A 72089-nucleotide genomic window follows, 5' to 3' on the forward strand; every position below is an offset into this window, starting at 1 on the left:
CTGGTGGCTTCACTTACAGGACCGCACTGGTATCAGCCATTCTGACACGTTAGTAAAGGTGAGGGGCCGGATGTTATACAGTGGGGGGGTGATGGGCCGGATGTCATACACTGGGGGATGAAGGGCCGGATGTTATACACCGGGAGGCGAGGGGCCGGATCTTATACACCGGGAGGCGAGGGGCCGGATGTTATACACCGGCGGGCGAGGGGCTGGATGTCATATACTAGGGGTGAGGGGCTGGATGTTATACACTGGGGAGTGAGGGGACTGAAGGAAAAAACAAAATGAAATCATGGCCACTTGTGTCCCAATACTTTGCGCCATGTGATGTCTGTGTGGATCCTGCTTTCACCAGTGTGCGGTGGTAGAATACAATATAAAAGGACGGTGACGGTAAAGATGAGGAGTTTGGTACTTTACACATATAGTCGTCACCGATTCTATAGAGATGACGTCATGTGTACTAGTCATGTGACCGCTCTGTGCCATTGATTGGCTGCAGTGCTTATGTGACTGATGGACGTGCCATCATCTCTCAGGACTGTGTTACACCATCTGGAGGACCCCTTTAAGCTGGGAGACTGAATGCCATTCACTGTAGAGCTGTGTGAAGTCCTGCTGGTCATCATGGCTGCCACATGGCTGCTCTCTCATCCATACAAATAAATAATGGTCTGTTGGCCACTGACTAATAATAAAAAAAATATTCCTGAAGCAGGAGGAGGAGGAGGAGCTCCTGACATTACGGCACATACACGGTGCATCGGTGGAATTATCTTACTACTACAACTCCCAGCATGCATCAGCAACCACCATGACATCAAAATCTTTAGTAAAGCGCAAACAGCAGCACAGTCGACGCATGCCCTGTCCTTCGCCGGGCAATGCGCATGCGATTCAGAGCGCGGCCGAAAAGGCTTGTCCCAGAACCGCGCGTGCGCAGTAGCGATAGCAAATTCGGGGAGTGACGTTGGGCGAAGGGTGCGCAGGCGCAGTGGCGGTAGGCCGTAGTTGCGCACTTGTAATGAGGAGTGTGGGCGCAGGGTTATCCCAGTCCTGGTAGCCGCCGGCCGCCTGTGGAGCTGCGCGTCGCCTGCCCTGTATGGAGAGTGGAGAATGGCTCCTTTCCCGGACGAGGTGGATGTGTTTACCGGTCCGCACTGGCGGATGAAGCAGCTGGTGGGACGGTACTGCGATAAGGTAAATGTGGTGTGAACCGGGCAGAGATGGTGCGGCCCGAGCTGCGACTTCTACCCCCAACAGGACGGCACATAATGTGCACGGAGCCTGTGCAGTGTATATGCAGGATATAATGCTCCATGTACAGTATGTAGTGTAATATATATTATACTTTCATATACTGGATATAATCCATCTTGTACTTTGTATAGAGGTCAGTGTGCCATGTATAATGCCCCGTATATACAGTGCAGTGTTATACAGGCTCTCATGCTCTAGATCTTATATTCAGTATAATGGACAGTGTATACAATGTAACATGTATTATGTGCAGGTTATTATGCTCCATGTCTGCTATACACAATGAAGCATTATATACAGTGTAATACTGTATATATTCCCAAATACAGATTATACTGTACATATGTGTTATATGTACGTTTATACTATGTCATATACAGGTTATAATGCGTCATGTCTTCTATATACAATGTGATGTATTCTGTTTCCTATTTACTGGTTATGATGCATCATGTGTATCATATACCGTGCTGTTATATAATATAATATCCAGTATGTTAAGTGTAATATGTATTATCATCAGATACAGGGATAATGCATCAAGTGCAGGGGAGGACATATTGCTGCATCCATAGGGGCCCAACAGGTCAGGGGCCACATCCACCTCCAAAGCAAGTGGATTTGTGCATGATGAATTATTGGACTGCACAGGGGCCCATATACTGTCCTTGCACAGGGGCCCATATACTGTCCTTGCACAGGGGCCCATATACTGTCCTTGCACAGGGGCCTCTAATGTCTGTGTCCGCTCCTAGTGTAGTGTTATTATATATACTGGACATTATATGGGATGTGTGTTACCATATACAGAATATAATGTGTTATGTACATTCTTTACAATGCAGTGCTACTTAATCTATAATGTCTGGTTTATAAAACTTGTTATATTATGTTACCAGGTAACATTATGTACGAGGTGCAGTACAGTAGTTATATATGACAGTGATGTGTATTAATGTATACAGGGCATAATACGTCATGTACACTGTATACAATATTACATGTATTGCTGTGTAGAGATTATAGTGTTCTGTACATTATATTGTAGTCTATAATATATACATTGAATTGCCTTAGAGGTTATGTACATTATATACAGTGTTGCTATCTAACATATAATCTCTAGTATATACAATGTAATATTACCTGTGCAGGTTATATTTTATACAATGTATACAGTATTTATGTAGTGTAATGTACGTACAGTATATGATATACTGCCATGCTCAGCTTATAATACATTCTGTCCATTATATTTAGTGTAGCACAATATTAGGGCTCATTCAGATGTTCGATGCTCTCGCGAGAGTGCCGCCCATTGTTTTTATGGATAGGACTTGTACCTGTCCTAGCCTATGGGGCCATTCACACGTCCATGATTTTTCCGAGGGTTGTATCAAAATTGGCATTGCAAGTCATATTATAGCGCCATACAGCCAGCGGCATCAGTCACAACCAGCGCAGCTACCCCGCAGTCCTCACCATCCTGATGAAGGTCCAGATTCAGGGCCAAAGGGTTAGGCTATGTGCCCACGTAGCGTTTTACAAGCGTTTATGCTGCGGAATTTCCGCAGCATTAGGCTATGTGCCCACGTTGCGGACCTGAAGCATATTTTTTACGCTTCTCCCTGGCGGGAAAATCGCATGCGGATATTACATGCGGTTTTCCCGCCAGGTAGAAGCGTTTGTGAGGCGTCTTTGCATGCATTTCCGCATGCGGGTTATCAAGCACTTCTCCAAGCATCACTTGGAAAAGTGCTTGACAACTTGTTCAGAATGGTAAAAAATAAAAAAATAAACTTTATACTCGCCTTCTGATGCATTCTCTGCCCCGTCCGGAGGCTTGAGCGGCTCACGCTGCTGTGTGCAGGACCTGCGGTGACGTCATTGAGTCATGTGGTGGGTCACATGACTCAATGACGTGGCAGGTCCTTCAGACAACAGCGCGACGGAGGGAAAACATCAGAAGATAAGTATAAACTTTATTTTATTCTTTTTTTTTACAGGTTCTTTGGTACCCAGGTCTGGATGAGAGTCTCCTCTCCTCCAGACTTGGGTACCATCCGCACATTGATTCCGCGGCGCTTCCGCAAAATTAATGAACATGCTGCGGATTTTTGACTGCAGCATATACGCTGCGGAAAAATCCGCAGCATGGGCATTGACATTGCGGAATGCCATTGGGGACCATGGGGTGCGGATCTACATGCGTTTTTCAAGCGTTTACGCTGCGGAAATTCCGCAGCATATACGCTTGAAAAACGCTACGTGGGCACACAGCCTAAACGCTTGGGAAACGCTTGGTAATCCGCCCCCCATGGTCCCCAATGACAAGCCGCACTTTCAATGCCCATGTTGCGGATTTTTCCGCAGCGTTTATGCTGCGCTCAAAAATCCGCAGCACGTCCATTAATTTTGCGGACACGCAGCGTAATTGCCGCCATTGACTTGCATTGGACCGCGTGACATCCGCATCACTGCATCTGCACATGCGGATATCACACAGTTCAATGTGCGGATGGTACCCAAGTCTGGAGGAGAGAAGACTCTCATCCAGACCTGGGTACCATAGAAAACTGTAAAAAAAAAGAATTTAAAATAAAAAATAAAGTTTATACTCACCTACCGATGTCTTCCCGGTGTTTTGTCTGCTCCGTCCGGTGTCTTGCAATGTTCGCGTTGATGTGAAGGACCTGCCATGACGTCACGGAGTCATGTGACCCATCACATGGCTCAATGACGTCACCGCAGGTCCTTCACACTACCGCAAGCAGTGCAAGACACCGGCCGGAGCAGACAAAACACCGGGAAGACTTCGGTAGGTGAGTATAATTTTTATTTTTTTATTTTTTACCATTCTTATTCTTTCTTTTTTTTTAACTAACTTGGTCACACTACTATAAATCCATGCCGGTTGCATGGATTTATATAGTGTGAACAAGTTGTCAAGCACTTTTCCAAGTAATGCTAAAATCGCTTGGAAAGCGCTTGATAACCCGCATGCGGAAATGCATGTGAAGAATGCTTGACAAACGCTTCTACCTGGCGGGAAAACCGCATGTAAAATCTGCATGCATTTTTCCTGCCAGGGAGAAGCGTAAAAAATATGCTTCATTTCCGCAACGTGGGCACATAGCCTTAAACATTCTGGATTCCTTTTCTAGATATATTGAATTGTACAAAAATATTTTCTTTGCTTCACTTCATCCCCTTGAGTGTCGAGGTTTTTATATACCTATTACAGATTGTGACTAGTGTTGAGCATTCCAATACTGAAATATCGTGTATCGACCGATATTCGCGGTATCGGAGTTCCGATACTGAGTTCCGATACTTTTAGAATATCGAATACCGGAATCGGAAGTTCCCATAATGCCTGCGCTCTGCAGTGTCTCTGAAGGATGACAAGCTGGATGGCAGCGCTCGGCTTACTGTACCTGTCATTTAGTTTTAAAGGATTTATTTAAAAAAATATTAGTGTTTTCATACACCGTCTCTTTAAAAAAGCCGGCCGGCAATTCAGCATCTGTACCCGACAATTTAGAATAGAAAGAATAGAGTATCACACATAGATTAGATAGATAGAAACATGTCAGTCACATATATATGAAGTACAGTGACAGTGTTGATTACTGTACTTGTCATTTAGTGTTAAAATAAAGGATTTATTAAAAAAAAAAAATTGGCGTGGGGTTCCCCTTAATTTTAGTCTCTAGCGGAGGTTAAGCAGACGGCTGGGGAAGATGTTTGAAGCCTGGGAAGGGGGTAATACCCACGGAGCTTCCCAGGCTACTAATATCAGCCCCCAGCTGAATACCTAGCCTTTACTAGCTATTAAAATGGGGGAACCCCCCCAAAAAAATAACGTGGGGTCCCCCCTAATTTAATAGCTATCAAAGGCTAGGCAGACAGCTGGGGGCTGATATTAATAGCCCAGGAAGGGTGCCATGAATATTGGCCCCCTCCCAGGCTAGAAACACCAGCCGTCAGCCGACCCAGAAATGGCGCATCCATAGGATGCGCCAATTCTGGCACTTAGCCTCGCTCTTCCCACTGCCCTGTAGCGGTGGCAGTGGGGTAATAGGGCTGGGGTTGATGTCAGCTTATAATGCCAGCTGACATCAAGCCCAGGTTAGTAATTGAGAGGCGTCTATAAGACACCCCCATTACTAACCCCATAGTCAAAGTTAAAAAAAAAAAAAAGCACAAACACCCAGAATAAAGTCCTTTAATTGAAATAAACACACAATTCTTTATTGTTCTAAATTAAACTCTACTTACCATCACGCCCATTCCAGCTGAAGCCAATGTCTTCTGCAATAAAAGTAAAATAATAAAGCAACATCATCCTTACCTTTCCATGGTTCCAACGACGGCTCCAGCTCTGCTATATTCACATGACAGGCTGGATCGCTGCAGAACGCTGCCATCCAGCTTGCCATGCCGCAGACACTGACAAGCGCAGGCATGATTGCGCTCCTCCGTGTCTGGCTGTGACGGCATAAAGATGAGCCGAGGTCATGTCCAATGAACTCAGCTCACCTCATGCACGTCACTGACAGCGTGGGAAAATTCTCCTGCGCTCAGTGCTTCAGCAGGAGAATTCTCCCACGCTGGGATGGCATTGAGATGACAGGTTTATTTTCATTCCGATATTTGTGTCCCATTGACTTGCATTGGTTTCCAGTATCGGAATCGGCCATATCTGATATTTTTTGGGTATCGGTCCGATCCAATCCGATCCGATATTTCCCGATATCGGAAGGTATCGCTCAACACTAATTGTGACCCTACTCGAGCACCAAATCATCGATACATAGTGATGTATATCGTATCCTACTTCCGATCAGAATAATTGGTCAGTTTTCATTGTACATGGAAAAAACGGATGTCTGAATGAGCCTTAAGAGTGATCGTTATATTCCATAAATATATATTTCATGTGCGATATAACAATGTAGAATATATAAGAAATAGGACGTATTATATCCCCAGCTACAAGTCATATGTCAGAATGCAGTGGAATATGAATACATGTATGTCTGTCTATATGTATGTATAGTAGTTGTGTGTATTATAGAGAGTATATAGGCACTTCATGTATATGCACATGGTCATATGCGGATTATAATGAGGGCAATCTGGGCTACCGCCCGGGGTGCCCATGGCCAGATTGACCTCATTATAATATGTGCCGCACATACCGGCAGTCAGAGGCATGCCCCCGGACCTCTCCCCCAGCAGCGGCGCGCGGCCACTACTACTTCTTTGGCCGGGCCAGCACTGCACCTGTTAACTTCCCTGTGCGTGGCCGTGTCTGCTAGTGTAACGTCACGCAGTGCGCGCTGTACTGCTGCACCAGCGAGGAGCTGGAGGACTGGAGCCGAGCCGGGGGATGGTGAGTGAGTGTGTGTGTGCAGGCAGATATCATTGTGTGATGTCTGTTTATATGTATTTTTGTGTTTCAAATGTGTTTATGCGTGTATGTATATGTTTGTGTGTGTGCGTGACTGTGTGCGGCCTCCCGCTGTGTATAGATGGCGCCGTGCGGCCTCCCGCTGTGTATAGATGGCGCCGTGCGGCCTCCCGCTGTGTATAGATGGCGCCGTGCGGCCTCCCGCTGTGTATAGATGGCGCCGTGCGGCCTCCCGCTGTGTATAGATGGCGCCGTGCGGCCTCCCGCTGTGTATAGATGGCTATGTGTGCTCAATATTGAGTCATACAATTAATGTAAGGCTATGTGCCCACAATGCAGAAGTGCTCCGGATTTTTTCCTGAGCGTTTCTGCATCTCCCTGGCAGAAAACACGCATGCGAATTGTACATGCGTTTTTCCTGCCAGGGACACATGCATTTCTGCTTGTGGGTTGTCAAGCGCTTTCCAAGCGATTTTAGCATCACTTGGAAAGTGCTTGACAACTTGGTCACACTATATAAATCCATGCAGCCAGCATGGATTTACATAGTGTGACTGTAAAAGAATGGTAAAAAATAAATATATACTTGCCTTCTGATGGCCTGCCGACGTCAGCTTTCGCGTGACCCGTCACATGACTAAATGATGTCACCACAGGTCCTTTAGTCTACCGCGAGCTGCCGGCAAGCCAGGACGCATCGGATAAAGACACCGGGGGCCATCAGAAGGTAAGTATATAATATTTTTTTATTTTATTCTTTTTTTTTTTTTACAGGTTCTATAGTACCCAGGTCCGGAGTAGAGTCTCCTCTTCTCCAGACCCGGGTACCATCTGCACATTGAAACGCATGGATTCTGCATGTACAGATGCAGTGATGCGGATTCCATGCGTTCCAATGCAAGTCAATGGCGGTGAAAACGCAGCGCTTCCTCATAATAATTGGTAATGCTGCAGATTTTTCCCCTTCTCCCATGACAGCACCACCTGAGAGAGGGTATCCGCCCACCAAGGACAGGAACCTACTGAATAAAAAGGCGGTACCTCTCCTCCGCATCAGTTTTTGGTTCCTGTCCCTGATGGGAGCCTCACCAGGTGGTACCTCACGTACCTGGATTATGGACGGTGCGGCCTGGAGGCCTTGGAAGCAGCAGATGGTCCCTGTTCCCAGCCCGTCTGGCTGCTGCCCGGGTCTGCGTGTGGGGAGGAGGTGCTGTTTTCCTTTGGATGCCTCCCCGCGTGCGCCGGGGCCTGCGGCCGGGTCTGCGCCTCGCAAAGATGAACTGAGCGCGCCGGCCGGCAGGTCTTCCGGGCTGCGCACGTGGGGGTCGCGTCGCACCCTGTGACGGAGCGCGCCGGAAGTCCGGGCTGCGCACGCGCGGGGTGCTGACGCGCCCTATCACGGAGTGCGCCGGAAACCGGGTCTGCGCATGCGCGGGTGGGAAGCTGTCATCCCGCTGCAAGCGCGCCGGGTGCCGCTGGGCTGCGCACGCGCAGAGGCAGGTGGATCTGCGGGTAGCGCGCCAGCTGGCTAAAATTTAAAAAAAAAAAAAAAAAAAGAGAGAAGAGCACGCTGCCGGAAGGGGAGGAGCATAAAGGAGGTGGAGCCCTACTGCTTTTAAGGATGGGGAGCAATCAGGATGGCGGTGTCTGCATCCCCGCCATGATGAATGAGGAACCGCAGTCACCTGGGCAGCAGCTGTCACCGCCACAGGAAGTACAGCAGCAGCCACAGCCATCAAAGCAGCGCAAGCAGCTTAAACAAATGGAACGGGAATCTTCCCATCGACAAAGTCACAGCAGTGAGGGGCGTACGAGTTCCGGCAAGACTGGTCAGAAAAGACTTCGTCAGTCCCCCTCCGCCAGATGGGAGCCCTCATGTGAACGGCAACCACCGCCTCCGGTACCCTAGTCTGAACGGCAGTGTGGTGAGTGATCTTCGTGAAAGTGTCACCCTGAATAATGTGCTCTTCTCTCTCTCTCTCTCTTTTCCTCCTTCTTCTCCTTTTATTTCTTGGGGCAGGAGGCGAAGAAGTGTAGTGCTAAAAATAAAAACAGGGAGTGTGCTTTATGCAAAATCGGTCTTCCCACCTCCTATGCCAAAAACCTATGCTCAGACTGTATTCAGAAAACCATTGCAGAGGAGTCCCCCAGGTTTTCTTTAGAATTAAAGGATCTAATCCAGACAGAGGTCAGAGAGTCTTTAAGAGGCTTAACCTCACTCAAAAAGAAGAAGCAAAAACTAGTTTCTTCAGAATCAGAGGAATCAGTGGAGTCCCGTTTTACGAGAGAACTGCCTTCCTCCTCTAATCACTCCTCATCGTCATCGGAGTCTTCGGATGATAATGGGGGGGGGGGCAGACCTTGTTTTTCGGTTGATAATACTGAGAGACTAGTTAAAGCCGTCAGAGGGACTATGGGTATTACCGATACCAAAGTGCCCAGAACAGTCCAGGATGTTATGTTCGGGGGCTTAGACCAAAGGAGGAGACGCTCATTCCCGGTCAATGACAGGATTAAATCTCTGATAGAAAGGGAATGGAAGAAACCGGAGAGGAAGGGTCAGCTGCCGTCATCCTCCAAGCGGAGGTACCCCTTTGAGGATGAGGATGCGGCTAAATGGGACAAAACCCCTAAGATTGACGTGGCCATTTCAAAATCTTCAAAAAAATCCACTCTGCCCTTTGAGGATTTAGGAGCCTTAAAAGACCCGCTGGGTAAAAAAGCGGAGTCCTTCCTTAAGCAAACCTGGGAGTCGTCAGCAGGGGCCCTTAAACCGGCAGTAGCAGCGACCTGCACTGCTAGATCTATGATGATCTGGCTTCAACAATTGGAAGACCAGATCAGGGGGAATGTGTCCAGGGAGAAAATTCTATCAGACCTTCCTCTTGTGCAGGGAGCGGCTGCATTCCTGGCAGATGCATCGGCAGATTCAGTTAGGCTGTGTGCCCACGTAGCATTTTTCAAGCGTATATGCTGCGGAATTTCCGCAGCGTAAACGCTTGAAAAACGCATGTATATCCGCACCCCATGGTCCCCAATGGGATTCCGCAAGTTCTATGCACATGCTGCGGATTTTTCCGCAGCGTTTATGCCGCGTTCAAAAATCCGCAGCATGTCATTTAATTTTGCGTTTCCGCAAGCGGAATTGCCTTTGTCCAATGCATAAAAAACGCAAGGCAATTCCACATGTGGAAAACGCGTGATAAACGCGCGAAAAATGCGCGATAAACGCGTGCGGATTTTTCCGCAGCGTTTATGCCGCGTTCAAAAATCCGCAGCATGTCATTTAATTTTGCGTTTCCGCAAGCGGAATTGCCTTTGTCCAATGCATAAAAAACGCAAGGCAATTCCACATGTGGAAAACGCGTGATAAACGCGCGAAAAATGCGCGATAAACGCGTGCGGAATTCCGCATGCGTTTTTCCGGGAGAAGACTTGCATTTATGCAGCAGAAATTTTCTGCTTCATAAATGCAACGTGGGCACATAGCCTAAGGCGCTAAGGCTATGTGCCCACGTTGCATTTATGAAGCAGAAAATTTCTGCTGCATAAATGCAAGTCTTCTCCCGGAAAAACGCATGCGGAATTCCGCACGCGTTTATCGCGCATTTTTCGCGCGTTTATCACGCGTTTTCCACATGCGGAATCCCATTGGGGACCATGGGGTGCGGATATACATGCGTTTTTCAAGCGTTTACGCTGCGGAAATTCCGCAGCATATACGCTTGAAAAATGCTACGTGGGCACACAGCCTAAGGCTGGCTGCCCGGTCTGCAAACCTCTCTAATGCAGCCTGTAGGGCGCTATGGCTCAAGAGCTGGCCAGGAGATGTGCAGTCAAAGTCTAAACTGTGCTCAATCCCTTGTGAGGGGGACTTCTTGTTCGGCAAAGGTCTAGATGACATCCTAGATAAAGCCGCAGACAAAAAACATGGATTTCCCACGGTGTCTGGTTCCCGATTTAACAGTTCCTTTCGGAAGAGAAAATACAGCCGCAGTAAAGCTCCCAGAGACCAAGGTAGCTGGAAAGACCGAAAGCCGTATAGCAGAGGCTTCATGTTTGGGGGTCCCTCCTCCGAGAATAAGAAAGCCCCTAAGTGACAGTTCCCCCCAGGTGGGAGGAAGATTGTCCCACTTCCTGCCTGCCTGGAAGAAAATTTCATCCAATTCTTGGATCTTAGGGATAATCAGGAGGGGGCTCACACTAGAGTTCAAGAGCAGGCCCAAGAACACTGTCAAAATATCAGCCCCCAGAGGTTTAGCGGAACAGATAGCCTTACAGCAGGAAGTTCTCTCTCTGCTCAGGAAAGGAGTTCTGGTGGAAACACCTGCACCCGAGCAAGGAAGAGGATTCTATTCGACCCTCTTCCTAATAAAGAAGCCGGACGGCTCCTTCAGGACCATTGCGAACTTAAAGAGACTGAACGACCATTTAATCTACAGGCCTTTCAAGATGGAAACAATAAAATCAGCCATAAAGATGTTATTTCCGGACTGTTTTATGTGCGTCCTCGATCTGAAGGACTCCTACTACCACGTCCCGATTTTGCCAGATCATCAACAGTTTCTAAGAGTAGCTGTACAATTCGGCAGGCACGTAAGGCATTTTCAGTTCGCAGCTCTTCCCTTTGGCATTTCCATGGCGCCGAGAGTCTTCACAAAAATCATTCTGGAGGTCACAGCGCACTTGAGGGAAAGAGATATTTTAGTCATCCCTTATCTGGACGACTTCTTAGTAGTGGGCAGATCAAGTCAACTCTGTGCTCTAGCCCTGGCGGACGTCATGGCCAGTCTAAGACGCCTAGGTTGGCTGTTAAATCTGGAGAAGTCAAGGCTGGAACCAAAGAGGGTTCAGTCTTTCCTGGGTCTCATTCTGGACTCGGAAAACCAAACCTGTCTTCTGCCAGAGGAAAAGAAACTGAAGATCAGATCCCTAACATCTCAGATTGTCAGCAATCCGACCATCACCCTGAGGAGTGCAATGTCTCTGTTGGGTACAATGACGTCTTGCATTCCGGCGGTTCAGTGGGCCCAGCACCATTCCAGATGTCTTCAACAGGAGATTCTGGCAGCGGACAGGCGGCTCAAAGGTCGCCTGAATGGGAAAATATCTCTTCCAGATGTTGTGATCAACTCCCTGGACTGGTGGACATCTCCGGTCAACCTATCTTTGGGGGTTCCTTGGACCTTCCAGGTGTCGGATACAATTACAACAGACGCAAGTGCGGAAGGTTGGGGAGCTCACCTAAGGGATCGTTCTGTACAAGGCCTCTGGTCGGACAGCGAGACAAGCCTCTCTTCCAACATGAAAGAGCTGTTGGCAGCCAGAAACGCGCTAAAAGAATTCAGTTCTGTTCTTCAGGGTCCTCACGTCAGGATAATGTCAGACAACAGATCAACAGTCGCCTACATCAATCATCAGGGGGGTACCAGGTCTCTCCCTCTGATGTTAATAGCGGATCAGATCTTCAGGTTTGCCGAGAGTCGGCTGGTTACGCTCTCGGCACTGCATATAAAAGGGGAAGAGAACATAAAGGCCGATTTCTTGAGTCGTCACATCTTGAAACAAGGAGAGTGGGAGTTGAATCCAGCCGTTTTTCAGCAGATTGTGGATCGGTGGGGACAGCCCCAGATAGATCTGTTTGCAAACAGACACAATCGGAAGACCGAAACCTTTTGCTCCTTGAATCCAAAAGAGGGGGCGTTTGCGGTGGACGCGCTGCAGATTCAGTGGGATTTCACTCTAGCTTATGCCTTTCCCCCTTTAGTACTGATCCCTACTATCCTGAGGAAGATCCGAGAGGAACGGGCGAGGGTTATATTGATCGCCCCGTTCTGGCCCAAGAGACCATGGTTCACTTGGATGAAGAGAATGTCCCAAGCAGATCCATGGGTTCTTCCGGACATCCCGGATCTCCTCAGGCAGGGCCCAGTCTGTCATCCCCAAAGAGCGGGCCTGCATTTGACGGCTTGGATTTTGAGAGGTCGCTATTGACGCAAAGGGGGTTTTCTCCAGATCTTGTTACTACCCTTCTAGCAAGTAGAAAGCCGATAACAACTAGAATCTATGGTAGAACCTGGGCTAAGTTCTTGTCTACCTCGGGTCAGTCTGCCAAAGGGAGGGTTCCTATTGAGGCCATACTAGAATTCCTCCAGAAGGGGTTAAACATGGGACTAGCCACCAGTACTCTTAAGGTACAGGTATCGGCTCTGGGGGCACTGTATAATTGTGACTTGGCAGCAAATAGATGGATCATTAGATTTATTAAAGCCTGTCATAGATCCAGACCTATTCCTGTTCCAAGAATGCCTCCTTGGGACCTTAATTTAGTTCTGGAAGCATTAACCAAACCTCCCTTCGAGCCCTTAGAGAAGGTTTCAGAAAAAATCTTAACTTTAAAGACTGCGCTATTGGTGGCCCTGACATCAGCTCGTAGAGTCAGTGACTTGCACGCACTATCCGTTAACCATCGATTCACTCAAGTATGTATGGATAGAGTAATCTTAAGACCAGACCCGGCCTATCTTCCAAAGTTAGCCTCCAAGTTCCATAGGACGCAAGTAATCACTCTCCCTTCCTTCTATCCTAATCCTAGGGATTCTGAGGAATATAAGCTTCACACCTTAGATGTTAGGAGGGTGTTAGTCCAGTATTTGGAAGTGACAAAAGCCTGGAGAAAGAGTGACTCTTTATTTATATCCTTTCAGGGGGCTAGGAAAGGACTTAAGGTTACAAGGGGGACCATAGCTAGATGGGTCAGGGATACTATTACCTTAGCCTACTCTTCTAGCAATCTGCCGGTTCCTGAGAACCTGAAGGCCCATTCCACCAGAGCGGTAGCTGCTTCCTGGGCTGAGAAGGCGGATGTGCCCATCGACATTATATGTAAGGCGGCAACTTGGTCATCCCCTGCTACATTTTACAAAAATTACAGTCTTGACCTTTCCTCTTCTACTGATCTGTCCTTTGGTAGAAGGGTGTTGCAAGCGGTGATCCCTCCCTCTGGTATTTAATCTCTATAAATCTCTCAGGTGGTGCTGTCATGGGAGAAGGGGAAAAGATCCTAGTTACTTACCGGTAACGGGATTTTACAGAGCCCATGACAGCACCCTATTAATTCCCTCCCCTTTATCACTGTGGTGTGCACTTTTTTTAAGGTGTTTAGTACATATGTTGAGGTGGTGGTTATGTATTAACCTGTCTTCGGAGGCCCTCTCATGCTCTGAAACAAAAAACTGATGCGGAGGAGAGGTACCGCCTTTTTATTCAGTAGGTTCCTGTCCTTGGTGGGCGGATACCCTCTCTCAGGTGGTGCTGTCATGGGCTCTGTAAAATCCCGTTACCGGTAAGTAACTAGGATCTTTTCCGCTGGGAACATTGGGGAACATAGACCTTCTACCAAGCGTTGTTTAAGCATTTCTGCAGTGCAATTGCCGCTGCGGAAACGCTTAAAAAACGCATAGTAGGCACACAGCCTAAAAAAAATATTATAATTAATATTGTGCCAAATTAATTTAATGTGAACTATCACATGATCTATCACAGGGGATCAGGTGTGTGTGTGTGTGTGTGTGTGTGTGTGTCGCCTTCTAAACTTCCCGGGGCCCTTGCTACTCTTAATCCACCCCTGCACATGGTACACTGTGTATACATCATACTTCTCATCCCATAGTCATTACTTTATGCCATTCCTCTGCCCGGTAACATTACGTGGATCCACGCTGTAGAGCGACTGGGTGGAATTACTGCTAGATTTTACCAGTTATCACTTACTGTCACTCTGGGCTATAAAGTGGCCGCAGTTTTTGGTAATCATTTGCACATGTCCTTTTTTTCCAAAATGTGATAAATGTTTCACTTAACCTGGGCTATTGTTAATTGCTTCGAGGGGTTGTCCAGTGAAAACAAGTTATCACCTCTCTACTGCTGACTTGCAGATCAGTGGGTGTCCGATCACTGGGACCTGCACTGATTGACAGATCGGAGAATTTCTTTCCATGTTCAAAATGGCGTGGCTGGTCAGACGTTCCACTGTCGCTCCATTCTCCTGGAAAAACCCGAATGTAGCTCTCGGCAGCCCCTTAGTGAGTGAATGGAGTGGTGATCCGCAATGCTGCTCCATTCTAACAAGAATAAGCGTGCCTCATTTTGCCGATCCATGTGGGTGCGAACAGAAAGACATGTTATCACCAATTCTCCAAACAACCCCTTTAATTGTGTGTTCTTACCAATGCTCAGTAACTGGCAATGGGTCATGAAGGGAAACGCTTTCTAGTGAGCGGACATAGGGAAAGAAATGTTACATTGACTTCTGCCATCATGTCTCGTGTGCTGTAGTCGTGATGTCACCGCTGCAGACTGTCATCAGAGAACATCATGGAGGCAGCACTGAACCGGGGGGAGGGGAGTACAGCCAAGTTTATTTTCATCACCTTCTACCCTATGAAAAAAAAAAAAAAAGATCCTAGACAACCCCTTTAATTATATGGTAAGATTACCTGTTAAGATCACTCCTGTCTAACCAGATTTGCAGTCTGTGCTCCTTGGTGGGATCTCATTGATTCACAAAGTGCAGCCACATCATACGTATTACGTCACATGTATTCTGCAGATTTTCACTGCAGTTTTCAGTCTTTGCAATGTAAATCGTCCTGCACATCTGTCTGATCTTGCCAAAAAAATGTTGTCACACGTGCTCTAAGGCAGTGATGGCGAGCCGGGCAGACAAAACGTATTAAACACTGCCAAGCTCTACCCCTGGCACGAGTGAAGGCCCAATTGGGTCATGTGCACACAGGACATTTCAGCTGTGCATCTACCATCATGAATAAGGTGGTGTAAAGTCGCATATTTCTACCTTTACATTGCTTACATGGTAACGTACTGTGATACAGAGCGGAGGTCTTGCCCTCATATATAGATAGATTTACATGAGACTTAACCCCTTAATGGTTGCGCACTAGAACACTCCAGAAGTGTGAAGACGCCGGGGAGTCACTGTGGCGCGCAGACGCAGGGATTTCTGGGCTTCCTAATCAGATAGGCAGGATTTTGTTAGCGTCCCCCAGACGCCAAGCATGAAAAAACAGATTTTATAAAAACGCACTTCTCTGCAAGTAGACCGCTAATATGGGCCATACAGGTATGAATAGATTTACTTTTCTAGAACCTGTGTGCCCATGTTAGTGGTCTCATATCTCCCAGGGGGTGACAGATTCCCTTTAAACATATCCCAGTGATTTTGAGATTTGTTTTTTCGTGACACATAATTTGTTAATGGAAAATTTAGTGCGATATGTTTTGGGTTTACTTGTAAAAATATTAGTAATTTGACAAGTTTCAAAAAAATTAGCTATGCAAATTGTCTATTCAGAGAAAAAGAGGACTTGAACTCTATAGCGCCACCTATTGGAAGCAGCAATCCTACAAGTCACAATCAACCCATTAACGAGTCGTGCAATATGACTTGGGATAAAAGCCAAATCAGAATCTCAATTTGCAGACACGATGTTTCAGGCTGTTGGCCCTCGTCAGTGCAAAGTATCCGAACTGGTTTAGCTAAATTAGCAATTTTCAAACCTTGATAACCTTAAATGGATAATGTTCACACATTGCATTTTTGCTCTATAGAACCAACATCAAAAAAGCAGGTTTCGATGAGTTTTTGCTGCATTTTTTTCAAGGTACATTTGTCTCATGCATGCTAATAAAGTTTAGTGCATAAAAAAAATAACCTGATTCAACTTCCTCCGTTTTTGGCACCATAAAAAAAGCTGCAAAAACGCGATGTGTGAACATAACCTGAAGGTTTTTCTCACACTAGCATATAAAAAAAATTGGGCCCATTCTCATCCAGGAGAGTAGGCTGACTTTTTTTCTCACTTGTCATCCATATACAATCCATTTTTTTGTTACTCAGTAGCTCTTAATCTTTTACAGGACCATTTACAGTTACATTACACTTCTGTAGCATAGGAATCTGTAAAGATTGGATGCCACTCTGATGTACGGCATGCAATTTTTTTGAATAACTGCACTGCCTCATTGAATAACATTGGTGCAAGTGTAATACCATTTTTTATCGCAATGCACTCGTTCGATTTATACATTATTGTGAATGAGCCCTAATCCAGACAGACCTCACACAAGTTAAAAAATAACATTTCCCTCATCTCTGCTTTACATCAGCGCCCTCTGTCCAATGTTCTTTTATTTTGTTAGGATGTTTTAAGGTTTAAAATTGTAGTAGCAGTCATTTTTTTTCAAGGGAATTTACAAATCTTAATTTTCGGGGGGGCCTATTCAGTTTTGAAGTGATTTTGAGGGTCCTATATATTGGAAAACCCCCCCAAAAGTGATTCCATTTTATAAACTGCGCCCCTCAACATATTCAGAACTGCTGTCAGGTGGTTTATTAACCCTTCAGGTGCTTTTCAGTAATTAATGCAAAGTGACATGGACAGAAAAGAAAAATGTTATATTTTACCACCTAAATGTTGCTAACTTCTGAACTGGTCAATATAGCCGGCAGACTCAAAGGCTTTTATTTGGCCATGGGAAACATCAGGACCACACAATCATGATCTCAGTGTGCTGATGGGGTTAAAGAGAAAGCCCCCATGCTCTAACAGTCTAGATGCCGTGGTCACCATTGACAGCAGCATCTAAGGGGTTAAACGGCCGTGGTCGGTGCCAACATTGATCGTGGTTGATACAGTAGGGTGTCTGCAAATTGTCGCAAATGATAAATTTGGGGCAAAAACATGTGGCATTAGCTAACCAAGCCCTCATAGATTAGCCAAAAAAAGTGGTTACATTTTTTTTTTTAAAAAGGTACAAAACAGATAATAGGGCAAAAACAAATAAAAATAGAAACTCCAAACAAAAAAAGGCATAAATTCATGTTTAATTCAATGTTAATCTTCCTGTTAATGTGATGTAACCTGCTGTAATGGTGCAGTGAGTGAGGCGGAGGTTTGCAGTGACCGTATTCTGTATTTCTGCTTGCTCATGCTTATACTGCAGTCTGTATATAGCGGAGAGCTGACGGCTCATTCAGAAGTGTGTATGTACATGGCATCTCCTGTGTCGGCTTGTATGTATAATGTAAATGTTTTATGACAAGCTTCACAGTCCTGATTCAGGTGGTGAGTTTTGTTACCCTCGCCTGTACGGCGTCTCTATGGACAGGTCTTGTGTATTGAGCTTGATCATCTCGGGGGCTGACCTTGTGCACAGACATCCATGTACGGCCAGTCTCACAACTAGAATGGGCTGAGCCGCAATACCAGACGGACAAGGAGAAGAGTGGAAATAATTAACACCTTTCTCTAAATGCACATGGGGTGGATTTGTTGCAAACAGGGAAGTCAAAATTTGCTGAAAATTTATCACAGAAGATTTTGCCAATGGATGCCCTATAAAATCCCCTTTTTCCTGAGCATCGAGCCGGACCGTGCGTCAGATCACAAGTTGTCTCCTGTAAATGTATAGATAACCTCGAGGAGGCGCACCTTACTATCGTCACTGTACATGAGGCTTTTTACTGTTGGTTACAGTCGTGATAAAGTTTTCCACTTACCTGACATTATTGAATCTCATTAACTTTTTATAAGTGCAGCAGTAGACATAGTTATCTTGTGATCCTGTAAATGTCTCTCTAAAGGCGTGTGCACCTGTCTGATGGGTTTCGTGTCTCACTGAGTGATCAGTGGATGGTAGGGACATTGTATAAACTCTAATCGGTCCGCGTAAAAGGACCTTTAGTCTTGTATTTCTAGGGATTAGAGATGAGCGAACCCGAACAGTAAAGTTTGGGATTGGGCTGAATCCGAACACGGACTTCTCCCAGAAGTCCGTGAGAGAGTTTGAGACTTCTAGCCCTTACTATGACCATTTTAAAGCACCAAAGTTTGAGTCATCATTAACTTCTATGGGATTTGGGTCCTGGTTCAAGTTTGGGTACCTGAACTGAACTTTGGAATAAAGTACAACCAAACCTGAACTTCCACAGGTTCGCTCATCTCTACTAGGGACCCACTGGCTGTGTTTGTCCATTATTGTCACTATATAAATAAAAAGATTGTTATTTATTATGGTGGTCACCCAGATAAAACATTATTCTGTCCACACACACTGCTATTTAAGAGTGTTTTCTGGCTTTAAAGGAAGGAAGGAAGCCATCGCTAGCCGTCCGACCACCAGTCATCTGACTGCTGAGGCCACTGATTGGCTTCCTGACCCCACAGCCATCGCTAGCAGTCCGGCAGAGGCTATCGGTGTGATGGTGCTTAATCAGGGTGAGGATAACTGCATTTATCCGGATGGCCTCCCCATCATTTAGAAGAAGAATAATAAAATACGCTGTTAAAGGAACATTCCCACAATTGAAAGTTTTTATCTAACCACAGGATAAGCGATGAGATACTGATTGCAGGGGATTCAACTGATGGTCCCTGATTGAAACCCTTCTTGAATGGAGTGGAGGTGTGCATTTTCTTCCTTGGCTCCATTCATTAACTATGGAACTGCTGGAGAAAGCAGAGTATAACATTCTGCTATTTTTCGCAGTCCCATAGACCAGTGTTCCCCAACTCCAGCCCTTAAGGCCCACCAACAGGTCATGTTTTCAGGATTTCCATAGTATTGCACAGGTAATAATTCCATCACTTGTGTAATAGTAAGGAAATCCTGGAAACATGACCTGTTGGTGGGCCTTGAGGACTGGAGTTGGGGAACATTGCCTTAGACCATGAATAAAGGTGGAGTCAGCGCACCTCCATCACATTTAATAAGCCCCATTTTTAGTCACCAGAACCCGTTCTCAGGGTCTCGGCAGTTGTACATCGATTGATAAGTAAAGGCATGTTTATACTGACCGATGGCAACTGTTAAATGCCCGCTGATCAGCTATATTTTGCTGATTGACGGTTGTTGTACCACCTATTCACAGGCCGACTGTGCCTATGATGCACACAGAACGGTCAGTAATGGATCGTTCTGTGCACATATCCTGACCGTCTTCTCTGCAGCGCAGGTCCTGTTTACACAAGTGGATGTGCCGTTGAGAATGTTGATTTTTGTAAGCAAGCTTAAGGCTATGTGCCCACGATGCAGAAATGCTCTGGATTTTTCCTGAGCGTTAAAGATAATTTCACAATGTTTTTCTTGCTTGCCAGGTGATCAGCAGACTGACTACACTGCAGAGTTATTGGGAAGGAATGCTCATTACCAATAATCGTGCAGTGTAAATGCACCTTATGTTATCCACTATTATGTGGATAGCTTCCAATTGTGTTCATGCCCCTTTAAGAGCATATTCACATTGAATTTTTTTTTTTTTTTTTTTAGTTTTTCCACCAGCCGCCATTTTTTTGGACTAAAGAGCTGGTCAGTCTGAGGAAAGAACCTGTCATACCGATACAATAGTAGGTGGCACAAATTCATGTCCTCACACATCTGGTAAAGTGCAGATGCTTTCAATTTTACTGCTCAAAGCCATGTTCACACGTCGCACTTGGTTGCGAAAATGCAGCATTTTACTCTCCCAGCAAAGTGAATGAGATTCCTGAAGGCTCATGCACACATTGCTTATTTTTTTTTCCTTGCAGATTTGAAGCCATTTCATATCTGTGGCATGACAGCTTTCTTCAGCATCTTTGCTGTCGATTTCACCCACGGCTTTAACATGTTGCGTTTTTGCTGCATTTTTTTCCTGCAGGCTAAACCTGCTGTCTTGGCAGTACAGAAGCTGCTTACAAAAAGCAAGTTTTGCTGCGTTTTTCAGGATCCCACGGTTCAGCTTTGCCTCCAGCACAGAAGCATGAACACAGGTCACCAATGCAAGACATATGTGAAACCAAACCAGAAAACCATTTTTGGAAAAAAAGGCATTTTGATCAAATTATTTAGTGGAAAAAGATCTTTGTCTGAAAAAATAGTGACTATTCTGAACAAAAAAGTTCATGAAAAAATACACAATTACAAATATAACAGCGGGGGGAGATGAATTAGTCGGGAATAGTTTACCTAAGACATTGGCAGAGCATTGGGTTTGTAGGACACTAGTGATGATCGAGCATGCTCGTTGCTCGAGATTTACGAGCATGCTCGGGCGAGCACCTATTATTTTCAGGGTGCTTGGGCTTTAAGTTTTCGTCGCTCCGTGAACATGATTTGCGACTGTTTGACAGCTTTCATACATGTTTGGAATGCTGGAAAAACAGGTATTCCTCACATGTATTAAAGCTGTCAAACAGTCGCAAATCATGTTCACAGAGCGAAAATTTAACCCCCGAGCACGCTGAAGATAATAGGTGCTCGCCCGAGCATGCTCGTAAATCTCGAGTAACGAGCATGCTCAATCATCATTATAGGACACTAAAGAATGCAGCAAAAAAGGAAGTGCACTGCTCAAAAAAATAAAGGGAATACTTAAATAGCAGAATATAACTCCAAGTACATCAAACTTCTGTGAAATCAAACTGTCCACTTAGGAAGCAACACTGATTGAAAATCAATTTCACATGCTGTTGTGCAAAAGGAATAGACAATAGATGGAAATTATTGGCAATTATCAAGACACCCTCAATAAAGGAGTGGTTCTGCAGGTGGGGACCACAGACCACATCTCAGTACCAATGCTTTCTGGCTGATGTTTTTGTCACTTTTGAATGTTGGTTGTGCTTTCACACTCGTGGTAGCATGAGATGGACTGTACAACCCACAGAAGTTGCTTAGGTAGTTCAGCTCATCCAAGATGGCACATCAATGCGAGCTGTGGCAAGAAGGTTTGCTGTGTCTGTCAGCGTAGTGTCCAGAGGCTGGAGGCGCTACCAGGAAGACAGACCTGAATCCGATTGAGCACATCTGGGACATCATGTCTCCCTCCATCCACCAACGTCACGTTGCACCACAGACTGTCCAGGAGTTGGCGGATGCTTTAGTCCAGGTCTGGGAGGAGACCCCACAGGAGACCATCCTCACCCTCATCAGGAGCATGCCCAGGCGTTGTAGGGAGGTCATAGAGGCACGTGGAGGCCACACACAATACTGAGCCTCATTTTGACTTGTTTTAAGGACATTACATCAAAGTTGGATCAGCCTGTAGTGTGTATTTCCACTTTAATTTTGGGGGTGACTCCAAATCCAGGCCTCCATTGGTTAATAAATTTGATTTCCATTGATGATTTTTGTGTGATTTTGTTGTCAGCACATTCAACTTTGACAGAACAAAGTATTCAATGAGAATATTTCATTCATTCAGATCTAGGATGTGTTATCTGAGTGTTCCCTTTATTATTTTGAGCAGTGTATTTTACTCAGCGATTTTCCTGCCAGCAAATCCGTATCTGCAGCAGATTTTTGTGCTGCAAATACTGTATGTGTGCACACACCGCAAGTGTCCATCCAGCATGTGATTATTCCTGCATGATAAGGAGGACAGTCCTTGAAACGTATGCAAAGGGAATGGTGTCTATTCTCTAAATGTGGACCTGTATGAAAATTAGCATCCAACTTAATAGGGTGTGAAAATTAAAAAGCATCAAAATACCACCAAGGATGGGGCTGGTCGTGGTTTGCAAAAAGAAACCCAGTGTGCCCTATCTGTTCCAATACACAAAGCTGTGGAAATGTGCTGGTTTCAGTGGCAGCAGGCGTGCATGAGTACCAGGCGTGGGGTACTGTGTATAGGCACGTCTTCCACGGGACAGGCATCATGCCAAGGTTGTAGGCTCCAGGAATACCTCCGGCCCTTCACAGTGTTTGCACATTATGGTGAAGAACTTTACACAGCGGAAAAGTTTGTGGCTTTTATGAGCGACTAGATAAGAAAGTTAGTTTGTGAACATCTGGGACGTGACCCACTAATCTTTCCCTAGCAAGAACTGTGCGGGTAGTTCCCATTATTAATGGCTGTGCATGAACTGCAGATATGCCTACATGTCCAGATATGTCTGTGTTCATGATTAGCCCTTGCTGTAATTATACTAGCGGCACATTATACCATTCATTACTTGCTCGACTAGGCGTCCTCTGGAAATCTGCTAACACCTGCTAATCCCAGGTAGAGGAATACAAATGGCCGCATCCCTGAGAGCGCGGTAATTCCCGGAGCCAGTGCGCTTGGTAAGTGGCTACCAGGCCTCAACTTTGTGGGGGTTTTGGTTTTTTTTTCCCTACATCTCTATCAGTTAGGCCTCATTCACAGCTTTCCTTGTACAAGTGCTATATGTTTTTTTTCATGGACAGTCTATGGGGCTGTTCACATGTCAGATTTTTTTTCCTCGGACTGAGTGGTCCGTGCTAATTCGCGGTGATATGTCCTATATTGATCCGACTGTTAAATCAAAATTGCCAATGCAAGTCTATGGGTCAGTGACAGAATCTGACAGCTCTCTGATGCCATCCGTGTGCTGCCTGTTTTTTACTGACTGATGGGAGAAGGTAGAGAAACTTTTTTTTTTCTTAACATCATTGAAAAAAAACTGATGAAACTCTGACCACACTCTGCTGAAAATCTGATGAAATGGCCAGAGGCAAAGCGTCGTCTTCACCCTCACTTATTCTCTAAATTCTGTAAAGGTGCTGACAAAATGAAGACCACATGATTGCCCCTGACCACGATTGATCACTGTATCCTAGAGCTATATGGCACATGTGAAATGGCAGTGACACATTGCAACATTACATGTGATGATTTTTTATGGTGTCTCGTTGCAATTTCTGACTTACGACAACACAGTCTCATGTATCCCAATGTGTTGGGTTTTCTGTTGCTGGTCACAATTTGCGTTCAACACTTTTGCCATAGACTTCAGTGCAGATTGCACGCAACTTGGCGCAATCAGAGCTGTAAAGTAGTGGCGCTACAGTAGGTCGCATAAATGTTTTCGGTTGCGCGACTTGTCAGAGAAGCATGTCCGTGTAGCCCCAGCCTAATGCTACAGACTAGGATCACCTCCTGTTACTTAGAACAAACTAGCCGGTTCTCAGATGACTCCCAGTGCATCTGTCCTGGCCACATACAGCAGCATCCCGCCATGACTGCTGCCTCTCTTCTGCCCAATGTGACATCGGCAACCTCCTTACATTTATTTGCAGAAGTTTGCTTTTGGCGCCCAAGTTCTTGGAGTAGCTGATATCTGTGTAGGTTATGATTTCCTTTTGTATATGTCAGATTGGTTCCTATGTTTGTGGCCGTTTCTGGACTGCTGGTTTAAAGAGGTAGCCTCCTCCACGCTGATGGAGAATGTCTGGTTCAGGAAGACTCCCACGTCATCTCATTATTTCAATGGCTGCCATGTAATCCTACATTATTTATGTAGCCAGATGTAGCTTCCCAGGCAAGAACTGCAGATCGCTAAAAGGGAATGTGTCATCACAAAAGTTTTTTTTTGTTTTTTTTTTCATATCCCGATCTTTTATGAAAAAAAAATATATTCTTGTAGCGTGTTAGCCAGTAGATAGAAAAATATTTAGATTTGAGAGTCCTCAGTGGTTGATACCTTTTAATGGCTAACTGAACATCAGTTAGCCATTAAAAGGTATCAACCACTGAGGACTCTCAAATCTAAATATTTTTCTATGAAAAAAATAGAAATCTTGCTATTTTCTCAGTGGCCACTGGGGCTATTTTAGACTTCCACTTTTTTCACCTTTCAGAAACAGTTTTCATCAGGCTCTCTATCAGAGGCAGATGGCCTCTGTACACAGATGATGACACATTGGTCACCAATCACATGTCACAGCTTACCCTACTTCCCTCCCCTCTCAATAATGCCTTAATACAAAAGATAGGACTTACAAGATAGATAGATAATATAAAAGATATAGTGGCTATGTACATGTGTTGTCTTTTTAAAAAGCAGGAAGTTAGGCTGTGTGCCCACGATGCGTTTTTTAAGCATTTCCGCAGCGGCAATTCCGCTGCCTAAACTCTTGGTAGAAGGCCTGCCATGTTCCCCAATGATAATCCACGTGTGCTGTGCACATGCTGCGGATTACAATTGCTGAAAAATCCGCAGCACTACCTATTATTTTGCGGAAGTGCTGCGTTTTCGCTGCCATTGACTTGCATTGGAACGCATGAAATCCGCATCACTGCATCTGTACATGCGGAATCCATGCGTTTCAATGTGAGGATGGTACCCGGGTCTAGAGAAGAGGAGACTCTCCTCCGGACCCGGGTACCATAGAACATGTAAAAAAAAAAAAAGAATAAAATATACATTATACTTACCTTCTGATGGCCCCCGGTGTCTGTGCCATGTCTTGGCTTGCCGGCAGATCGCGGTGGACTAAAGGACCTGCGGTGACGTAATTTAGTCATGTGACGGGTCACGCGACCTCTGACGTCGGCAGGTCCTTTAGTCTACCGCGAGCTGCTGGCAAGCCAAGACAAGGACATTGGGGGCCATCAGAAGGTAAGTATAATATATTTATTTTTTACCCTTCTTTTATGGTCACACTATATAAATCCATGCCGGTTGCATGGATTTATATAGTGTGACCAAGTTGTCAAGCACTTTCCAAGTGATGCTAAAATCGCTTGGAAAGCGCTTGTCAACCCACATGTGGAAATGCATGTGAAGAACACTTCACATCCGCATGTCCCTGGCAGGAAAACTCATGTAAAATCCGCATGTACAATCCGCATGTACAATCCGCATGGGTTTTTTCTGCCAGGGAGATGCAGAAACGCTCAGGAACAAATCCGGAGCATTTCTGCATCGTGGGCACATAGCCTTAGTCTAAAAATTTCTGGTGGTCATTCTGAAATTTGCAAGATTTTGAGTGTTAGCATAGGTAGTAATCATCAGGTGGGGGGAACAAACATTTAACATACAAACCTGATTTAAACAGTAGGTAATTTTCTGATGATCGCTGATAAAGCAGTTGTCCAGGCTTGGTGTTTATTTTAACTTGGGACCTCAGTGCTGCAAGACAACATACTACCCTAATATAAGAGTGGTGAGCTGATCAATAAGGTCTGCCTTTGCTTATCTTAAAGGGGTTGTCCAGTCTTGGGCTTCAAGTCTGCTGACACTCTGTTACCGCAGACATGTGAATCCACACAGTTAGCACATTACGCACTGGCAGGATTCTCCGGTTACCAGAGCAGGTGGGCGCGTGACCTTAAGTATGCGATTTATACATCAGTACAAGAGAATAGAGCAAGGCCAGACATGTCTAGTCGGAAATGTGGCCGGAATCACATGCTTGGGGTCACACGATCTCCTGACTGTGCGCGCTGCGAGTATTCAGAAGTCTGCTGTCCTATATAGTGTCTGCAGACTTGAAACCCAAGCCTGGACAACCCCTTTAAGGTTAGCTAAGCCAGACCTTATTGATCAGCTCACTACTCTTATACTAGGGTAGTATGTTGTCTTGCAGCACTGAGCTCCCAAGTTGAAATCCAACCAAAAGCAGCTTGCATGTTCCCCTTGGGTTTGTGCTGGTTTCTCTCAATCACCTTTGGGTACGTGCCCATCATCAGGAGCAGCAGCAGTTTGGTTGCAGCTCATCTGTGCTGCGTCCAAACCGTTGCGTTGTACATTACAAGCACAGTGGATGGGATTTATAGGAATCCCATGCACACTCTGCTTTTACACTGTGTTCCAAATTATTATGCAAATAATATTTTCTCAGATTTTCCCAAATTACCTATATGAATTGCAGTCATTGTAATTTTCCAGTCAAATAACTATTAGAGTACAATTGAAAGGTTTTTGTACAAACTGCCTATGATAACAGTATCTTTTAAAAAAAAAATAAAACACTCAAACTGCACTCAAAATGCATGTTCCAAATTATTATGCACAGCAGAGTTTTCAACCTTTTCATTTTAATAAAGAACAAAAAATGGTCATTTTTGAAATTATAAGCATTAGCAGGTTATTACAAACTGAAATCAAACAGTTTTCAACTCAAAACTTTATTCTAGGTGATGTAACATTTGCATATAGGACCCCTTGTTCGAAAGGAGCTTCTGAACTCTCTCGTCCATTGAATTTGTCAGGTTTTGGATGGTTTCTGCTTCAATTGTTTTGCATGAGGACAGAATACCCTCCCAGAGCTGTTGCTTAGATGTGAACTGCCTCCCGCCATCATAGACACTCCTTTTGATGATGCTCCAGAGGTTCTCAATGGGGTTGAGGTCAGGGGAGCATGGGGGCCACACCATAAGTTTGTCCCCTTTTATGCCCATAGCAGCCAGAGATGCAGATGTGTTATGTGCAGCATGAGACGGGGCATTATCACTGCTGCTTCCTGACCATGGGGACGTAGCCTAAAAAACCCAAAATGTGCTCTTGGGTTTGTTTAGAATTTAGACTGTGAAATGTATGTACTATGTATCTAAAAAGATGGTATAAGGAGTTTTTAGATCCTTTTTTTATTGCAAATCTTGCTACAATCCGTTCACCATCTTAGACTCTGCAACCACCTTAAATAAATAATTGTAGCATTTCTTCTGTCAATCATTAGTTCTTTCTGTAATTTTGGGGAAGCTGATGTAATCGCCTATGGGACTTTCATCACACGGCCTGGTGTGTGACATATCTCTTATTATGAGGCTGCTTATTTGTGCCATAGGTTACACTCTTCTTGATATCCACTGGCTTCCTTAGGGTTGTATTAATTGGATCAGTCTTATTTTGTGTTATTTATTCTTTCTACATTTCTTGTCTTAAATGAACACTAACGTACTGGTTTTGCTCCTCACACAGCTTTCCAAGACCAATTTTTCCAACAATAATGACTTCCGGGCCCTGCTACAGTCCTTGTATGAGACCTTCAAGGAGTTCAAAATGCACGAGCAGATCGAGAACGAGTGCATCATCGGCCTGTTACAGCAACGCAGCCAGACCGTGTACAACGTACACTCCGACAACAAGCTCTCCGAGATGCTCGTCCTCTTTGAGAAGGGGCTGAAAAATGTCAAGGTAAGCTTTCTATGGTGGGCAGACTGTACGGCACAACCATGCGTGCAGAATTCAAGGGGCCGTCGCATCAGGGACATTTTTCTAGGATAGGACCTTTTTCTGGAGAATGGAGTCCCCATCGCGCTGTTTGGCATGGAGATTTGGCCACACTTGCCAAACTTTGTCTCATCATTTATAGAGAACTTCTGGAAATTTCTGAGAACGAAGGATCAGTTTTATTCAATCAGTAAATCAGTCAGCTAACAGTTATAATTGCATTTTCTTTCATTACCTAGTAGATTTGTCCGTGACCTATATAAAGGTGGTGGGAGATGCAAATGTGGATGGGAATAGTCTGTCATATGTTCGGGCAACTTCAGCATTAAAACATTTTGGGTCTGAAATGAAAAAACAACCATGGAAAGTTCCTTAATTCTGGATTCATAAATAAATTAACCCCCATCATTTTTGTCAGCTCATGTTCGGAGACAATGGTGTTGTCACTTGCTTTCTTCCAACATATTAAGAAAGTGTGAGATTGTGCAGAAGTTGTGACAGCCCCATCCTGGAAGAGATTTCCTCACCGTGAATATTCAACCCTGCTGACATCTGATGTCACTTGTAAAAGTTAACTACTTTTTGCTGCGCTGACAAGTTTGTGCTTTAAATCAGTTTATACGCCGCACATAAAATGTCTTCTGTGACTCTTTGTTCTGCGCTCTCAGGATGAATATGAGCAGCTGAACTATGCCCAACAGCTGAAGGAGAGGTTGGAGGCTTTCACCAGCGACTTCATCCCTCATATGAAGGAGGAAGAGGAGGTGAGTGATCCGTGCTCGGATACAGCCACTGTCCCTACGTGTAGATGGAAGGTCACCAGTCCTAACTTTTCATTCTTAGACACCCTCAGAGGTCTTTTCAATTGATACTTTCTATTTAAACCAATTTCTTCCTCCAATTTGGTCCTGCTCCATTAATTCTGCAATTTTTTTTTTTGGTGTGCCATTCTTTTTCAAAGTTATGCCCCAGGTAACAACAATGAATATTTCCCTTTAAGCAGCTGGGCATGTACCAAAGAACTTCTTTATGGGCATTTGCTTTTTCATCTCGGTGTCTGAAGTTCTGTAGTATTCATCCAGTTGGTTACCGAGGGGCATAAATTTAAAACAGAAGGTTCAAGGAAAAAAAAAAAAAAAAAGTTTGAGAATCAGTGTTTTTTTTCTGCTGTATATGTCCAGTTGGTTAAAGGGAAAATTTGCGTCTTTATTATCAGGGGTCACAACTTAGGAACAGGGGAGCACAAAGGAAAAAAAAATCTGTTCCTGCAATCCCAATTGGAGGAGTAACTTGGTTTAAATTAAAGAGAACCTGTTAGGTCGTATAACGCTATTACCTTGTTGATATAGGGTTAACCTATGGGTTGATAGTGTTATGAAGGTGCCTGGCTGCAATACTGAAAGTGCGGCACTCGGGAGAATATGACCTTTATCCCTCCCAGTAGCTGCCGACTTTGTCATGCAGCTGGTAGAACTTTCTGTCAGTCCAGGTTCTCTTAAAAATAAAAAAAAAATCAGGTGCTAGGTCCTCCTTAAGCTAAGTATCTTCATGAGATATGTAAATATAGACTAAACAAGCATTCTCTTAGGTTTTTCAGCCAATGTTGATGGAGTACTTTACTTATGATGAGCTCAAGGACATTAAAAAGATGGTGATCGCTCAGCATTGCTCCCAGAAAGACCCCACAGAGCTTCTCAGAGGGCTGAGTCTCTGGAATGAGGCCGAGGAGCTTCAGAAAGTGCTCAAGTATTCCGTGGATGAAAAGTCGGAGGAGGGTAAGGCCTACTGCCAGTGTGCTTATTGCTATTAAAAGAGTCTTCCCACAAAAAAACATATTGTCAATCCACAAGTGAGGTAAATGTCAGATTGCTGGCGGTCCTATTCCTCAGTTCCTTCTGCAGTCATAAGTGAATGGTGCAGCATGATTGTATATCACTGCTTCCGCTCCGTTCATTGCTTTTGAAACTGAGCAAAGTTGTTGAGTAGAGATGGTAGGCTATCCTCGTCTGTGCCATGGGAGCTGCAGCTGGGAATGCCCATACAGATGTCCCTAGGGGTCCTTGTGGTGGGGTCTCCAGCCATCTGTTACCAGCTCTCCTGTGGACAGGTGACCAATGTGTTTCTTGGTAAAACGCCTTTAAGGCTAGATCTCCAGTGTGATTTTTGGCCTTGCAACACAAGTTTGCCTTACTGCAGTGCCAGTTGCGACATTCAGGGAAGCGTGATGCAACAGTTGCAAAAATACAAACCGGCCAGTTTCATCATAACCACATTCACTTCATTAGTTCTGATTTAGCACTGTAAAATTGTGATCTTCATGTCACATGGCCAAAAGCTGCCCTATGCTGTGAATATTCAGACGGGCACATTAAGAATAGTAACTTGTATACAAGTTTGGGCTCTTAAACTGGACACCGACAACCTCTGTGTCCATCATTTTTTCCTCTCTCCTCATCTAGCACCTTGTCATCTACCTTCCTTTTCTTAGGCCTTGTCAATGGCACTTTTCAAAACTTCTGCCTTGCGCGCCCCTGCATGGTTTTTCTTTTGTTCCCGCTCCGCTCTATTTTTTCAGATATCTTCCCCTCTTCTTCTCTGTCTGTAAGTTTAGTCTTTTTGTCCGATTGGGCGTGTCCGTCTTCTTTTTGAACACGACTCCTTGGCAAAAAAAAAAAAAAGACTAAATTTATATAAAGGGAAGAGAGGTTTATATCTCTGGGACAAAAGAGAGAACATCAGGTTCACAAGAACCTCGGATTTACACCAGGTAAAAAAATGACATATTTATGGCAGATATGTAAATTACCGCACTCCTGGGGTGGTAGAGGTGCTCAGGTAGGGTTGCAAGCCCGTAGTGTAAACGTAAAATAACCTGGCACTCAATTGACATCGGAGTTATTATTTATGAAAGAATTTTTAATAATAAATTGCAGTACAACATGCAGATGTTTCGGTCACAAGGACCTTCATCGGTGTACAAGTTTATTATGTTGGAAGGAGTAAGGCTGTGGCCGGGTATGGCACAGAGCCTGACCAGAACTAACGGTGGATGCCGTGTTCCTCTCCCCATACGGCTGCACTTGGACTCTGCATCCCACAGTACTCTGTGCCTTACCCGGCCACAGCCTTACTCCTTCCAACATAATAAACTTGTACACCGATGAAGGTCCTTGTGACCGAAACATCTGCATGTTGTACTGCAATTTATTATTAAAAATTCTTTCATAAATAATAACTCCGATGTCAATTGAGTGCCAGGTTATTTTACGTTTTTATTTATGGCAGGTGACGGGTCGTCTTTAAGCAATGATGATTTGTAAAAGTTTCTCGTAGTTTCCTAAATTGCAATTCAGAATGTGAGCGCAGCTTTACTCCTGTCCTCAGCTTCAGTAGCTGGCCATCTGACTGCTGTATCCTATGGGCTGACACAAGGGTTGCCTTTCTGTACAGTCTGTGTGTAGCCCTCAATCCTTCTGCCGTCCGCTGGTACATACGGGCACATTTCCTATCTACTAGCTTTACATTGTCCTTGTCCTGATACTTTCCAGCGCAGTTATATGGGAGGTGATGGGACTGTATGCCGGCAGTACGCTCGGAACCATTTGTGATCTTCTCCTCTTCTTATAGAGCCAGCTGCTCAGCCGAGCGCAACATCCGTTTGTCATCTTCCTCCGGAGGTAATGCTGAAAATTTTTAGTTACCTTAATCCGCAGGAGCTGTGTCGTTGTAGCCAAGTAAACAGTAAATGGGCACAGCTGGCAAAGGCTGGATCTCTCTGGAAACATCTGTATCCTGTGCTTTGGGCACGAGGTGAGTCTCACTGCTATTAGGAGGGCGCCATGTTTCTCCACTGGTCAAAGGAAGAACACATCCATCTACTTAAAATGATGCCACGGGATTCTGGCACTAGTAGATGCCCCGGCCCCCTGCCACTGTGCTTAGTACAAGCTCCGGAGTCATGAATTGCACACTTGTCAACCCAGGGACAGATTATAAGTTGTAGCTTTCATCAAGACTATCGATATCACAGTACACATTGCTTAAAGACCTCTTCCAATCTTAGACATTCATGACTTGTAGATGTTGGTTCCACCTCTGGACACTGCACCTATCTCCAAAATTGGAGCACAAGTGTAGAGGACGGACATGTGCAACCTGCTCGGCTAACCATTTTTTTTATTTTACTCACTTATATAGCGCCATAAATTCGACAGCGCTTTACAGATATCATCATGACTGTCCCCATTGGGGCTCACACTCTATATTCCCTATCGGTATGTTTTTGGAGTGTGGGAGGAAACGAGAACCCAGGGGAAACCCACACAAACACAGGGAGAACATACAAACTCCTCGCAGATGTTGTTCTTGGTGGGATTTTAACTCGGGACCCCAGCGCTGCAAGACTACAGTGCTAACCACTAAGCCACCGTGCTGCCCTAATCTGCCACATAAGTGATTGGAGAGTCGCACACATGTCCAGCCACCTCTGCATTCACTCTCCACCTGGACGCAGTCACCATTAGCTTCTTCATCAGGGAAAACCGAGATCACAGGCGCCCACTCAGCAGATCAGTGCAAGTCCCAGATCTGTATCTATCAGACATGCATATAAATGTGTAGCACTGGAACACCCCTTTAATATACATCTGAGACGTTTTTCGCCATACCCCCTGCCCTTCCAGTATGGCATTTCATGACATTAACTCTTTGTCTTTGGAGATAACTATTATATAATGTCTTGCAATATTGTAGTCAGATGGCTTCTCCTCTGCTGTTCAGGTACGTAAAAAAAAACAAAAAAAAACCTAAGTGGGGAAAACCATCAGATTTTTCAGTTCTCCCTTTCCTGCTTTTCACTGTATTTTTGCAGCATCACGGCTAAAACTGGCATTAGATAAATGTCAGGGTCTGTGCCGTGGCCTGATGTAACGTGTATGGAGGCAGCACTGCTGGAATCAGGGCTGTGGAGTCGGTAAGCCAAACCTTCGACTCCGAGTCCTCAATTTCCATGACACCGACCAACACTTCACGACTCCGACTCCCTCATACACGGCTCATGTTTAAGTGATAATTTTATGGTAGGACTCATTTTTCTCAGCTAAAAGTCTAGACCCTTAGAACAGGAATAGCACTGACATTTATAGGACATTTCATAACATTCCCAAATTCTTATAAAAAGATATTCCCCACAAACTGCATTGAACTACTGCACCCAATTTATTATATATTTTAGGAGTCGGTCCATTTTATACCGACACCGACTCCACCAAAATGGGCACCGACTCCGACTCCACAGTTCTGGCTGGAATATACAGAATATGCCTAATCCGCTGTCTGCTGCCAGGGCTGTCTGCCTCTACCTGGCACTGCCATCTCATATATAATGCCAGCTTTCAGACTTGATAATTGCACACATACTATGTATGTGGATCAGGCTTTTATCACCACTGCTCTGTGACGCCCAGTATTTGTCTGACTACATTTAGCATCTGGGTGAATAATTACATAGGACGTGTCGTGTGTCTCTGTAATGGACACCAGCGTTATTCCATCTTCGCTTGCATTGTGTTTCCCAGTTGTGTGACACAGTGGGAACAATATATTGCTTGTTCATGCCTTTTCATAGTTACCTTGTCTTCAGGTTGATGCACGTGCCACCTTTTATTTTCCCTTTTTGCATTGTGATAAGTGTCTTTTTATAGGGAACTGGTACAATGGGGCAGCTGCTCACCTGGACCCGGAGCCAGATGAGGACTGGGTGTCCAGTAGGAAGGACGAGAGTCGTGCATATCAGGAGTGGGACGAGGATGCCGACATTGATGAGTCAGGTAGTCTCATGTAAATGAATGAACTACCACATACTATATGGCCCAGCTGAAGCCACCAAAAAAAGGATTTGACCTTCTTTAGCGGCTTATGCTCATTGTGACCTGTCCACCTTGCACTAGGCGTGAAACTAGCTAGAGAAGGCTTTCTCACATCTTTATTCATCAAATGCTTCTTTTCGCTACAGAGGAGCCTGAAGATGATGGGTATTCTTCATCCATAAGCGTGGCACAGCAAGAAAAGGAGCTGCTGCAAGGATTAATCCAGAATGTTCTCCCCCATGTTGGTCACTCAGTGAAGACCCTCGTACTTGCCTACAGTTCGGCAGTGAGCAGCAAAATGGTAGGACCATCCCTGATGGCGATTTCCTGGGATTAATCGCTCAGGCATATGCTATAATTGGAGTTTTGCTTTATTAGATCCGTCAGATGCTGGAGTTTTGCCCCAATTTAGAACACCTGGATCTTACTCAGACGGACGTTTCAGACTCTGCCTTTGATGGGTACGTCAATGTATTACAAGAAAGAAATCCTCACTGTTTATGTTCAAAGGGAAAATCTCCTAAGTGCGTTTTATGTGTCCTGTAAGCCTCTGTGATACTTCTGAACAGCTAACAACTTAGGGTATGTGCACACATTAAAGCACCACTCCAGCATTTTTTTTTTTTTTAGCGCTGGAGTGGCGCTTTAAATGTAAGCCTCCTGCCCCCAGTCTTATACTCACCCTCTGGCGTCTTCACAATTTTTTCGATGCCGCTTCTGTCCCCCCACACCATCCCGTTCCCTTAACTTCTGACTGGCTGGAAGTCAGAAGCTACGTCACTTAAGCGCAATGCAAGTCTTTGGGAGACATAACGAATCTCTCATAGACTTGTATTGTAATGTGACCTCCGCGCAGCTCCATGAAACCCTGGAGTGATCCAGCAGATCACTTTTCGCCGACGTGAGCAGTGTTGAAAACTGGTGAAAATTCCGGAAGGTGAATATCAGACAGGGGACTAACATTTAAATCTCCACTCCAGAGGAGCAATAAAAAAACCACGAGTGGTGCTTTAAGTATTTGCATCAGAAAATTCTGCACCGAAAAATGCTGCAGTTTACAGTACCAGCAAAGTGAATGGGATTTCTGAAATCTACACACGCTGCTTATTTATTTCCCTTGCTTTTTCACATCTCCAGCTTGTCAATCATTTCAGTTTTTTTCACGCATTCAAATGAATGGGACAAAAAACGTGTCAAAAATCCGCTCCTATTTTACTCAGTGTTTTTCCTGCCAAGAGATGCGTTTTTGGTGCAGAAATTTCTTCTGCAAATCTCATACTATTTTTTCTACAGGTCTCTACTATGTCATCATATGTGGCTCTTAGGATCATATCATGTCTCCTACTGGTTCACAATGAACGTGAACATTTACCTTGTGACGTTAGATACACAAAAGGACACTGCTGTGTAATATCTGGATAGTTTTTGACGACTGCTTTCAGATGGCCATACAATATGCGTGTTTTATAGCTTTTTAGATTCTTTTTTTATTGCTGAGACCATGAATGGTGTTTAAAGTAAAGGGTCTGTGGTGCTCTATCCTCGGCAGTAGGCTGGAAAGCCCTTCTTTCTAGAGGTCAGAAGGCAAGTTAGACAATAAAGGCACGTTTATGGCACATCATGCACCATAAATGTCTGATAGGTGCAGGACCCACGACTGGGGCCTGGAACAGTTTTGAGAACAGGGTCCGGGCACTGTCTAGAAAGGAAGACCTGCATACCTTTCTCCATTAATTTCTATGGGAGCTCTAAAAAAAAAACTGAGCACACAAAACTTCTGTCCCTCTTAATCCCACTGGCCTGGCTTACAGATGTAGCAGATTAATACAAACATTATGTAAACTGTGGGCAGCATGAGGCAGGGGCAGAGACTCTAACTACAGTGATGTCACATTATGCTGTGTGCTGTTGTTTCAATACAATCAGTGTTTTATCAGCAGGAGATTATCACTGCTGGACTAGCTTCCCTATGCCTCCGCCCCAGCAGTGATAAGCAGCTGTCATAATACAGTGCAGAAAGCTGTGCTGTGGGTGGGGGCAGCTCTCTGAGCTTGTGTATCACAAGTGCTGCACCCATTAAAGTAAGTGACACATCGCTGGAACCAGGGTCTCTACCCCTACATAATGCTGCTCTCAGATGGTTTAGCAAAAACCTGCTGACAGCTACCCTTTAAAATGTTGATCTAGTGTCAGATTGTGTTCCCATGCACTGACAAACCTTTCCCCTTTGTTTTAATACTATATTTTTTCTCTTTCAGGTGGTATTTCGGTAGTTGTCAAGGGCTTCGTCACCTTGACTTGTCTGGATGTGATAAGATCAGTGACCTGACGCTGGAAAGGCTGAGCCTTGCACTCGGCTTGCTACCTTCTTACAGAAAAGCTTTATTTAAATGTTCCCGAAATATCAAAAATGCTAAATCGGCCTGGGGGAGAAAAGACATGACCAACAGGATGAGGACTAGCACCATGCAATGCATCGGTGGGCAATGCGGGCTCTTCCCTGAAGAGCTATGGACGCGGTGTAGCCCTTCGGATGGCTATCCGTCTGCACCTTTCTGGATTTTACATTCTGAGAGGCTGGCTGACATTGAGGACGCCGCCGACTGGAAGTACAGAAATACTGATGGACTATGTGTGTTGGAGATGTCCTCCAGAATGAATTGTTTTTCTAATGGGTTTTGCACCAGAAAGCCTGAAGTGAGGACTAATGGCAGCTGGCAGCAGCGATATCACTCGGATGCTTACACCTATTGTGGCCATTCATTCTGTGCCGCTGGAGCAAAGCTAAGGACTATACAAGCACTCCCAGAGCCCTCCGCACTGTGCCAAGGCGGCAAGAGGACTCCTCAGTCAGAGGGTGGTAGAGACGCTCACTCTGGGGGTGCAAAGTCTGAGCCCCGCGCTGCCCGTGTGCTACAGTTACTCAGCCTCTCCGGGTGTCATCAGATCACGGATCATGGGCTCAGGTACGTGGATCATCACTCAGTAGCATTTTCCTTCCGATTGCTGGCACCTTATTGCAGTCATAAACATTTATAGATGGTAGGAAGCGATCGAATAACCCACTGAAACTGAGTTTTCCAAGTTATCCCCCACCCATATAGTAGAAGAAGCCTTACTGATCGCTAAAGGACATACCCCTAGTGATCCCAAGAACAGGGCTCTGTGAATCGCTGGCATGAATAGAGTAAAGATGGCAGTGCTCAACCTTTGCTCCATTTATTGAGAGCGCTGTACTCTGCAGACATAGTTAAATAGCTTAGATCCAATGCAGCTCCTGTACTTAAAGGATTTTTCTACCTCACACAGAAGATGTCGGCATCAATGTCTAACAGCCACTGACAGATTTCAGCTCTGATCACTGCTGTTAACCACTTAAATAGTCAGTATGATTATGGCAATACCAAACTTGTAAGTTTTTTGTTTTTGTTAAAAAAAAAAAAAAATTCAGAACCTGCTTTGTCACTATCTTTTTGAGAACTGTAACTTTTACCTGTAATGTTGTGTTTTTTTTGTTTTTTTTTCTGATACCATTTTGGGACACGCACAACATTTTGATCGCTTTCTACTACTATTATATTTGTACTAGCTAACGAACCCGTTCTACGTCCGGGTGGCGAGCATTTTTATTGGTATATGGTCTTCCATGCTGGTATTTCTGCTGCCCCCATCCTGGTATTTCTGCTGCCCCCATCCTGTCCCCACCATCCTATCCTGGTATGCATGGCACCTCATCCTGGTATGCATGGTACCCCTCATCCCTATCCTGGTATGCATGATCCCTCATCCCCAATCCTGGAATTTTTTTTTTTTTGTTACGGGTACCATTTTTGGACACACACAACATTTTGATCGCTTTCTACTACTATTATATTTATACTAGCTAATGAACCCGTTCTACGCCCGGGTGGCGAGCATTTTTATTGGTATATGGTCTCCCATACTGGTATGTGCTGCCCCCTTCCTGGTATTTCTGCTGCCCCCTTCCTGGTATTTCTGCTGCCCCCTTCCTGGTATTTCTGCTGCCCCCATCCTGGTATTTCTGCTGCCCCCATCCTGGTATTTGTGCTGCCCCCATCCTGTCCCCACCATCCCCAATCTTGGTATGCATGGCTCCCCTCATCCCCAATCCTGGTATGCATGGCACCCCTCATCCCCAATCCTGGTATGCATGGCACTCCTCATCCCCCAATCCTGGTTTGCATGGCACCCCTCATCCCCCTATCCTGGTATGCATGGCTCCCCTCATCCCCCCAATCCTGGTATGCATGGCACCCCTCATCCCCCAATCCTGGTATGCATGGCACCCCTCATCCCGTGCCCCCAAATCCTGGTATGCATGGTACCCACCCCCCACCCCCCAATCCTGGTATGCATGGCACCCCCCCCCCCCCCCCCCCAATCCTGGTATGCATGGCACACCTCACCCCCCCCACCCCCCTAATCCTGGTATGCATGGCACCCTTCACCCCCCCCAATATGGGGGGACCTGGACGGGGGACCATGTCTGCAATATGGGGGGACCTGGACGGGGGACCATGTCTGCAATATGGGGGGACCTGGACGGGGGACCATGTCTGCAATATGGGGGGACCTGGACGGGGGACCATGTCTGCAATATGGGGGGACCTGGACGGGGGACCATGTCTGCAATATGGGGGGACCTGGACGGGGGACCATGTCTGCAATATGGGGGGACCTGGACGGGGGACCATGTCTGCAATATGGGGGGACCTGGACGGGGGACCATGTCTGCAATATGGGGGGACCTGGACGGGGGACCATGTCTGCAATATGGGGGGACCTGGACGGGGGACCATGTCTGCAATATGGGGGGACCTGGACGGGGGACCATGTCTGCAATATGGGGGGACCTGGACGGGGGACCATGTCTGCAATATGGGGGGACCTGGACGGGGGACCATGTCTGCAATATGAGGACCAGTTCAAAAGGTGTATAGAAAATAAAATGGTATCACTAAAAATGTCACTTTGTCATGCAAATAAAGCAGCCCCCCCAAATTAAATGTTTTTCTGTGTGCGGCCCATATGCCCAGCTAAGTTTGAGACCCCTGCTTTAGAAGCTGCTGTATCCTCCTCTACCTAGGGTCTATAATGTACTCAGAGCTCTTATTACATGGCGGATAAATAATATCCTGTATGAAGTAAAGCCCTGGCTCCTGGCTGGGGGTGAGGAAGAATTTCGCCTGACCAGCGTTTTGCTGATTTGTTGCCCCTTGTGATACATTGGTGAATTCATTTGCCATGTTTTTGATTCTCTTGTGGTGAATTTATGAGGAAAAAATAGTTGATCTGCCATTATATTGTATGGTCCTTTTGACTCAACAAAATGGCAAACAGGTGAAATCCTGCCAGATGTGAGCCCAAGGCTCCGACTATTCAGAAGATGTATGGGATCAGATCCCCCTCCTGAGAAGAGACTCCCCCAGACACTAATGTGAAAGTGAAACCTGCGTCCTGTAATACTGCGGGAAAGCGTCTGATTTCCTAGTGACATCTATTCATAAAAAGTCTTCGCATTTCATCTTCTGTCTAGGTTGATGGTTTTCTCATAACCAGTAGGCCCTCTTTAAGAGTGAAACTGTAGTGTAAAGCATTGGAGAGCCAAGTTCGGCTTGTTAAAGGGTATGTGACTGTTAGGATGAATCTTTCCCATGGTGCACTGCAGTAGCAGCTTTCATTCACTGAGAAAATAAATCTAAAATCCCCCAAAAACCCTTTAAGAGGAGAATTGGCAGCTAGCAGATGGCAAAATGTGCAGCATTTCTCATATTAAGGATGGTGTCATTATAAAATCCTGATAATTATGTGTTTGGGTTAATTACAGGGCGTTGACTTTAGGCGGAGGATTACCATACCTGGAACACCTAAATCTCTCTGGATGTGTCAATGTGACTGGATCTGGACTCCAGGATCTGGTGTCGTCGTGTCCGACTCTTAATGATGAGCACTTCTACTACTGTGACAACATTAATGGTAATGTGCATTGTGTGATGAGCCTGTCTTCTCTTCCTGTCCGGTGTGCTTGGCCCTACTAAGTATTTAGCCCCATGCATTAAAGAGTGTCTGCCCCTTCAGCGGAGCGTACATTGCCAGGAGCTTATCCTGTCATTCCGGATCTGCCTGATGGGAAGTGCTAGGCTGAAAAGCGTTAGATAACCCCATCCGCAGAGTGCTAATGATTGTAAGTCTCATCCAGGAGGTGTTTAGCAATGTACGGACATGTCCGAGCTGTCGGCAGTCACATGTACGTTCGGTACATAGTGTGCCTCAGGGTGCAGTCATATAGGTCGTATACGCAGCAGAGTTTACAGACAGAACATTTTATGTGTATTACACTAACAATACATTTTACCAAATCTCATGCAGGCTAGTTGGACCGGCTGGTCCATGGCTTTTTAAACTGGTTTTCTCTGACACATCGCGGTCTTTCAGAGACAACACGTGGCTGAAGCATGCTGCCCGCGGATCAGCTGTCAGGTTCCCTTTAAACTGATATGTCCAGAAATGCTATTGACCTGCAGGTAAAGGTAAATGGCGTTGAAACCCTGTGTAGCCAGATTATAAGAAAAGCTGCTGCAGGGAGCAAACAAAGTTTTATTCTCCTTGAAACCGCTCTCTCCCAGTCACCGGGGCTGTGCAAGGAAGCGATTAAGTGACCGCTCACTGCGCTGGGGGCCGGGCTGTAATCTGTCCGGGCACATTGATTGACAGCCTGCTCTGCAGTGTATTGTGAGCTTGTGTGTGCAGAGCGGACTGTCACGCAAAGTGCCAGAGAATGATAACAGCTCGGCCGTCTTGGTTGTGAGCAGTGACTCAATCACTTCCCTTCAATGCTCCTGTGACTCCGAGAGCAGATCAACTCTCTAGCTCCTGGTAAATAGCATTTCTGGGCAGGTCAGGTTCCCTTTATAACTAGGGCTCCATTTCCACAGACCGGCAGCACATGACTTCACGGACCGGTGTTCATAGATCATGATTTCTGCTATACATAGAAGGGCTGATGCACTGCTATGCTTAGCACAAGTGATCGCAGCTTCAAGTCCCCAAAAGGGACTATTAAATACAGTAGAAGGTAAAAAAGTTTTGTAATAAAAGAAACACAAGTTCGAATCGCCCTTTTGCCCCATTTGAAAATAAGACAAAAAAATTAAATGCACATTTTGTAGCTCTATGTTCAAAAATGTCTGATCTATCAAAATCTAAAATAAATTATTCCGATAGGTAAAAGAAAAAATACCAAAATACCAGAATTACGTTTTTTTTGGCCACTGCAGCATTGCAATAAAATGTGATCAAAACATTGTTTCTACACCAAAAATGGTGTCAGTAAAAATAATCCTTCACCCAGCCCCAGACCCCAAAAAATTAAAAAGTTACGGGTCTCAGAAAATGGTGACACACATTTTATTTTTATTATTACAAATTTTCCCCAAAAAATTTTCACCACTTAAATAAAAACTATATTGGCCAGTTTTACCATATAGTGAACACGGTAAATAAAAAAAACAGTTGTAAAAAACTTTGAATTTTTTTCCCACTTAAAATATAAAAGTTATGGCTCCCGAAAGACGGGGAGGAAAAGGCGAAAGAAAAAAAAACATGGAAAATTGCAGGGTCGTGAAGGGATTAAATACCTGTTTACACAGGCAAACAAAATTACACAATGCGTACTGAGCGATGATGAGCCACTAAGAGCAATGATCGTTTGTGCTGCATGAAAGATCATTTCACGCAATGAACGAGCGTTTTGCTCATTCATCAGGTCATTGACCTTTTTCTTGCCATGTAAATGTCCCTTTAGTTCCCCTTATAAGCATTTAGTTCCATTCTCTAAATTGGGTTATTGTTGTTTTTTTTTCTTACATTTTCTATTTATTTTTTTTTAATGCATTTTTATATACAGTACAGACCAAAAGTTTGGACACACCTTCTCATTTGAAGATTTTTCTGTATTTTCATGACTATGAAAATTGTACATTCACACTGAAGGCATCAAAACTATGAATTAACACATGTGGAATTATATGCTTAACAAAAAAGTGTGAAACAACTGAAAATATGTCTTATATTCTAGGTTCTTCAAAGTAGCCACCTTTTGCTTTGATGACTGCTTTGCACACTCTTGGCATTCTCTTGATGAGCTTCAAGAGGTAGTCACCGGAAATGGTTTTCACTTCACAGGTGTGCCCTGTCAGGTTTAATAAGTGGGATTTCTTGCCTTATAAATGGGGTTGGGACCATCAGTTGTGTTGTGCTGAAGTCTGGTGGCTACTCAGCTGATAGTCCTACTGAATAGACTGTTAGAATTTGTATTATGGCAAGAAAAAAGCAGCTAAGTAAAGAAAAACGAGTGCCCATCAATAATTTAAGAAATGAAGGTCAGTCAGTCCGAAAAATTGGGCAAACTTTGAATGTGTCCCCAAGTGCAGTTGCAAAAACCATCAAGCGCTACAAAGAAACTGGCTCACATGAGGACCGCCCCAGGAAAGAAGACCAAGAGTCACCTCTGCTTCTGAGGATAAGTTTATCCGAGTCACCAGCCTCAGAAATCGCAGGTTAACAGCAGCTCAGATTAGAGACCAGGTCAATGCCACACAGAGTTCTAGCAGCAGACACATCTCTACAACAACTGTTAAGAGGAGACTTTGTGCAGCAAGCCTTCGTGGTAAAATAGCTGCTAGGAAACCACTGCTAAGGACAGGCAACAAGCAGAAGAGACTTGTTTGGGCTAAATAACACAAGGAATGGACATTAGACCAGTGGAAATCTGTGCTTTGGTCTGATGAGTCCAAATTTGAGATCTTTGGTTCCAACCACCGTGTCTTTGTGCGACGCATAAAAGGTGAACAGATGGACTCTACATGCCTGGTTCCCACCGTGAGGCATGGAGGAGGAGGTGTGATGGTGTGGGGGTGCTTTGCTGGTGACACTGTTGGGGATTTATTCAAAATTGAAGGCATACTGAACCAGCATGGCTACCACAGCATCTTGCAGCGGCATGCTATTCCATCCGGTTTGCGTTTAGTTGGACCATCATTTAGTTTTCAACAAGACAATGACCCCAAACACACCTCCAGGCTGTGTAAGGGATATATGACCAAGAAAGAGAGTGATGGGGTGCTACGCCAGATGACCTGGCCTCCACAGTCACCAGACCTGAACCCAATCGAGATGGTTTGGGGTGAGCTGGACCGCAGAGTGAAGGCAAAAGGGCCAACAAGTGCTAAGCATCTCTGGGAACTCCTTCAAGATTGTTGGAAGACCATTTCCGGTGACTACCTCTTGAAGCTCATCAAGAGAATGCCAAGAGTGTGCAAAGCAGTCATCAAAGCAAAAGGTGGCTACTTTGAAGAACCTAGAATATAAGACATATTTTCAGTTGTTTCACACTTTTTTGTTAAGTATATAATTCCACATGTGTTAATTCATAGTTTTGATGCCTTCAGTGTGAATGTACAATTATATATATATTTTTTTTTTATTTCCCCCAGCTGTGATATTTGCATTTTTTTTTTGGTGTGTCATGCTGGTAGACCAACATAAAGTTTTACTTATGGGGAAAATCCGCAAATAAAAACACATTACACCATCAAAGAAATTGACTTGTTGAAGGTTTCAAAATTGCACTTTCTGTAGCTTTAAAAACCAACAACAGAAAATGTTTCTGCATAAGATTTGTATGAATTCCATCCACTTTGTAAGATGTTGCGTTATTTGTGCACAAAAATACACATCTAGGGAATTTCTCCTATATCTGCAGCACTTTGGTGCTGATTCGCTGGGTTTTCCGCTGCAGATGACATCCTCTTATGGGTCATTTAACCCCTAGAGCTGTGCGCCCTCGATGACTTCTTTTGCTGCATCAAATCCGCAGCATCTTGCAGTTCCAGCAAAGTGGATGGGATTTATGGACCTCTCCTGTCCACTGTACTTTTCTTTTTTTATGCAGACTAAACTGACCTGTTGTGTTTCAAATCCACAGCATCTCCATTTCTCTTGTGGGTACGCTGAGATTTATATGCAAATTATTTCCTTAAACTTCCATTAGATGCAGAAAATCCACATGTAAAAAACGCACATGTGTTTTGTAGTGCATTTCTGCTGTGGAAACACATGAAAGGTGCATGTAATCCGCACATGACTGTATCAGTAAAGTTTTGTCAAGGCCAAAGAGCAGGAGGTATCCAAAACCAAGCAGCATTATTGACACCAACAAGAGAAAAAAAACGTACTATAAAAGGCAATGAAAAAAAACTAAATACCAAATGCTCATTTTTGGAATGAATCTTAAAGTTGTAAATTCTAGTTAAAGCGCAGATCTGTAGCAAGGGCCTTGTATTTCCAGTACATTAAGTCCCGTTTTTGCTGCAGACTCTCTACCCAAACATATAGCACAGTGCTGCAGCGTGGAGCGCAGCTCTTACAGGGGGCGGCCCTAGTGCCAGTGCACTGCATCGTCAGATGCCTCCACCACATTACTTATAGAGGACTGGGGGGGGGCAGAATTCGGGCATTTATAATTAGACTAATAGGGGGGTTTGTCCCTTATATCAGCAGCAGACTGTAAGGTGTCCTATAATAAGCACATTCCTTTATATATGTAACATTTGTTAATAATTGCCTCTTGTCTTCTCTCTTGGTGTGCCTGTCCCCTCTGTAATCCTATTGATTGTGTTTGTTCACCACCGTTGTGTTCTCATGCAGGTCCTCATGCTGACACGGCCAGTGGATGCCAGAATCTGCAGTGCGGTTTTCGGGCCTGCTGCCGATCTGGTGAATGATCAGCTCTTTTCTGACTTCCCCCACTCATCTGAGCAGCCATTCTTTCATGCACTTTACCTTTCTATCACACGCTGTGTGTAAAATCCTGTTTTGGATCCTTATGGAGTTTTTCCTTGAGAAGTTGAGCAGCATACATCCTAGTTCTTGAGCAAGCTGTCCAGTGTAGTAACAGTTTTCGCTTAATAAAACTTCATTGTCTGATATCCTTTTTAGTTTTGCATTTTTTGTCTTTGTTTCTTATATACATTGAAATACTATAATTGGATGAGGTATGCATGTCAGGTATCATGTTAGGGTAGGAGGAGTGGAGTAGATTGATGGACAGACCGCTGACGGGACGGCCCGCTGGACCGCTGACGGGACGGACCGCTGACGGGACGGCCCGCTGGACCGCTGACGGGACGGCCCGCTGGGCCGCTGACGGGACGGCCCGCTGGGCCGCTGACGGGACGGCCCGCTGGGCCGCTGACGGGACGGCCCGCTGGGCCGCTGACGGGACGGCCCGCTGGGCCGCTGACGGGACGGCCCGCTGGACCCAAAATCACAGAAAGACCAAAGGTTTAAATGACAAAAACACAGATTATACTGAATCTTTTCTCACAAAATGATACATAGATTTGCTCAGCTCTGTAACGCAATGCCTACAGATTGGACAGCATCTTCACGGTGATGAGTTCCCTTTAAATATTCATCTACAACTTTTGGGGATAATTTCCTCCCGAACTCCTTTGGTAATGCTAAAACAAAATCTCTGGGACCTTTGTCCTATCTCCAGTATTGTCAATTTACTTTAGAACAAGCCACCCAGGACCCGTAGAGCTTTCAGTGATTGAGCCATCACTATGTAACGTGGCAGAGATTTACGATGATTGTGAAACTTGTGTCTTTCCAAATCCAACCGCCTCCATCATGTAACTATATAATGAGATCTGATTATCTTTTCCCTGAGAAACCATTGGTTGATTCTCTTGATATTTATATCTGTCACCTGTCCCTATGGGGCCCAGATATTACTTGGCTGTTGTCTCTTGTCACAGAATGTCCTGGTCTCGGAGCCCAGACCCGACCAATGATAACTTCAGAAATATCTCTTGACGTCAGAAGTTTCCTGCTTTAGTGGCCTTTTATTACTTAATGTTGGGCATCCTGAGACCTCTGCAGTGAACAGTTTTTCAATCATCACATTATTTTTTAGTATCTTATTTTTTTTTTTTTTTTGTAAATACTCTTTCTAACATTCGATCACTCAATAGTTTTTGTGCCTCTAACCAGTTGAAAAGATCAATGCGTGACAATGTAAGTGAAGCAGAGGAACAAGAACATCTTCTTTCCCCACATATCTACTGACTGCACATATCTGTACCTTCATGATTTTTTTTTCTACCCCGCCTGTGAGCAGCATGATGTAGGGGCAGAGACCCTTATTCCAGCGATGGATCACTTACTGGTCTGCTTGCTGCAGTTTTTTTAAAATCAGTGTTTTATCTTCTGCAGCTCTATTAGTGCTCTGAATGCTAAGCCCTGTATAACCCTGCCCACACCACTTCTTGGCAGGTTTCTGTTTACACTGCATAGGCGGAAAGCTGCCAATCAGTGATGGGGGCGGGGTTTCACCAATCTCGTGAATATGGAGGACTACCTAGCAGCAGGTTTACTAGTCCTGTAATGGTCTCTTTCTGATAAAACAATGATTTAATCAAAACTACAATGAGCAGCCCAGTAACTGATACATTGCTGGAATCAGGGTCTCTGTCTCTACATTATCCTGCTCTCAGGTGGCAAAAACTTGGTGACAGATTCACTTCAAAGGCTATTACATCTCATGTCTCTTATTTGACAGATTCACTTCAAAGGCTATTACATTTCATGTCTCTTATTTGAGTCTCCCATACCCCTAACTTTCCAGGAGACTACATTAAGTTTATTAGAAAATTATTTTGTGGTCGCCCATATAAAGTGATTAAAAAATTTCACCACAAAAGTGAAAAGGGCAGCACAGCCCAGCAATGAGAAATAAACCAGAGAAGTACATTAAAAATTAACCCTGAACAAAAGGGGGCACTAATACCTGAGTATAGCACCAACACCATCCACTCACCTATGGCCAAAAAACCCTGATTAGAGCAGGTGCAGACGAGCATCAGATCCCATGAAAAAATCACAGGAAATCACAGGAAAAAATTGCTGTATGGACGAGTCTGAACCAATATTCAGATCACACTTGGCCATGCGAGTCAATGAGTCTATAGAAACCATCGGATGACATCTGAGCAGAGTCAGATTTCCACGTGTTGACAGAATGGAGAAGACTGTGAATGTCTTTTCTCCATCGTCTCTTCATCCAAGAGAAGCGGATCACACTCTGATCAGTGTGTCATTTACATAGATTCCCCCAGATCAGAGAATCTACGGCCGTCTGCACCTGCCCTTGGGTAAACTTATTTAACCAAGGTTTTGATAAGATTGGAGTAAGGTCACAGTTCTGTATTGTATGGTCTGTAATTCCCATTCCAACAGCAGATCTCCTGACCCAAACAGCCTCATGTATGCCTATAAGGCTGCTAGTTCAGGTCAGGAACCATATAATGTGATCTTGTGAATTCTCACCTGTTCATAGCTATATAGAGACTCATGGTGGTTAGAACATACTCAGGTTTGTGTCTCGCCTATTATTCAGACTATGTTCATGGAGATCAGTCAGTGTTTCTCTGCTACTGATGGACTGGAATTCATCTAAAGTGGTAAACCTGTAACCGGTAAGGATAAATCATGAAGGCTGAAGGCATCTTGATATTGTGAGCGTCGCCTTTGCACCTTTTGGATAGATCATCGCAAGACTTTAGAACTTGTAATTTGTGAGTCTGGTAGGTCTCACCATATGGTGTAACATCCAAGTGTAATCTTACTCCGTATTGTGCTGGGTTTCTGTCTCTGCTCCTGTCTGCACCAGCTGATTACATGCAGATTCCCCCAAATTTGAATGAAAACATACAGTGCAGCAATGTCAAAACTGGACACCACCGCTTACTAAGGTATCTGAAGATGGTCATATCCATTATATGAGAAAGGGACTGGGAAGCAAAGAAAGCGCAAAATGGGCTTTAACTGATTAAAAACGTAGAAAAATGTGAATGCACGCTCACCTTGAAAAGTTGCAATTGCAACAATGTTTATGCATATACCAGCTGCAGAAAACCACGACCGGATAGAAGAGCTGTGCAGATTCTAAGCGGTTTTTCACTGCGCTGCTGGCAAACACGCGGAAAGATGAACTCTCGAGATGAGGAAATCCAATATAAAGGATCTTTTTGTAATGGTTATAGAGTTGGTGCGTTTCGAAGTTAACTAACTTCTTCATCAGGACATAACCTGATGATTATGTCCTGATGAAGTCAACTCCCGAAATGCATTGACTCTCTAACCATTAAATAAAGATCCTTTTTTGGATTTCCTCATCTCGTGAGTTAATCTTTCCACATGGGTTTGTCAGCAGCGCAATATCCATTATATGACAGATCGAGCATAAGTGAGTTGTAGTTTCCATTATGAAAGGAAATCACAAAGCAAATGTGAACACAGCCTAAACATTTTAAACAATGTTTATATATTATTACAACTAAATAATATGGCCACTGTATTGATAAAAAGTATTGGGACACGCGTCTTAATCATTGAATTCGGGTGTTTCCATTCACTCCCATTTGGAATAAGTGTATAAAAATCCAGCCCCTCGCCATGTTTTCTGTCTTTACTAACTTTTGTGAAACGATTGATACCAGCGTGGTCCTGGAATAGGATCTCCCTGATGTAACAAGTCAGTTCATGATATTTTTTTCCTTCCTGAATATTCCACAATCGCCTATGAGTGGAATTAAAAAATGGAAGTCTTTAGTAACCACAGCAACTCAGCCACAAAGTGGAGACTATGTAAAGTTACATAGCGGGGTCACCGAGTGTTGAGCACTTAGCATGAAAGTCACCATCGCTCTGCTGACTCCATAACTGCAGAGTACAAACATCTGGCTTTAAAATTTGCTCAAAAACTGCCTGGAGCTTCGTGACTCGAGTCTCCATGGCCAAGAAGCTACTTGCAAACCTTGTATCACAAAGCACAATAACATGCATCGAATAGTCTTTTAAAGCTCGCAGCCGCTGGATTCTGGAGCAATGGAGACGTGTCCTGTGGAGTAACAATCCCACTTCTCTATCTGGTATCTGATGGACAAGTCTGGGTTTGGCAATTGCCAGGAGATCATCACCTACCTGACTGCATTGTGCCAACTGTAAAGACTGGTGGAGGAAGGATTATGCGATGAGATTATTTTCCAGGGGTTGGCCTCGCTGCCCTAGTTCCAGTGAAGTAAATCTTATCAAGACATTTTTGACAATTGTAGCTTCCAACTATATGGGATCAGTTTGGGGAAGGCCCTTTTCTGTTCCCCATAACTGTGCGCAAAGTAAAGTTCGAGTTTGGTGTGGAAGAACATGACCAGCCGCACTGAGCCCCGACCTCAAACCCATCCAACAATTTTGGGATGAACTAGAGGCCTCTCCTCCAACATCAGTGTCTGACCTCACAAATGCTTTTCTGGATGAAAGAACAAATATCCCCCCAGACACCTCTAAAATCTTATTAGTACACCAAGTCATGAGTATCTGTATTTTCAACACACCTCCAAAATTACTGATAGAAAAACACTTCTAGAGACAGATCAGTCCCTGTACAAGAAGGCACTGACGCTAAGATAATTAAAATTGTAGACTTTAATATTTTGCAAAAATTAAAAAATAAGGGTTTCTCTATTGTAGCTTACAAGCGTATAAGGTCCAATTTAACAAATATGTTAATCTTATCTTTTTAGTCAGTATTCATTTCATATAAATAACGTATAAAGTCACAGATATACAAAGTGCATAGTGCTGAATTGTATTGGCCCATTCTTGTAATTAATGTGGAAAAATGTAATAGTTCTAATTATATAAGAGAATATTTCACAAGGGATTTCTAAAAAACCATTATACTCCTGGTGAAATAGTAATATGTAAAGTGCAAGTGCTTTTTTTTTTATATAAATAAACTAGATTTCCAGCCAAACCAAGGGACAATAGTTAATAGTTATGTCACAAATTCAGGTATATAAAGAAGGTAAAAAAAGGACATAAAGAGCTGAATTGTAATCGTACTTACAGTTGTGATGGGTGGTAGCCCAGGCGTATACAAGTCTCCATCACCACAACTGTAAGTCCAATTACAATTCAGCTCTTTATGTCCTTTTTTTATCTTCTTTATATACCTGAATTTGTGTCATAACTATTGTCCCTTGGTTTGGCTGGAAATCTAGTTTATTTATAAAAAAAAAAAAGCACTTGCACTTTACATATTACTATTTCACCAGGAGTATAATGGTTTCTAGCAACCCCTTGTGAAATAGTTCTAATCATATATGAAAGAATATTACATTTTTCTAGATTATATATAAGAATGGTCCAATACCATTCAGCACTATGCACTTTGTATATCTGTGACTTTATACATGTTATTTAAATATGAAATGAATACTGACTAAAAAGATAAGAATATTAACAGATTTGTTAAATTGGACCTGATACGCTTGTAAACTACAATAGAGAAACCAATATGCTTGAATTTTTATATTTTTAAATAATTAAAATTGTACACTTTATTATCTTAGCATCAGTGCCGTCTTGTACAGGGACTGATCTGTCTCTAGGAGTGTTTTTCCACCTCCAAAATCTTGTAGAAAGTCTTGCCAGAAAAGTGGGAGCTGTAGTAGCTGCAAAGGGACCGACTAAATATTAATGCCTATGGTTCTAGAATGGGAGGTCATAAAAGCTCCTTTAAGTGTGATGTGTAGGTGTCCCAATAGTTTTGTCTTTATAGTGTAGAATAAATTAAATGACACCGAATGGTTACGGTTTGGGGGATTTTGGGGCAGCAAAGATTGATTTTATTTTCTGATTAATGAAATACCAGCAGTAAAATAACTTGGGCGAGGTTGGAAACAGCAGCTATTTTTCCTTGTTCTGGAGATATGTTGGGCCAAGTATCATACAATAGACTTATTGTAGCTTTGGGAATACAGCACAGGATGGCTGGGTGTGACCTGTGGAAATACAACTTGTATTACTTGATTTGACCGCAAAGCCCAATGTGCAGATCTTCTTCTGAAACTGTATATAGTGCTTAATTTTCACTCCAGATAAAGGACCACCTGCAGTCCTATGTAAAACTACAGATAAATAAGCCTCATTTATCAAAACTGTAACAAATGTATCTTTGCACATGAAAAAAATTGCAGTTTCCATGGTCCCAGGGGATCTTTTATGGTGGAATGACCCGTGTAGAATTTGGGGTGCCATGGCCCCATTGTTCATTTACATGTGAACATCACATTACTCTGTCACAAATTTACCTCTGTTTCTATACAATCATACACTGGGTAGTTTGTTAAATGAATGATTAGATGCTGCATTTACATAGAGAATCAAATGTATTGTGCCAACTACTGCTCATATTCACTCGAACACTAGGGCCCACCGGAGGATTCCCCTGCTCTCCTGTGGGCCGGTCTCAGCCTCGTTATTCCAATCTTATTAGAAGTATCAACAGTTTAAGAATTTTAAACTGTTAAAAAAGAAACTTTTTTATGATGGTCCTTAAATATGTAAATGGCCTGACGGAAACTGCCTGAGAGAGAATCGTGCACATACCCATTTTTTGCAAGTGATTTTGATAATTTCTTTAAAGCCACCACTCCAGCATTTTGTTTTGTTTTTTTCACCTCTGGAGTGGCGCTTTAAGTATAAGCTCCCTGCCCCCAGTGATATACTCACCCTACGGTGTTTTCCTCGGCCATCTTGTGAGCACAGCTTCTGACAGTCAGAAGCTCCGCTCACAAGCTCTCCATGCAAGGCTTCAAGAGCCAGAACGAGTCTCACATAGACTTGTATTGAAAAGTGACCTCCGACTCGCTCCAGCATACACTGAAGTGCGCCGACAGGTCAATTTTCACAGGAGAAGGACCGGAGCGGTGGGGAAACCGATGAAGGCGGCAGAAGGTGAGTATATGATAGGTGACTTACATTTAAATCACCACTCCAATGGTGCAATTAAATAGAACTCTGGAGTGGTGCTTTAACTCTTCAAACTTTTTATTTGTCTGCCGTTCCTCAAGTCCTGTTTTGAAGCTTATGGCAAAAACAGTATTAAAAAACATCCAGAGTATTCTGTGGCTGGAAGAGTAAAAAAAATAAAATAACCGGAAATCCCAAACATGCTAGAAACAAAAACCGTATGGGGATAATTTATGAAGTGCTCTGTGTTACTACCATTGTGGCATTAAAAAGTTGCCTATTACTGTGCAATTTGTGACTTTGTCTATTTTCTGCTGACTTTTTGCTATCAAAAAGGTAGAACATTTTGAAAACTATATGTCCCACCCTCATCATTTTACTCTAAATTATGCCAGAAACTGTCTAGGAGCTGGCGAAGATGTTTTTGTTGGTCACAGCTAGAGATGAGCGAACCCAAACTTAGTTCGGGGTTCGTACCGAACAATTGGTGTCCGGTGCTAAACGCCGAACATGGACTTGTTGCAATGTTCGGAGTTCCGGGGGAAATCTGTTGGAGAGAGAGAGAATATTTTCCAGCTCAAAAGTTCGGGTCCCCATTGTTTTCAATGTGGTTTGGGTTCTGGTTCAAGTTTGGCACAGTTCTGGTACCCAAACCGAATTTTGCAGTAACGTTCGGGTCGGGTACTACTTCCGGGGGGCCGTGCCAGAGACTGCTGGGAGATGACATCAGCGGATGAGGGGCGGGGTTATCGGACAGTCTATTTCCGGATTCGGAGGTGTGTATGTATGTATGTATATATATATGTATGTGTATGTATATATATATATGTATGTGTATGTGTGTATATGTATATATATATGTGTGTGTGTGTATGTATATATATATATATATATATATATATATATATATATATATTAGTACAGACCAAAAGTTTGGACACACATTCTCATTTAAAGATTTTTCTATGTTTTCATGACTATGAAAATTGTACATTCACACTGAAGGCATCAAAACTATGAATTAACACATGTGGAATTATATACTTAACAAAAAAGTGTGTAACAACTGAAAATATGTCTTATATTCTAGGTTGTTCAAAGTAGCCACCTTTTGCTTTGATGACTGCGTTGCACACTCTTGGCATTCTCTTGATGAGCTTCAAGCGGTAGTCACCGGAAATGGTCTTCCAACAATCTTGAAGGAGTTCCCAGAGATGCTTGGCACTTGTTGGCCCTTTTGCCTTCACTCTGCGGTCCAGCTCACCCCAAACCATCTCGATTGGGTTCAGGTCTGGTCACTGTGGAGGCCAGGTCATCTGGATTAGCACCCCATCACTCTCCTTCTTGGTCAAATAGCCCTTACACAGCCTGGAGGTGTTTGGGGTCATTGTCCTGTTGAAAAATAACTGATGGTCCAACTAAATACAAACCAGATGGAATAGCATGATGCTGTGGTAGCCATGCTGGTTCAGTATGCCTTCAATTTTGAATAAATCCCCAACAGTGTCACCAGCAAAGCACCCCCACACCATCACACCTCCTCCTCCATGCTTCACGGTGGGAACCAGGCATGTAGAGTCCATCTGTTCACATTGTCTGCGTCGCACAAAGACACGGTGGTTGGAACCAAAGATCTCAAATTTGGACTCATCAGACCAAAGCACAGATTTCCACTGGTCTAATGTCCATTCCTTGTGTTCTTTAGCCCAAACAAGTCTCTTCTGCTTGTTGCCTGTCCTTAGCAGTGGTTTCCTAGCAGCTACTTTACCATGAAGGCCTGCTGCACAAAGTCTCCTCTTAACAGTTGTTGTAGAGATGTGTCTGCTGCTAAAACTCTGTGTAGCATTGACCTGGTCTCTAATCTGAGCTGCTGTTAACCTACGATTTATGAGGCTGGTGACTCGGATAAACTTATCCTCAGAAGCAGAGGTGACTCTTGGTCTTCCTTTCCTGGGGCGGTTCTCATGTGAGGCAGTTTCTTTGTAGCGCTTGATGGTTTTTGCAACTGCACTTGGGGACACTTTAAAAGTTTTCACAATTTTTCAGACTGACTGCCCTTCATTTCTTAAAGTAATGATGGCCACTCGTTTTTCTTTACTTAGCTGCTTTTTTCTTGCCATAATACAAATTCTAAAAGTCTATTCAGTTGTGTATCTACCAGACTTCTGCACAACACAACTGATGGTGCCAACCCCATTTATAAGGCAAGAAATCCCACTTTTTCAACCTGACAGGGCACACCTGTGAAGTGAAAACCATTTCCGGTGACTACCTCTTGAAGCTCATCAAGAGAATGCCAAGAGTGTGCAAAGCAGTCATCCAAGCAAAAGGTGGCTACTTTGAAGAACCTAGAATATAAGACATATTTTCAGTTGTTTCACACTTTTTTTGTTAAGTATATAATTCTACATGTGTTAATTCATAGTTTTGATGCCATCAGTGTGAATGTAGAATTTTCATAGTCATGAAAATACAGAAAAATCTTTAAATGAGGTGTGTCCAAACTTTTGGTTTGTACTCTATATATAATATGGAACCCACCTCCTCCCCGTGCAGCCACAGCTCCTCACACACCGTATATAAGGCAAACACATGGTGTGGGTCACTGAGGAGGTGTGCTTGGACTCGAGATGGAAAATCCACACATTCCTAGTGAGGATGAACCAAGACCTGCTCCTGGCATGGTAGTTACTGGGCCTTAGGACGGGTGAGTGTTTCTCCTGTGCACACATGCTGACTAGTGTCATTGCCTATTTTAGGATAGACCCAGGAAAACGGTGACCAAGACAAAAAATAAGGAATGTCCCTTATGTAAGGAAGCGTTACCAAAGTCTTATACTAAAAAACTTTGTGGGCCCTGCATAGAGAAAGCGGTTATGCAAGAATCCCCGTCTCTGTTTCAGGAGATTAAAACCTTGATCAAAAACGAGGTTAAAAATACTGTGAAAAAGGAAATACGACATGTCCGGCAGCTGTCCACCTTTTCAGGCATACTACATACACCCTCAGACATCAGCTCAGAGGAAGAAAAGGAAGAATCAGGGGAATTAGTTGATTCTGATGGCTCCGAAACGTCATCCTCTGATGGAGACTATGGCCAGCCTTGCTTCCCGGTAGAAGAAACGGCAAAGCTATTAAAGATCATTAGTTCTACCATGGGGGTAGAAACCCCGAGGGAGCATAAATCTGTGCAGGATTCCATGTTCAGTAACCTGGAAGAGCGCAAACATCGGGTATTCCCAGTACATAAGAACTTACTTTCCCTAATAAAAAAAAGAGTGGAAGAAACCAGTTAAAGTGTCAGTCCCAGACACACTTAAACGGAAATATCCTTTTGAAGAAGAATTAACTAGTGTTTGGGAAAAATCACTGAAGATCGATGTTGCTATTGCCAGAGTGTCTAAGGAGGTAGCCATCCCCTTCGAGGATCTGGGTTCCCTAAAAGATCCTTTAGATAAAAAGGCTGACACGTTCCTCAGGGGCACATGGGAGGCGGCGGCAGGTTCCTTTAAGCCCAGCATTGCAGCCACATGCACTGCCAGATCGCAGGTAAAATGGCTACAGGAACTAGAGTCTCAAATAAGGAATGTGTGCTAGAGAACAACTCCTGGAAGCACTTCCCACTATCCAGAAGGCAGGCGATTTTCCTGGCCGACGCTTCGGTAGACAGCGTTAGATTTGCAGCCCGGGCCTGTGGTCTCTCAAACTCTGCACGCAGAGCCCTTTGGCTTAAGAATTGGTCAGCCGATTTTCAGTCCAAAATGAAATTATGTGCCATTCCCAGCCAAGGTGACTTTTTATTCGGGACAGTCCTGGACGACATATTAGAGAAGGCAGCTGATAAAAAGCGACATTTTCCCCCTCCCTCTCAAAATTATAAAAAATCCTTTCGGGGTTCTGGGGCAAGGGGGAGAGGGAGAAGCCAGAGAGAAAATAGTGGGAGAGGGGGTCGGCCCTGGAGAAGAGATAGAAATCAGTCCAGGGGCTTCCTATTTAATAAGGGCGCCACCTACAAAGGGGGGTCCCAACATCAATGACTCCAGTCTACCTGTGGGGGGAAGATTAAAGCAGTTTTACCATCAGTGGGCCTTACTGCCCGCTACCTAATGGTAGTGGTGGACACTCTTTCCAAAGGCTTAAAAATTAGTTTTTCTTCCGTTCCCCCACTTCGGATAATAGAGACCCGGGTAGGCAAGATAAAGCAGATTGCTTTGGAAGCCGAAATCCAAAAATTACTTGACAAACGTGTTAGTCGGTGTGCCAGAAGGGGAAAAAAGGAAAGAGTTTTACAGCAATCTATTCCTAATATAAAAAAAAAAGATGGTTCGTACAGGACAATAATAAATTTAAAAGCCTTGAATGTATATATAAAAACAGAGATTCAAGATGGAGACTTTGAGATCGACGGTAAAGCTTTTGTACCCCTTCTGTTTCATGGCTGTAATAGACTTAAAAGATGCGTATTATCACATCCCAATCCACCCAGACCACCAATAATATCTCAGGGTGCAGTAGAGTTTCAAGGCGACCTTCTGCATCTACAATATCACTGCCTACCGTTTGGGGTGTCACTGGCACCCAGAATTTTTACCAAAATAGTGGCGAAAATGACGTCATATATAAGGAAAAGGGACATATTAATAATGCCATACCTAGACAACTTTTTGATAGTCGAGGACAGAGAAAAAGCCTGTACCATAGCGGTCAAATGAGTTCTATCCTAACAAAATTGGGTTGGATAATAAACGAAGAAAAATCAAGGCCCAAACCCACTCAACTTCAGACTTCTGGGCATCAACCTGGATGCTATTCATCAGTGTTGTTTCCTCCAACAGGAGAAAGTTAAAAAAATCAAACAAAACATTATAAATATTCAAGGAAGAAGTGTCTCAGTAAGAGAGGCCATGTCCTTACTAGGATCCCTAACAGCCACAATTCCAGCAGTACAGTGGGCTCATTTCCACACAAGGAAACTGCAGTGGGAAATCCTAGAAATTCAGTCCTCAGTGGGAGATCAGCTGGACTACAAATTTCAGCTGTCAGCCAGGACACTAAATTCTCTACATTGGTGGTCAGATTCAGGAAATCCTCTGAAGGGAGCCCCATGGACAGTAAAAAATCCAGTCGTAGTCACCACGGACGCAAGCCCGACAGGTTGGGGTGCCCACCTAGAAGGGGGTAGGTTTCAAGGTTTGTGGGATTCAAAATTAAAAAACGATTCCTCAAACCTAAAAGAACTGACCACAGTCAGGAAAGCATTACAAGCAACCTTAAAATTCTGTATAGGAAAAGCTGTAGTAACCCTGTCGGACAACAGCACAGCGGTGGCTTATTTGAATCGCCAAGGGAGAACCAGATCAGACCCATTGATGTTAGAGGTAGAGAAAATATTCTCAATAGCGGAAAAAAATCTTCTGTCACTTTCAAGCTGCTACTTAAGGGGTTCAGAAAATATCATTGCAGATTATTTAAGTCGCTATTCACTCAGTCAAGGAGAATGGGTTCTAAGCAGAAGAGTTTTCGGTCAGATCTGGTCAGCCTGGGGTCTTCCAGAAATAGACTTATTTGCCACCAGAGAAAACCGTCAGGTTGAAAAATTCTATTCTCTAAATCCAAGAGAGTCACCAGACGGGGTGGATGCTCTTCTGCAGGAATGGGGGTTTCGCCTGTCATATGCTTTCCTGCCCTTTCCCTTGATTCCCATAGTGTTAAAGAAAATACGCGAGGAAAAAGCCAGAGTAATACTGATTGCCCCCTTCTGGCCGAAAAGGGCCTGGTTTTCTTGGCTAAGGGTCATGACAGTCTCGGACCCCTGGATCCCACCCGACAATCCAGAGCTATTATCTCAGGGTCCGGTGACCCATCCTCAGGTTCCCAGACTACACCTAACAGCCTGGAACTTGAGAGGGGATTGTTATCAGCAAAGAGGTTCTCAGAAAACTTAATCTCAACTCTCCTATTAAGCAGGAAAAAAGTCATCTTCCTTAAGTATGGGAAAATTTGAAATGGTTTCCTTCAATTTTCGGGTTGTCATGACTCCCCAAAGTCAGCTAGTTCCCATTTCAGAAATACTGGAATTCCTCCAAATGGGTCTAAAGAGGGGTCTCTCCACTAGCTCCTTTAAAAGTACAAGTTTCAGCCCTAGGCACACTTTTTGATCATAAAATAGCTGATCACCCATGAATACATAGGTTTATAAAAGCATCCTTTTCATCCAGACCTATAGCCAGTCCTAGGGTAGCCCCCTGGGACCTTAATTTAGTCCTCAATGCCCTTACAAAGGCTCCTTTTGAGCCCATCTCATCCGCTGCGGTTAAAGTACTTACACTAAAAACAGTACTACTGGTGGCACTAACCTCTGCTAGGCGGGTGAGCGAGTTACAAGCCCTCACGATCAATCCCCCATTTACAAACATCTTACAGGACAGAGTGATATTCAGGCCAGACCCAGCGTTCCTCATAAAAGTGAGCTCTAGATTTCACAGGAATCGTGAGATAGTTCTCCCTTCATTTTGTGATGAACCAAAAAACCAAGGGGAAATAACATTTCACTCCCTAGATGTGAGAAGGTGTATCCTTAGATACCTTGAGGTAACGAGTCATTGGAGGAAGTCCTCGGCCATGTTTGTTTCTTTTCAGGGGGCAAACAAGGGTAAAGCAGCTACTAAATCCACAATTGCCAGATGGGTTAGAATGGCCATAATTTTAGCCTACTCTGCGTCCGACCGTGATCCCCCTCAGGGTATAAAAGCACATTCTACTAGGGCCATAGCTGCCTCTTGGGCAGAAAGAGCCAATGCCTCAGTAGACCTGATTTGCACTTCCGACACTACAGGTTGGATCTTGGGCTGTCTGATCTTTCATTTGGGAGAAAGGTTCTTTCAGCGGTGGTCTCGCCCTAGGGATTTCATCTATATTAATCTATCTGTACGGTGCTGTCATGGTGAAGGGTAAATATGATAATTGCTTACCGGTAATTTGATTTTCCAGAACCATGACAGCACTGTGCTACTTCCCTCCTTTTCTTCTTTTTTACGTTGGTGGTGGAAAACGTCCTGTTTTTTAAAAAAAAAAGCACTGGTTTGTGTAAACACTATAAGGTGAATGTTGATAACTATTGTATGCATATATGTCTTAACAAGGCCGTTACCTCTTATTCTATGTAAACACACTGGGGAGGAAGAGAGGTGCCGCCCCTTTTATTTTCGTAGGTTTCCTGTTCCTGGGGGCGGATATCTTTTCTCTGTACGGTGCTGTCATGGTTCTGGAAAACCAAATTACCGGTAAGCAATTATCATATTTACACAGCTAATGTGTTGCTTGACATTTAACAGGAAACTGTCTTCCACAACCTCACCTTTGTAGCAGAGTTTGGCTGTTCCTCATCCAATTCTAAGCCTTTCACACCGCTGTTTCTGTTTACGTTAATGATTGTGTTTTAACTGAAATCTGAAAATAAAATAATCACTTGTTTGGTATAATTGATTACTCATACACCTATGAATAATCCTACAAAAGCCCTGAATTTTGTGCCTGTGTGCATAGAAGACTTGGTGCTATTTTGAGTGGTTGGACCCCCTACTCGATCAAAAGTTTTCACTTATCCCGGAATGGATGATAACTTTAACTGGAAAGCTCCTTTAACACTTCTATTTTTGAAAGAATTTTAAAGGGAACCTGTCACGTCCTATCTACTAGACACTGCCCCCATTGCTTTGTTAGTGATGCAGTGTGCATCACTAACCAGCTTTTTTCATGAAAATCGGCGATAGTATAATGATGTTATAACATTTTATATACTTTGTCTTACCTGCTGTATTCAGTCATAGGGGTGTGATTCTCAGATTCAGTCATGGGCGGTCGCCGCGTTCAGTTTAGTGCTGATGCCACCCATTACATTTGAATATTGCTCCTGGCAAGTGCTAGGTTTGAGGGGCGCATGCGCATTTGCACACGTCGGGCCACTGGCCTGGCGCGTGCGCACTGAGGCTATGTGATTACCAGCTTCAGTGCGCACGCGCTGTGATCTGTGGCCCCAGGCGCGTGCGCAGACAATGTATCGTGCGGTCACCGAAAAGTTATATCATTGTGGTAATCACAGGATCGATAAATATGCAAATGATAAAAATGGAAACTAAATTGTCAAAACATCTTAAACTTATTCAGTATGGAGTATGAGAGCCCCAAGCAGAAATCCCCACACATACACACATTTTCATGCTAACAATGCAGTTATTAAAGAAGCACTTCTCCCGTGATAGTTTTTATCCTGTTTATATATTGCAGTCATCATATTATACAGCACTGTGTACTTACAATTGATCATGTTGCCTTTCTACCCATCTAATTCTTCTTTCCTCTGCTCTATGTAGAAACAGGAAGCATTTTGTTCCTACATTTATGATTTCCCTCTTCAACTCCTGACCCAGCTGCTCCCTCCTCCTCCCTGCCAGGGACTTTTGCAGTGACTCATGACTCATGCAGGGAAAAGAGACTTCCTGTTTCTATATAGACCTTAGTACATGGGTGGGCAATTAATTTTCCCAAGGGGGCCACATGAGAGATCGTGACTTTTGGGGAGGGTGGAACCAATTGGCTGGAATTAATTCTGCTCAATATTAATATTAACATATTAACTACTATTAATATAAAATAATTAAATATCTTAATATTGAGCAGAATTAAATATGCTGACATCCCCCTATATACTGTATGAGCCCGCACACATCCCCTTATATACCTGTATGAGCTTCAACATAGCCTCTCTATATACAAAATGAGATCTGAGCCCCCACATAGCCTCCTGTATACAGTATGAGCCCTCACATAGCCTCTCGATATACAATATGAGCCCCCACATAGCCTACAATATACAGTATGAGCCCACACATAGCCTCCTATATACAGTATGAGCTTCAAAATAGCCTCTCTATATGCAAAATGAGATCTGAGCCCCCACATAGCCTCCTGTATACAGTATGAGCCCTCACATAGCCTCTCGATATACAATATGAGCCCCCACATAGCCTACAATATACAGTATGAGCCCCCACATAGCCTCCTATATACAGCATGAGCCTGCACATAGCCTCACTATATACAGTATGAGCCCCCACATAGCCTCACTATATACAGTATGAGCCCCCACATATCCTCCTATATACAGTATGAGCCTCAGCCTCCTATATACAGTATGTGCCCCAAATAGCCTACCATATACAGCATGAGCCCCCACACAGCCCCTCTGTACACACAAACATCCCATACACTTAAAAAAACAATATAGTCACCTCTATCCCATTCCCCCGGCACTCTGCTCCCTCTGATGCACCAACTTTCTGAAGTACACAGCTGACGCAATGAAATGATGTCATTGTGACTGCTGTCTCACGCTGATTGGTGGAAGATGGAGCTGGTGACATCTCCTTCACCAATGTATTCACTGCTGTCTGCATCCCGAAGATATAAATAGCGGTGAAAGCGGGCAACGGCGGTGCATAAACAGCGGGGGGCATGGTGCGGCCCGTGGGCCACTGTTTCATCCCTTCAGGTGTCTGTCTATGTCCTGGAACAGCTAGAGGGCCATATGTGACTCATGGGATGCAGTTTACCCAGGTCTAGCTTAGAAGGATTCAGCTAGTCAGATTTTAATCACGTGATGTCATAGACCTAATGGAAAAGAGAAGAATTAGCTAGAATTAGCTGGGTAAAAAGGCAAAATGAGCAATTGTAAGTACACAGCGCTATATAATATGATGACTGCGATATATTAAGAGAATAAAATCCTTGATGGGAGCTGGAGGAGGAGGAGGAGTGCTTCTGGTTGTCTGGGGGAAAGTTCTGCCGCACTAAATGTTCTTGGACAAATCATCAAAATCTGCTGCTCACCTTTTCTTCTATGGACAATCATTCTTTCAGATGTCACAAGAGGAGGAGCTTCAGCAAAAAATAACTTTACCCCAGACCTCTGCAATCCAATCCCTGTACTTCCCTCAAACTTATTTTTTCTGATGGAGCCCCCTTCATACTGTTTGGGACACCTGGAAGAATGATTGTTCAGAGAAGAAAAGATGAGCGTTACCATGAGTCCTGTGTCCTGCCAACAGTAAAGCATCCAGAGACCATTCATGTGAGGGGTTACATTTCATCCATGGAGGGGGCTCACTCACAATTTTGCCTAAGAACATGACCGTGAATAAAGAATGGGATCTAAACATCATCCTAGAGTAACTTCTCCCAACGATACAGGAGTAATTTGGGGATGAACAATGCTTGATCCAGCATGATGGAGACCATGTCACAAGGCAAAAGTAATAACTAAATGGCTTGGCGAACAAAACATGGAAATTTTGGGTCTATGTCCAGGAAACTCCCCAGACCTAATCCCATTGAGAACCTATGGTGAGTCCTCAAAAAGTGAGAGGACAAACAAAAACACACATATTGTGATTAACTCCAAGCACTGATTAGGTAAGAATGGGTTGTCATCAGACAAGATGAGGCGTAGAAGCTGATATCCATCTACCAGGGCGAATTATAAAATAAGGGTCAACACTGTAAATATTGGGTCTTTGCATAAGCTTGACGTATTTGTCAATAAAATTGTAAACCATTATGAAATGCTGATAATTGTCCTTCAATAGAAACATCCAACTAAAATATCTAATAACACTGAAGCAGCAAACTATGTGAAAACCAAATTTGGGTCAGCCCCAAAACTTTTGGCCACGACTATATATACACTATAATAGCCATTGCCTGTATTATATCTTGAGTGAAGAGTGTCAAGCCCTGTGTTCCTGATGAGAAATCTATGTGGACTAACGCAGGGTTAGTCCAGGGTTGGCTAGCATTGTAAGGGCAGGAGTCTTGGGGTCAGTCTGTATAATAGGGACTGATGTACATTACCGGGATCCTATCTGAAGTGGCAAAAGAAAGCAGTATTGGGACGACTCAAACCACGAAACCGGTGAGATTGTTCCTTTATCTTTGCCTTGTTTTAATTGAATATTATGTTGTAGTAATTGACTGGCACAGAAGGCCGGATATTTCTCGCATGCTCTAAATGTGGTGTTCATTGACACTATCGCACCCATTTTTTGACTACTGCCAGAATTTTGTCCTACACAGGGATACGGGCTTTTTACATATGTGTTTTAATATATGGTATGTGTCACTGTACATTTTATATTAGGATATATGCCATTTTTAAATTAACTTAGATTAAATGGGTATTCCCATCTCCAAGATCCTATCCTAATATGTAGTAGGTATATTAATAATAATAATAATAATAATAGCAAATATCTCCAATTAGAAATGTAATATAGTCTTTCTGACTCGCTATGTTGCTTACCCCATGTGCAGGGCATCTCAGGACCTTAGGTATCCATGGTTACGATCACTAGCAGTTAGCTAACTAACTGTCACTATATCAGTGGTCGTAACTATGGATACCTAAGGACCTGCATATGAGGAGAGAGACATAGCGAATCAGAAAAACTATACTACATTGCTAATTGGAGGTATTTTATAATATTATTACTCCTACTACATATTGGGATAGGATCTTGGAGATGGGAATACCCCTTTAAGTTTTAGGTCCACATTATATGCTGTATTTTTGAGATTTGTGGATTTGGCACAGTGAGGACCAGTATTCAGGCGGTTCCCCCCTTTTTCTTGCTTTATTCATGATTATATATACACATAGACATCAACACTCATGACAAACGGTGACCCATGAGTCATTAAGAGCTCACAAATCTGATTACCACGTATGAAAATTAGGTTAAGCTTGGCTTGTGGAAAGTCTTATAATAATGTTCTTCATAGTGTTCTTACATGCAATAATTTGACATTTTTTATGCTTTGTATTTGTACTTTTCATTACTTTAACAAGTTAACTTAATAAAATCCAAAGTTGTTTCGTTTCCAGATCTATGCCTACTAAATTACAACATATCCTTGAAAAAGGTTGTCGAGTACTTCTCTGTTGACAAGATATCCCTCGGAAAGGTCCTCAGTGTCAGAGCTGGTACAGCACAGCTTTGTACACAGAGTAGGGGCCATTCTAAATAAATAAATAATTCCATTCTAAATAAATAATAAATACATAATTCTCAGATACTGCAGCTTAGCTCCTAACTGATTAAATGGGAGCTAAGCTGCAGTGCAGTGAGAATGGCCACTGCTGTTCCAGCACTGTACACTGTTATCTCTGGCTGTCGCTGGAGCTGCAAACAGCTCATGATGGTGGTGCCAGAATTTACACCAATCAGATATTGATGACTATTTCTAAGTATAGGTCATCAATATATGCGTCCTGGAAAACCCCTTTAATTATCAACTGTAACATTTCTGGTGTAAGAAACACTGACAGTATTGGTGAACTTAACGGGCAGGGGTGAGCTTTGTCCTGCCCGGCTCCTCTCCAGCTCTGCCATTTTGGCAGAGCTGCTTTAAACCTATGTGAAAATGACAAAAGTCGCAAAACTTTGCAACTTTTCAAGATCTTTATGCCAGTTTTCTGCCAAAAACACTCTGGTGAATCGTGCCCATAATCTTTAACCCTTTCAGCTCCCTTTATTTAAACTACTTTCAACAACAAAATATAAGTATTGGTTCTGTTTTTTTTTTTTAGTTTTTTTTTTTTAAAGGAATTGTAAATATTTTCAATCCCCTCTTTTCCCAAAAATAAGCTAATCACAGGTTGTCCCCTCTTTTATGACAGTGATTGACTGCAGTGGTCACTTGGAAGTTTGTGATATCATCACTACAGGACAGGTAAAAAAAAGACTGTCAGGGACCACCAGAGTGTGGTAAAATGCGCCAATTAATTTCTCACACAAAATACTGATTTACTGTAAGCCTACAAACAAACAACAAAACTTGGTGTAAGAAAAGAGTAGAAAGCCTAACTTTTTGCAAGATGAACTAGCTTGTGGCAAATCTTTCACATTTTATGCCTCTGTGATCAGTTATAATTTATTCAAATTACCAGATTGATGGATAAGCTTTGGGCCTTTTCCCTAAATCTCTCCAAAACATCACCTTTTTGAGAGGACCACCTCAATATCCAGATCAGTTTTCTGAGAGAGTTGCTCAGCTTCACAATATAGTAGACATACTAGATATCTATGAGAAGTCCACCCCACTGGAAGTCCGGTTATTAAGGAGGTTTTTACTGTATATATAAGAGATAAACAAAGACCATGAAGGGCCACATGCTAATTTTTAATACACACTTTAACGTATGCATATACATAGTGCCATTCCTCTGCAGTATACGCTGTGTCGTGTCATGGAAAACACTCACCCCGATTTGGCTTTCTGCTTCTTTAGCTAATAGCAGTGAATTTGCATGTTGATTTTCTTCAACCCTTCTTATCAGAAGATGCTTTTGTTTAGTTGTTAACTTCCATCTGACTGATGAGAAAAGGTTTGCTGATCTTCTTTTAGACTTCACATTTGTTGTAAAGAAATTTTTCCTATCACCCATAACAGCACCACAACGAGAGAGGGGATCCGCCCTTCTAGGACAGGAAACCTACAGAATAAAAGGGCGGCGCCTCTCCACCACCTCAGTTGGTTTCCTGTCCTTGAGGGAGAACCTTGTTAAAATGGCGGCAGAAGAAAGAAGAGAAGATTATTCCCAGACCTGGGCCGGTCGGTTTCCAACAGGGCACAGTCTCTGCTGCGGCCGGGGCCAGGGACCTGGAAGCGCCATGGTAGGTCCAAGGGGGCCTGTTCCATCGGACAGGAGCGAGCAGCAGCCGCCGCACCATTATCTTATGGTGTCCTGGCAGTCGCGCATCCCGGTGGCGCAGGACGCTATCCAATAAATCGCGCCCTAAGACTCACGCCAGTGAAAAAAGAAGTAGCGGAGACCCATGTATTCTAACTTGTTTCCGGCTACCGTTTTGTACCAGGCTGCGGCCCTGATGACGAGGGTACCGGAGGGTCCTTGATGGGGGAACCTTAAAGAGACTTACCTGTTGAAGACCCAGATGCGACTGAGCGGTGCCCCTGCCTGTGGTCGGCAGCTCCAGGTCCGTGCGTCAGTAGAGAAGCTGCTGTGGAGCAGTGCTCCTGCCTGGGGTCAGCAGTTCCAGCTCTGCACATCAACAGGAGCACCTGTGGAGCTGCGCCCCTGCCGGGGGTTGGCAGCTCCAGCTTTGATTGGCGCACTATTGGAGGGGAGCGATGCCCCTGCCTGGGGTTGGCCGCCCCAGTATTGCTCAGGCATGGCCGGATGTAGAGGAACAGGCCTGTGACTTGATCAAGCCTCTGAATCCATACAGCTGGTGGTGAGTGATCTTTGTGAATGTTCACCTTGTTTATGGGGCCCTTTCCTTGTTATGGTTACTAGAAAAGGCTGAAGGAAGTTAGAGCAAAACTCAAAAATGGGTGTGTGTGATCTCTGTAAGGGCCTCGTGCTTAAATTTGGCTTCAGGACGGAAGCTGGACCTTAGACCTCTAGGCTAAAGTTAGCCACATGTCTGGGCCGCACAGAACCTCATGATTGGGCTTCAGAGTTTACCACAAAAATGAGCCTCAATCTGCTCAGTAAATGTTAAACTAACACTCAGAGGTTTTTACTGTTGTCCTCCAGTTTGTTCACTCCATCCATAGGACGGCACATGGTGTTAATGCAGCACATGGTCTCTGTGAAAGTCTGCTGTCCAGCTGCGTCTCATCAGTTGGCTCCTTCGGGTGGGACTAGTCTGACAATTGAGATTTACCACCCAAAGGAAAGATGGATTACTGTTTTAAATGAAAATCCGAGCGCAGTGCCTCATAAAGCCTCATTGCACTTCACAAAGAACACATCATAGTGCTTCATAGAACATCATAGTGCCTCACAGCACCTCATGGCACATCAAAGTGCCTCATAGCATAGCGCTTCTTAGCACATCATAGTGCCTCATAGCACATAATGGCACATCATAGCATAGTGCCTCATAGCACATTATAGTGCCTCATAGCAAATCATTGCGCTTCAGTGCCTCATAACGCATCATGTTGCCTCATAGCACTTCATAGTGTCTCATAGCGCTTCACAGCACATCATAGTGCTGCATCTCATAGTGCTTCATAGTGCCTCATGGTACATCATGGCATAGCGCCTCATAGCACTTCATAGCGCCTCATGGCTCTTCATAGCGCCTCATAGTATAACATATCATAGTGACTCAGCATATAGTGCCTTATGGTGCATTCATAGTGCCGTATAGTGCCTGTTAGTACCTCATAGCGCTTCACAGTGCCTGTTAGTACCTCATGGGGCCTCATAGTGTCTCTCAGTGCTTCAGGGTGCCACTGTGACTTGTAGTGCTTTATAGGGTGTCTGTGCCTTGTAGCACCCCTGTGCCTCATAGTCCCTCTTTGTAAAGGTACTGGTTTCTCAACTAAGTTTATGTCTGACAAAGCCAAGTTCAGTGACTATAAACTGTGCATGGCAAGCTTACCGAATTCAGGGGGAAAAATATCCTAGCCTCTATTTTGAGACAGAGGTTGGAGGCAGGTGACAATAAGAGCGCTTCCTTAGTTTTGCAGGTTAATAATAAACCTTGTAGGGTTTCACTCTTAAAGGTAGGAGGCATCTCGGAGTGCTTATACAGCCATTGTGAGTTTGGTCCAATCAAGTGCAGTTTTCTTGCTTTTTACAGGTTGCACGGAAGTCATAAATATAATATTTCTGGTCTTGTCCAAGCACTGACTAAATAGGACAGACCCTGACTACTCATATACAGCTCAGCTAACCCAGCTTGATCAAAGAAAACAATATTTTTCCAGGGCAACCACTGATTCTTGCAGACTCAGCTCAGGTGGAGTCTGGCCTGTGTCTCTGATTAGCTCCAAGACAAATACAGTCTGTTCTGCTTTCCAGCAGTCTGACTAAGGTAAATTACTTAGCCTGCTCTGGTGCTTAGCTCTCCAGGTGCCCTAATCAAGACCTGTAAAGATATTATTTAACCCAGTCCTACCTGGGTTTGCTACAACCCGAAGGGGCTGTACAGATTCCCAAGAGTTAGATCATTGGAAATGAACTCTATAAGATCTGCTATTAAATCTGCAGTTCCAGATTGCTATATAGTAGTATAAGCGTTTAAGGAGGTATACAATCAGGTTCCAATTCACATGAAACATCAAATTTCCTGAGAATAGTTCTTGGCATAAAATGAGGATTTAGGCTTTCAGTTTGTCTCCTTCCATTCAGATGTTAATGAGCCTTAATGCTTTATGGAAATTATAGTAGTTAGGACAACTCTCATATCGAAGGAAGAGGCATTGACGATAGTTTACCTCAACTATTTCGGGATTATGGGCAGAGTTGTGGTCTCCCAAGTTAGAATAAGGAGTCCTGCTATATGTCAAAATTAATAAGCAGTCTGGCCACAACTCTGAAGAAGGCAATATTGCTGTTAATAACTCCAACATTCCAGTAGTAGCATGGTCACAGGTACACACCCGTGGACTGCCTCTAAAGATCCGGTTCCTCTAGCCTAAAGAAGCTTTAGGCAGTACATAAGAAAGCTCCATTCATCTATACATGGTCACCATGTAAAGGTCTTGTCATACAACAGAGTAGCTTTAGCTTACGTAAACCATTATGGAGGAACTCGGCCAAGATCCCTAATGCCACTGTCTAATCCGTTCAGATGGCGAAGTCTCACCTTTTATCTTCAACAGCACCTCATATAAAGAGGAAGAGAATTTCAAGTGGACCTTTTTAGCCGTAGACTACTGGAACAGTGTCCAACCTGCATTGAATAAGAAAGGAATGTGAAAGTAAGCGTTGGATCTAGGCCCATTTCCAGTCCAAAGATGACACCCTGGGATCTGAATCCAGTGCTTACAGCTCTAACAAGCCTTTGCTTGAACCCATGGAATCAGGGTCTTCACATTAAAGACTATTATTCCGGTGGCCCTGACTTCATAGTAAATTAGTGACATTCAAGCTTTGACGGTTAATCCTCTGTTTATACAGATCCTAGAAGATGGGCCGGTTCCAAAGTTACCCTATCTTCCGAAGATGGCTTCCAATTTCCATAGAAGTTAGGAAATTGTGCACCCTACTTTCTGTGATAATCCGGGGAATCCATGGCAGAACAATAAGAAAGCGGATATCCCCATTAAGCATTATGTAAGGTTGAGATTCAATCTTCACCTTGCACCTTCTATAGACACTATAGGCTTGATCTGGGATCTTCTGCTGTTCTTTCCTTTAGGAAAACTGTTCTACAGGCTGTGGTCCCACTCTAACTTTAAAGTTTTTTCTCTGTAAATTTCTCGTTGTGGTGCTGTCATGGGTGATAGGAAAACACTAAATTATTTACTGGTAATGTGATTTTCCTGAGCCCATGACAGCACCCTTATATTCCCTCTCGTCACTGGTAGAAGTTGATCACTTCATTTCCTTCGTGGTGTTTGATTCACGCGGTGTGTAGAAGGACAAATCATGGGATATATAACTATTAAGTAGTGTCCTCTCATGCTCTATAAACAGCTGAGGTGGTGGAGAGGCGCCGCCCTTTTATTCTGTAGGTTTCCTGTCCTGGAAGGGCGGATCCACTCTCTCGTTGTGGTGCTGTCATGGGCTCAGGAAAATCACATTACCGGTAAGTAATTTAGTGTATTTTCGTTCTCAGAAATGTCTTGTGACTAGTGTTGAGCATTCCGATACTGAAATATCGGGTATCTGCCGATATTTGCGGTATCGGAATTCCGATACTTAATTCCGATACTTTTACAATATCGAATACCGGAATCGGAAGTTCCCATAATGCCTGCGCTCTGCAGTGTCTCTGAAGGATGACAAGCTGGATGGCAGCGCTCAGCTGAGATCCAGCCTGTCATCAGAATGCCATCCCAGCGTGGGAGAATTCTCCTGATTGTTTAAAAGACGGCGGGCGGTAAAAAGCCGCTGGCTTTTAAACAATCACACAGCCCCATACTGCTTCCCCGCAGCCTCCCACCCCGATCCTCCGCTCCCCTCGCCACCTCCCATCCCGATCGTAAGTTAGGACCGGGCGGGGAGCGCAGCACCAAGGAGCGGGGAACGAAGGACCCGGGCGGGGAAGCCGGCAGTGAAAAGACTTCACCGCCGGCTTTCCCGTTCTGTGCTGCGCTTTCCCGCCGGTTATTTCAAATGAACAGCTGAGGTATCAGGTGATGCCGATCAGCTGTTCATTTGAAGTCGCCGCGGTGCCCTCAGAGGGTTCATGTGAGTTCATGCTTGACTGCATGAACTCACATGAACTTTCCCACGGCCGCACAGTTCAGCCTCACCTCCCAGACCATCAGACCGGTCATGATTAGTGTGTGTGCGCGTGTGTGTGCGGGGTGTGTGTGCGATGTCTGCGTGTGTGTGCGGGGTGTCTGTGCGATGTTTGTGGGTGTCTGCGATGTGTGCGATGTGTGCGGGTGTGCGCGTGCAGGCAGACATAGGCCGATGTGACACTACTACTCCCATCGGCCTATGTCTGTCCCCCGTCCACTCCTGCCAGCAGGATCAGTTCGATGGGAGCAGTAGTTCCCATCAGCCTGATCCTGCTATATAAATTGCCCTACTGTGCCCCAATAAATTTTAAATACATGTCATTGGTGGCCAGTGGTTACCTACAATAAATTAGTTCATACATTACCTGTCCCCGCCGATCGCCACCTAAAATAAAGTAAAAAATAAAAAACTACACCTATACTCACCTAGACACCTAATTCCCCGAAGCCATCGATCTCCTGTAATAAAATATAAAATAATAAACCACAACCTTATCCTTACCCCTCCGTAGTAGTCCACGAGTGTCCCACGAAGATCTCCAGTTCAGAGAAGCCACATAGAATGTGACCGCTCTGAACCGCTGCCGCCGCTAGAATGACGGGGCCGTAAGGGTTCGCCGGAGTTCAGGCAGCGCTGCTCCGGTTAGCTCCTTTACGGCCCTGCTGTATCGTGAGAAATTCCCACGGTACAGCACTGCCGTAAAGGAGGTCTCCGGAGCAGCGCTGACTGAATGCACTCCGGTGACCTCAGTCAGTGGCTCCCGCTGCCGGGAGCGGACGTGTTCCCGGCAGCGTGAGCTTACAGCAGCCATGCACAGCTGTCACCATCTCCAGATGTGACAGCTGTGCATGGGAGATCAGCGCAGGAACGTGGACAGGTAACTATTATTTTTAGTAAACTAAGAATTAAATAAAATGGTGTGTTTTATTTCAAATAAATTATTTTTTTCGGGGTGTAGTGTGTTTTTTCTTTTTAACACTTTGTAGGTTAGTAATGGGGGTGTCTTATAGACGCCCATCATTACTAACCTGGGCTTCATGGCAGCTGGCGCTGACATGAACCCCACCACTATTACCCCCTGCCACCGCACCAGGGCAGCGTGGAAGAGCGAGGCTAAGTGCCAGAATTGGCGCATCATATGGATGCGCCATTTCTGGGGCGGCTGATGGCTGGTGTTTCTAGCCTGGGAGGGGGCCATTATTCATGGCACCCTTCCTGGGCTATTAATATCAGCCCCCAGCTGTCTGCCTAGCCTTTGCTAGCTATTAAAATAGGGGGGACCCCACGTCATTTTTTTTGGGGGGGTCCCCCATTTTAATAGCTATTAAAGGCTAGGTATTCAGCTGGGGGCTGATATTAGTAGCCTGGGAAGCTCCGTGGGTTTTACCCCCTTCCCAGGCTTCAAACATCTGCCCCAGCCGTCTGCTTAACCTCCGCTAGAGACTAAAATTATGGGGGATCCCACGCCATTTTTTTTTTTTTAAATAAATCCTTTATTTTAACACTAAATTACATTTGAGGAGTTAATAAAGATGCAGTCCCTAAATTATTATTTATTTTTTAATTAATTTTTCCCAAAACTTTTGACGTGGGCTTCGCCATATTTTTGTATGCCAGCCAGGTACAGCATCCAGCTTCTATGAACGCGCCATTTTCCGGGGCGGCTGCGGACTGCAATTTTCAGCGGGGGGGGCAGAAAGCTTGGGCCTCCCTGCGCTGCAGATTCCATCCCCCAGCTGCCTAGTTGTACCTGGCTGGACACAAAAATAGGGAGAAGCTCCACGTTTTTTTTTTTTTTAATTATTTCATGAAATTCATGGAATAATTAAGAAAAAAAGGGCTTCCCTATATTGTTGTGTCCAACCAGGTACAAATAGGCAGCTGGTGGTTGGGGGCAGCCCGTTCCTGCCTGCTGTACCTGGCTGGACACAAATATAGTGCAAAGCCCCACGTCAATTTTTTTTAAATTATTTCAGGAAATTCATGAAATAATTAAAAAAAATTGATGTGGGGCTTCGCCCTATATTTGTGTCCAGTCAGGTACAGCAGGCAGGAACGGGCTGCGCCCAACCACCAGCTGCCTATTTGTACCTAGCCGGACACAACAATATAGGGAAGCCCTTTTTTTCTTAATTATTCCATGAATTTCATGAAATAATTAAAAAAAAAAATACGTGGGGCTTCGCCCTATTTTTGTGTCCAGCCAGGTACAACTAGGCAGCTGGGGGCTGGAATCTGCAGCGCAGGGAGGCCCAAGCTTTCTGGGCCCCACCCGCTGCAAATTGCAGTCCGCAGCCGCCCCGGAAAATGGCGCGTTCATAGAAGCGCCATCTTCTGGCGCTGTACCCAACTCATCCAGGGCCCTGGTGCGGTGG

The 72089-nt window shown here is 44.2% G+C and overlaps 1 protein-coding gene across 1 annotated transcript; it reads left to right on the top strand.

The window, feature by feature from the left end:
- The first annotated feature begins 940 nt into the window (after nt 1-940).
- On the top strand, nt 941-44536 carry FBXL5 (F-box and leucine rich repeat protein 5). The gene is made up of 11 exons (XM_073647290.1): nt 941-1203; nt 27409-27624; nt 28329-28424; nt 29249-29435; nt 31288-31470; nt 33363-33488; nt 33674-33828; nt 33906-33988; nt 35786-36493; nt 39376-39524; nt 44256-44536. The coding sequence occupies exons 1-11, from the start codon at nt 1120-1122 to the stop codon at nt 44330-44332; spliced, it is 2064 nt and encodes a 687-aa protein (XP_073503391.1). The 5' UTR covers nt 941-1119; the 3' UTR covers nt 44333-44536.
- The last annotated feature ends 27553 nt before the right edge of the window (nt 44537-72089 follow it).

Source organism: Phyllobates terribilis, unplaced genomic scaffold (genome assembly GCF_046119375.1).
Source record: "Phyllobates terribilis strain yellow unplaced genomic scaffold, ASM4611937v1 Scaffold_1__5_contigs__length_1240528914, whole genome shotgun sequence".
In the NCBI taxonomy this organism is placed as follows: Eukaryota; Metazoa; Chordata; class Amphibia; order Anura; family Dendrobatidae; genus Phyllobates; species Phyllobates terribilis.

What these genes read in the sequence shown, in the direction of transcription:
- FBXL5 (XM_073647290.1), top strand. Translation starts at nt 1,120, where the DNA reads ATGGCTCCTTTCCCGGACGAGGTGGATGTGTTTACCGGTCCGCACTGG. An exon ending in TGGGACGGTACTGCGATAAG is followed by an intron (nt 1,204 to 27,408) that starts GTAAATGTGGTG and finishes CTCCTCACACAG; the next exon opens with CTTTCCAAGACCAATTTTTC. An exon ending in ATATGAAGGAGGAAGAGGAG is followed by an intron (nt 28,425 to 29,248) that starts GTGAGTGATCCG and finishes GCATTCTCTTAG; the next exon opens with GTTTTTCAGCCAATGTTGAT.